The 60,948-nt window shown below is 37.3% G+C and overlaps 3 protein-coding genes and 1 long non-coding RNA gene across 10 annotated transcripts; all 4 read left to right on the top strand.

Moving 5' to 3' along the window:
* Positions 1 to 843: 843 nt before the first annotated feature.
* On the top strand, positions 844 to 4,857 carry LOC309485225. Of its 4 annotated transcripts, none has more exons than XR_014201091.1 (8): positions 844 to 1,131; positions 1,243 to 1,348; positions 1,449 to 1,517; positions 1,600 to 1,672; positions 2,222 to 2,312; positions 2,405 to 2,503; positions 2,723 to 2,846; positions 4,467 to 4,857. It is a non-coding gene; the product is annotated as an uncharacterized lncRNA (long non-coding RNA). The 4 variants fall into 4 exon arrangements; XR_014201092.1 differs by having other exon boundaries at positions 1,445 to 1,517; XR_014201093.1 differs by having other exon boundaries at positions 844 to 1,348.
* A 3,963-nt stretch (positions 4,858 to 8,820) lies between these two features.
* On the top strand, positions 8,821 to 31,496 carry LOC309485220 (uncharacterized protein). 2 transcript variants are annotated; one of them, XM_082151996.1, is made up of 11 exons: positions 8,821 to 8,963; positions 9,390 to 9,488; positions 9,590 to 9,622; positions 17,873 to 17,905; positions 17,990 to 18,022; positions 22,419 to 22,451; positions 22,536 to 22,565; positions 24,475 to 24,507; positions 24,592 to 24,621; positions 30,280 to 30,362; positions 30,537 to 31,496. In XM_082151996.1, exons 2-11 carry the CDS (start codon positions 9,431 to 9,433, stop codon positions 30,615 to 30,617), a joined length of 447 nt encoding a protein of 148 aa, XP_082008122.1. In that variant the 5' UTR covers positions 8,821 to 8,963; positions 9,390 to 9,430; the 3' UTR covers positions 30,618 to 31,496. The 2 variants fall into 2 exon arrangements, with proteins under 2 accessions (XP_082008122.1, XP_082008123.1); XM_082151997.1 differs by lacking the exons at positions 17,990 to 18,022; positions 22,419 to 22,451 and having other exon boundaries at positions 8,828 to 8,963.
* A 2,732-nt stretch (positions 31,497 to 34,228) lies between these two features.
* On the top strand, positions 34,229 to 42,395 carry LOC309485276 (sushi, nidogen and EGF-like domain-containing protein 1). Of its 3 annotated transcripts, none has more exons than XM_082152040.1 (9): positions 34,229 to 34,377; positions 38,691 to 38,809; positions 39,005 to 39,028; positions 39,112 to 39,245; positions 39,330 to 39,608; positions 39,696 to 39,791; positions 39,884 to 40,016; positions 40,377 to 40,459; positions 40,598 to 42,395. In XM_082152040.1, the coding sequence occupies exons 2-9, from the start codon at positions 38,752 to 38,754 to the stop codon at positions 40,676 to 40,678; spliced, it is 888 nt and encodes a 295-aa protein (XP_082008166.1). In that variant the 5' UTR covers positions 34,229 to 34,377; positions 38,691 to 38,751; the 3' UTR covers positions 40,679 to 42,395. The 3 variants fall into 3 exon arrangements, with proteins under 3 accessions (XP_082008166.1, XP_082008164.1, XP_082008165.1); XM_082152038.1 differs by having other exon boundaries at positions 34,230 to 34,377; positions 39,002 to 39,028; XM_082152039.1 differs by lacking the exon at positions 34,229 to 34,377 and having other exon boundaries at positions 38,672 to 38,809; positions 39,002 to 39,028.
* Positions 42,396 to 48,441: 6,046 nt separating this feature from the next.
* Positions 48,442 to 50,235, top strand: foxi1 (forkhead box i1). Its single transcript, XM_082152511.1, has 2 exons — positions 48,442 to 49,247; positions 49,378 to 50,235. Exons 1-2 carry the CDS (start codon positions 48,614 to 48,616, stop codon positions 49,881 to 49,883), a joined length of 1,140 nt encoding a protein of 379 aa, XP_082008637.1. The 5' UTR covers positions 48,442 to 48,613; the 3' UTR covers positions 49,884 to 50,235.
* Positions 50,236 to 60,948: the final 10,713 nt, after the last annotated feature.

The raw sequence follows: 60,948 nt of genomic DNA, 5'->3' as shown, positions 1-60,948 counted from the left end.
CCCATAACTCTCACTACGGGAGAATGCCTGCTTCGTGTGCTGCTTGGGGCTGTACAAATCGCTGCACAATTGAAAACAGGTCTCGGGAAATTACTTTTCACAAGCAAGACTGAACATTTGTTTCTGGTTGTATTTGGTCATTATATAATTAGTAATAGTAACGTTAGTTGGCCACCAAAGTCAGACTTATAGAGCTAGCGATGTCGCTAGTTAACTTAGCTGTGAAAATTGAGAGATGAGTTGATATGATTTATATTATAGTTTTAGCTTAAATGTTATATTTTATATTATAAAGTAAATTTCCTGAAATCTAAATATTCATCTATATTTTCTTAAAACCGACTTTTATGACAAGTACTCGTTTCGGGTAGGTACTAATCACTATTTCATTATAAATGATTATTTTTATTATAATATTATACCACTTTTGATTATCAATCTATTATAGTTAGGCTATGTTGTTAAATTATTGTACTATTCACTAGTCACTATTTAAAGCTGCCGTCGGCAACATTTTTTTTATCATATTCAGTGTAATCGACACTATAATCCGACAGAACAACACAAATAAGGTGGTTTTAGAAAAAAACCCGAGCTTCTAACTCCACCTGGAGCGTGTTATTTGTTTTGCAAAAATCCAGCCCTCCCGCTTCATCAGGTCCAATCAGCGCAGGGGGGTGTGAGATCTGACTGTCAATCACAAGTCGTGCACATATGCCACAGATCCCCCCTCACTCGCGCACGTTAATATCACATGCACACGCCACGCCTGAAGTTCGCCTGGAGATTGCATGAAGCGTGATGGCGGAGAGAAAATCTACTAACAAGCTTCCAATTCCTCGGTTATTGCTACACTGTAACGGATTTCTGTAATTTGAACAGTATTTTACTGTAATATGTACAGTAAGATACTGTAAAATATGTATACAGTATGTTACTGTAAACAGCAAAGGATTATGGGAAAATATAGGGTCACTACTGTAATTCTTCACTACTGTAAATCAATTTACAGTAGTGAACTTGCCCGCGAAAAACTGACCAATGGCAAGAGGGATTTCTTTTCAAGTGTTTTTTTGAGGGGTGAAGTGGCAGTTAATGCACGGACAAAAGATCATGTAACTCACCAAAAAGGTTAGTATATAATTTCTATTTTATGTAAAATAAACATTTTCAAATGTTTTTACTTATGTTAACAGCAAACTAACATGATGTATCGTTTTGTTTTCGTCTGAATGGTTTTAGTGTCTTTTTTTCCTGACTGTCGTCAGAATGTTTTTTTTGGTGCCTTTATTACTGTCTTTTTTCCTGACTGTCGGCCGGGTCGCTGTCACGGTGATAATATTAACTGGTGAGTAAGTTAAGTTCACCTATATTAGCCGAAATATTCTTTAGTTAAAACTATAAAAAATAATGGTTGTGTGTTCCTCTGCCTCTTTAACGCAAGTTAGCTCATCAGGCGGGCGGAGTCGACGGTAACGTTAACCGAGCTAACAGCGAACTCAACGTGAAATACTGAGGTAAAGTGAGATAGACGAAACCCTTGTTAAAGTGCGGGTTTTAAACAATATTTTCACGTAGGCCTATATGATTTATTTTCAGGTTTGTGATCTGGATAATGCCATCTGCAACGATGGAGTGTGTTGGAGCCTTTTCATTGTGATAACATCAACTGGTATGTAACGTTATGGTCACCTTCACCTAAATTAGCCGAAGTAAACTTATTAAACAGAGAAGCATAATAACTTTGGTATGTTCTGTCTCCTCTTTCACAACTTTTTGGCAGATGTACAGCGTAAATACTGAGTAAAACTTAGTTAAAGGGATAACGTAGTACACCTTAAACAGAAAATTATGTATGTCATCATTTACTCGCCCACAACGTGTTCTAAACTTGCATGAAGTTCTTTCGTCTGAACATTTATGTAAAATAAGATATTATTAAGATATAAAATAAGATATTTTGAATAATGTTGGTAAATAGTGGCTGGTCCGCATGGACTTCTATAATAGAAAAAATACTTTGGATGTCAATGGGGACCAGTAACTGTTTGGTTGCTCATGTTCTTTAAAATATCTTCTTTTGTATACAGCACATTAAATAATTTAATGGAAGTTATGAACAAGTTGAGGGTGAGTAAATGGTGACAGAATTTACAATTTTGAGTAAACTAACCCTTTATCCAACACCATTGTTAATTTCATCTTTTGTTTTATTTTCAAGTTTGTGGTCTGAATTATGTCGTCTGAAATGTCGGAGGTGTATTTTGGAGTCTTTTTTGTGATTGCCTTCGTAATGGTGATAACATCTACAGGTGAGTAAGATGACATCAACTAAATTAGCTGAAGTATGCATTAGTTAAGCAGGCAAACATGTTCTTTTCTGTTCTTTATTTTGAATTTGCAGCGGCCATTCCCTCCGGACTGTACATCACTGCTGACGCTCTCCACTAATACACAGAACGGGTTGACGTTGGAGGAGGAAGAGGAGAAGGAGGAGGAAAGGGTTAGCAATATACCATTATCAATATAGCAAAGTTTTGCTAACTAATATTTTTAATGTTGTTTAATTGATTAAAAACTATAAACACCATACAACATTATATCTTACCTCATCTTCACCCCACATGTTATTGTTGTTAGTAATAAGTTCTGTTATTGTATTTTAGTTTTTTTTTCTGTAAACTATAACACTAAAAGGCTGCTGTGACTTTATCTGTTTCAGGAGAGTCTGTTCTCAAAGCAAAAACATGGATGCTGACAATGAAGGGCAGAATCATCATCCAGTTACAACTGCTAACAGACGACTCTTCAGCATTAGCTGTCTATTTTGTCGAATGCAGAATCAGGTAAACCAATATATATATATATATATATATATATATATATATATATTTTTTTTTACATTACATTACATTTACATGCATGCATTTGGAAGTCACTTTTATCCAAAGCAACTTACATTGTATTAAGTTTAATTTAAATTATCCATTCCCTGGAAATCTAAGCTACAGGAATATTGAAAAAGAATGAAGCTTTAATGATTTTAATGTAATGTATTATGGGGTAATACCATCCCTGTAGGTTAGGGGTGGAAATTGGCAAAAATTTGATGATTCGATAGTATTGCGATATTTGGGCCACAATTCAATATTATTGCGCTTCCTAACATTGCGATACAGCAAGTATTGCGATTCGATTCTGCGATATATTGCGACTCATGTCCCCCATATTATTCAAAGACATTACAAAAAATAAGACTGCTCAACTCACTACAAATGTCACATTAAATCTGTGAACATCTTCTACACATTTACTGGAGGCTAGTGCAAAAACTTTGTCCTTGAACATTCAGGACACAGGACCTTATTACAGAACGTAATTATATGAACGCGTCACCACCGCATTAGCACCAAAAACATGGAGATTTTATTTTAGAGAATAATTACACAACCTATTCGATATACTATAATTCTATAATTAAATAAACTAATCGAATATCCAAAAATTGTGACTCATCCCTGCATTTAATACCTTGTTTTTTTCCCAAAATCTTCACTTACGTCTCGATTTTCGAAGGGGATTATAAACGTTTCTTCCTTGGTTCGCTTTTATTTAGGCCTATTACATTCACATTCTTTACTGTGGTAAAGTAGAAAAACGTTGTAGGACAGATAGCCTACATTTTTACTTGCACGTCAGATTCATTTCAACACAGTTTTTGCTTGTTATTAGACATGTACGGCGCGTCAAGTTTATTTGATTTTTAGTTTCGCTCTCTTTGGCAGCGCAATTTCAAACATAGCTTAAATGTCTTGCCCTTGTGGAAGATTAAATTCACTTTTCATACCTTTTACAACAAGTAGAAAACATGAAGATATCAGAAAATAGATCGATGGTCTCTTTCCTCCTCGTGTCATCCCTCTCAAAGCACAGAGCGGTATGGCTTCATGTGGAATCACGTGTCTTTGTGTGGAAGTATTAAACGAAAGTTTTTTTTTTTATATATAGATTTAACTTTTCTATTATGTAAGTTTCTAATATTTACTGATATGTATTTGAATGCTTTACAGGCTTTGTGTTGCTTCTTTGACGGAATTGCTCAAATAAAGACTTTTTTGCTCGAATAAACTACATTTTTTTATTTCAATTTTCATAATAACCCCCCAACCACTGCAGGTAGTTGGTCCATTACCACCGCAGTGGTAAAAAAAACTGCCACCGTCAAAGCCTTATAACCTATATTGGAATACTTTGCGCTACTGTATCAATATAATTGCGTGCGCAAAATATCGCGACACTGAACAGAATCGATTTTTCCCCCACCACTACTGTAGGTGGATTCAGAATCAGATGTAGTGCTTTTATTAACGCCAAAGTACATGCAGCATCAAGTTTGAGGGTTAGGGAAAATTCTGCCAACACCGGTCTGAAAAAATTATATATTTTTTCCCTGCTTGTGTTTGCAGGTTCATTCTGAGAGTCAACCCTGATGGCACCAAACACCAAAGGCACAGATCAGATGGAAATCTGGAAAGGTCCAAAGAAAAGCATCAGCCTGAAACCCTCAGTGTTTCTCATCAGAGAGGTTGTCAACTTTGACTGGCAAAATTACTGAAATGTAACAACACAACACTGACTTTGACTGTATTTTATTGTTTTAAGGCCTGTTTTGCTTTTCAGTGTGTGAACGTTTTTGCCATGCTACAGATATAAATGGTCACCAGGAGATTAATTCTATGGACTTTGGAGATGTTGCCTTTTTTTTTCTTCAGCTAGTGGCTCCTAAAGGTCAAGATTTGTAATTTGTACTTCTAAAACAAAATGTTCAACGATTAAAAAGAATATTATAAGGACAAATGTTTGTGAGTTATTGTGATTTTTTGGGGGGTGGGGTAAACATAAATTAAAAAAAGAAAATTTAAATGAAAAAAACAAACAAAAAACAATACTAATACTGTAAATGAAAATACGGTAATAATACTGTAAATGCAAGTACAGTAAATGATACAGTATACTGTAAGTGAAGATACAGTAATAATACTGTAAATGCAATTACAGTAAATGGTACAGTATACTGTAAGTGAAAATACAGTAATAATACTGTAAAACATTTTACAGTAACTTACTGGCATCCAGCTGCCAGTAAGTTACTGTAAAATTTACAGCAACCTCTTTACAGTGTATCTATGGATAGATTAGCCAGGGCAGCCTACCTCCGAGTCCATGGTGTTGATAGATGCTGAAGAGACGGACGCGTTCACAGAAAATCAGGTACACACGCACAGTGACGCACTGACGAGCACGACCTCGATGGGAGGGTGCTCGCTGGTAGTGGGGAGGGGCATGAGAGTTGTAAACATTCAAAATTTTGGCTAATTGACCCAATCTGCCAGACTTGCCGACGGCAGCTTTAACTTTTTTATTGTTTATATTCTGTCATTGATATTTCATATTCTATTGCTATTATTATAGTATTATACATAAACGATATGCTATTATCAATATATTATTATTATGTTATTGTACTTATGATATTATATAATTATACTATTCATTACTATTTTATTTGCTGTATACTGTTTATTTTATTTTATTGACGATACACTAAACTATTTACTTATCACTTTATCTTATATTTACTATTTGCATTGCACTGTAGTTGTGCCATATCGTATTACCATAGACTGGATCCATCAGTTATCTTTGTTATTGTATATTTAGAGTATCTATCTGTAAATATCTATCATTTTAGTGCTATAAAAATACAGAAAGCACCCTGCCGGTGTAATTTGTATTTGCCGATTTGTTTTATTTTCTCAATGGCGGTCAATTCTAAGAACAAGAAAAGCTAAAATCGGGTTAAAGACAGAAAATGCTTTTTCCACAATAAGAAAACTTTATTTGATTTAATGTAAAAATGTAATTATATCTCAGTATGGGGGTCTTCACAATTTATATCCAAGAATAAAAAGCCAAATACATGACAAGCCTGAGCTTTGACAATTCTTTATTATTTTTTATTTTATTTTATAAGTGTAACTATTGAGATTTTAAATAACTAGAGATGGAACTTTTTGTACACCACGTACAAACCACTGAAATCGGTTGATAAATGTGATCGTTATTTTTGTTTTTATCCAGAAAAACCGCAGCTCACCCGTTTACTTGCATTTGTTTAGCGCAGTTTTGCCCTCAGCAATTTGGCGGACGTGTTGACGTATCGCAGCAACGTTCCAACGCGGCCAATATTATATTATAATATTTATAATGTCTATGGTTGACGCCACAGTTTTCCCATTGAAAGCAACGGAGTTCCAAATTCTTCCATAGACTGACGCCGAGGGGCGCTTGACCATGCTTCAGTTTTTGACGCCTTGGGAGTGAGAATGGGTTGTAATATCATAAAATGTAACTCATACAAGAAAAAAAGTTTAGCTGGTTCATTAATATCTTAAATCAAATATCCTTGCCATTAAAACATCCCTCATTCAGGGAACTTAATCAGCAAATCAAGTCATTGAGGATTGAAAAGGATTTTGTGGGCAGTCATGGCCTAGTGGTTGGGGAGTTGAACTGGTAACCCAAAGGTTGCTGGTTGGATTACAGAACCGGTGGGAAATGACTGAGATGCCCTTGAGCAAGGCACCATACCCCTAATCGCTCCCCGGGCGCCACACAAAGGCTGCCCGCTGCTCTGGGTGTGTGTATCCACGTTTGCAGTGTATGTGTGTTAACTACTCACTACTCTGCTCCTAATGTGTGTGCATTAACTTGGATGGGTTAAATGCAGAGGTCACGTGTCAAAAAAAAAAAAAAAAAAAAAATGCAGTTGCATATCATTTCCCATCAGCTTCGACATTTGCTTAAATTTTGACCTGAGAGCAAATGATTCACAGAGGAATGTCACTCTTCAAGAAGGTGAATGCTTATGTCCTCTCACATTCAATGAGGTATGACGGGTTTAATCTAGATCTGCAGTGTCAATAGTGAAAGTAAACCTGTTATTCCTCTTTTGCTCCATTTGCCATACTGTTTTACTCCAGTGAATTAGTTAATATAATGCTATTATTTATACATTTATTGCTCCGTCAACTAAACAAACATTGAGCTTTTTTTGACAACATGCCTCAATAGTCAAAAACGCAGAAAAAGATTATGTTTGGTAAAAGGATGTTTTTTTTTTTTTTTTTTTTTTTTGGTTTTTTTTTACCCACTTTTGTACGTTTGATGTCAATCTGAACATGCACAAACAGCCCTGCTTAATTTGGTATGGCATAAAATGAATGCATGTTTGATAACACAGCAATAAGCCTATTTGCGCATTTATGGAGATATTATTTATTGAAGTATTTGGCTATTTAGATTTTTTTGATTTATAAAGAAAAAACAGATATTTAGGTTAAACCACAGGTTGTGTACATAGCAATTTACTTCAAATCTACTTCCATTCACATGTGTCCAGACAGCCATATAGGCGGCGGCGTGTAATCATTGTACTAAGGCTTGGCATTGCTTCGTCGCAGGACTTCCTCATTGGTAATGTGTAGCCTATCGAATGCACAATAAATCCACACAATGTACAAATCCAAATAATCATAAAAAATAAAAATAAAAAAAACATTAATTGTGTTCGATCCAACTTTTTTCTGTTCATTTTGTTTGAATAATAATAATTCATTCTCTTTTTTCCCTTTTCTCATCATGCTTTTGTATTATCAGATCTCTTGCAAGGTTGCAAGGGTTTAAAACTAATCAAACTGATCTGAAGCATGTGAACAATGAAATGAAACCTGACCTTCCTCTTCAACTTGGTTTACTAGAAGCATACTTACATAAGAAGACAAATACTTGACCCAATTGTGAGCTATTTTCTTTCCCTTTTAAACACTAAATAACCTCAGTGGTGAGAAAGGTCACTTTCATATTACAAAATGTAAAAAGGTTTTTTTTTTCATCTTTGTAAATATTTGTCCTTAAAAATAAATTAGGCTTGTTTACAAATGGAATGCAGACATTTCCACATATGTGTATCACCATATCATTTTCAAATGATAAAAATCTAGCCTGTGTTATGCATTTTGCCCCATGTGACGTCTGTTTTTATATTGTCAACACATTGAGTTATCAGTTACCGAAACTGATATTTTAATTTAATGTTTTGATAGTGTATGACAAGTTTTGGTAAGAAAATATAAATAGTTTATTTTTGTATTTTTTCATTATGTATCTGCATCCACTAATCTTTCTTACTGACTGGCTACTTGACAATTCATAATAATTCATAATGATGTCAGACCTAGCAACCCCCCTCCCCCAGGTATTTTTAACCGGTAGGATTATATAAAATATATAATCTAAAATTATTAAATATAAAAGTATATAAGTCTAATTTACAAAGTAAACATTAATCGATCAGTACTTTTTACTTTTAATGCTTAAATACATTAAAAAAAATCAAGGACTTTTGTACTTTTACTCAAGTAAAATTGAAAAGAAGTACTTACTGGAATACTATTTTATTAGGGTATCTGTACTTTTACTCAAGTACTTTATTTGTGTAAAAGGATCAATGTGCATTAAATATTACATAGGCTTAGTACTACATTGTCATTGTTATTTTTTCTGAGCTCGCTTTCTGCGCAGACATTCTCAGGGTGTGTGTTGTCAGGTTTCTGCCCTGGCAGCTTTGTCAGTGTTGTCTTTGTTTCATGTCTCTATGTTTGTGTTGTGCTTGAACATATCTTTTGCTGCCATTCTTTGTCTACCCTCCCGCCTACTGTCATCCTGGGCTGGATTCAGCGGTTGCTCTCTCAACCTGCCTGTCAAGAGTTGCTGGCTGTGTAAAAAAAAAAAAAAAAAAAAATCTTCCATGCCAGGATTTTTTTCTCTGTAGGCAGTGCTGGTAAATATCAGTCAAACTTGCTTCTTACCCACCACAGGTACAAGAGCATCTTAGAAGAACGGTAAGTCCAATCTTTCTATTTAATGGGACTCTCCATAAGCTATATTCTCTCACAATTTATCCTTACTTGTATAATGGATTAAACTACAACATTCAATTATAATATTATAATAATGGGTATATTTTGCTATAAACATTAAATAAATGTAAAGAAATTAGCAAATCAAGTAGCTTAATGTGTTTATGATTTTTTTTTAAACAGCAAAATGTGTTCAATAAATATTTACCATTATTTATTAGTAATAAAAAAATAATAAAAAATATATAAAGTGGGATCTTTAGAATATTGGATTTTTTCCAACCGCTTCAAAAGTGGCTCCTACAATCATATTTCAAAGTTGAAAATATTTAATAAAGTTATTATCACTTACCTTATTCAAGGTTAAAATCTATATAATGAGAATAATAAATCTCCCCCTGATTACAGAAGGACTCCTACATGCTGGTTTTATCTCTGACTTCATCATCATGAGATTATTTCTGGTTTCACAGCTTCTGCTGGTGTTCATATCAGTCCTGACACTGAGTAAGGTTTTAGTTTCTGTTAGATTATCAGTCTACAGTGGCAAAGACTATAAATATACAATCTTGTGTTTCCGAATTTAATAATCTCTTTCTCTTTAACAGCCTGGGCACAAACAACAACAATACAGTTTATAGGTAAATATAGACCTTTGAATTCATTAGATCGGATGGATCTCCACTTCAAAAATATCAGATATATTTGTCAGCAGGGCAAGGTGCTTGGGCGGTGCCGGCAGGGAGAGGTGCTGGGGCGGTGCCGGCAGGGCGAGGCGTTGGGGTGGTGCCGGCAGGGCGAAGCGCTTGGGCGGTGGTCAGGGACCACCGAAGTCGGGTCCTTCTGGACCACCGGACTTGGGGCCCCTGAAGTCAGGTCCTGTGCTTGCGAGGGTGAGGTGGTGTGGAAATAACCACCTTTGGAGATGTTGCCGCAATAACTGCCACTTCTGGGATGACTGCAGTTTCCCTAACTGGAGGATTAATTTGGCGATCCAGGGTGTAGCAGCCCTTGGATCCAAAACGAGAGTCTCGACTGATGCATAAGGTGTTTCTTTATTTAGTTCGCCAAACCAGCATGACGTTCGACGTTCAACTTTCATTCCATCATCACCTTAGCACCGTGAAAACTGTATTAAAAACATACATACAACAAACATTTCACACACTTGTTTTCACGGCTACAAACATCATTACATAAACAAACATTCAGGATGACAAACATTAATTACACAGCAAAATAAACCATACATATGTGCAAACAATTTTCTGAATTATATGAACGAAACATATCGTACCTCGCTACGCTCACCAAGGAATGCAAAACAATATACGATAGTCCTTTCTTCCGTCATGAAACGGGCGTCGAGTTCAAGTTCATGAATAAACAAAATCTCAGATAAAATCCACATGTATGCTCAAACACAGCTGCGTACCATTCACACCCACCAGCTACCCTTTAAAAGCTCATCTTCTATTGTGCAAACTACGGTGCCACCAAAGGGACAAATTTCAACATCACAGGTGCACAGGATTTCCGGTCAATCACATACAAAGAACATTAAAGCGCATACAAAATATAGAATTATTTGAATAAAAAATATTTTACCAATAACCCAACCCATATTTCATTTAATCAACAGCATACATTAAAACTCCAAAGTGGTCCTTTACACTCCCACCAATCATGTCATGATAATTGCAACACCAAATAAATCATACATGATTCTTAAGATCTTATAGACCACTTACCATCCCAATATTGGACAATTGTGCAAATAAGCATTGAGTTATGTTAATATGATGGGTTATGCATGTTTGTATGTTTGTCTGTGCATGTATGTATGTGAACGTATACTTTGACTATTCACTTTCAAGAAGCAGCACCAACTTTTGAATGGGCCTCTCTATAACAGAAGGTTTAGATGGAAACTGATGCTTTCCTGATTTCTGTTCTCCAACTCGTATTTTGACTCTTCGCACTAAGCCATCACTATCCATAAAGGTTTCCACTACTCGCCCCAACTGCCACTGGTTATATGGTTTCCACCACTCGCCCCAACAAAATTTAGCTGAACAATCAAAGACAACTCTCAATTTGCCAGGCTTCTTCGGATGGTACACACCGTGGTGAGGTATGTACCAAACAACATCTCCGACAGATACCTCTGGGGCTGGCTCTGCGTCACCTTTGTAGATCACATCCTCCATGAATGCCTTGTAATGACCATAAAACTGTTGATTGGCTTTGAACTTCCTCTTTAAGTGCTGCAAGCGAATTATTGCCAGCTTCTTATTGTTAGGTAATGATGGGGGATTTTGGCCTTTAAATGGGAGAGGCATCTCCAAATGACCGTCCTCTTTCTGCTGAATGTTTTCACTAAGAATCTGTATGAAGCGCACATCGTCTTGAGAGACACATTTACCCTCAGAATTCCTCTCGTTGAAGTCAGACTCCAGAACCTTCAAGATGTCTGCGGCCGATGGAACTGGCATCTCTCTCACTGCAACCCTATGTACGAATCTTTGACTTCCCTGCCTATCCAAGTGGGGATTAGCTGCTCCTATGATACTCCATCCCAGCTCGGTCTTCTGTGCGAATGGTTCATTCTCACCACCAGTGATGACCTCAAGGGGAGCTAAAGCTGAAGGACAATCACAGCCGATCAACAGTCCCACTGCACAGTCCTGAAGAGATGGCAAGTTATTTACAAGATGTTTGAGATGAGGCCACTGCAATGCTGTGGTTCTGGTTGGTATACAAGACTTATCAACAGGAATAAAGTCACGTGTGTATGCTTGCCGTAACTGTATGTGATTTTCAGAATGAAAGCTTTTAACTAGCAAACCACACACACTTTGACTGGATGTAACTGTGTCTACAGCGGTCATTGTGCTAAGCTTCAACTGTAATGGTTGAGAAACTACATCCAACTCTCTGACAAGGTCTTCCAAGACAAAATATGAATCACTCTGTGTGTCAAGAAGCGCATAGGTAAGAATTTCCTTCTGGGGTTCTTTCATAGATGACAAGAAAACCGGAACAATACTTGAGGTAGCAGAAGAATTCTGAGTTACTGCATGGGACAAAACTTTGCGGACTTGCTGATTTGCTTGTCCTTCTGTGGAATCAGAAGTGAAACTTCTCTTTATTTCACCGGATCTCTCCTCTCTCTCTTCATGCAGACAGGTTGGATGGCGCCAGCTACACACTCCACAGACATGCCGCGTTTTACAATCTTTAGTTATATGTCCCTTACGCAAACATCCAAAACATAGATAATTTTGATTTATGAACACCCTTTTATCTCCCATAGACTTGGCAGCAAAGACTGGGCACTTAGCAAAGACTGGGCACTTAGCAATGCCGTGCAGCTCATCCTTACAGACAGGGCATGGCAGCTTTGGCTTGAAGGGAGACAAACTTTCTGACTTAAATGCATGATATTAAGTTTGGGCACTTGTACTGAGGGCCTTTGCTCTTTTGGGGAACTTTTCATCTACTGAGCTGGAGCTCAAAAAGGAAGAAGTGATGGGATTACAGGCTATACGGGCTTCCTTCAGCACACACTTAGTAAAGTGTTCAAAGATTGGATATTCTCCAGATGCATCAAGCTGCTCTACTACGATTCAGCTCCATTTGCGAACAATCCAGTCTGGTAATTTTTCCAAGAGCTTACGATTTTCCTCACAATCATTTAAAATGGCCAATCCTTTGACATGGGGAATAACTTCTTCACAGCTCTTTAAAAAATCAGCAAAATCTCTAAGTGCTAGAGAATCATTAGGACTAATCTTAGGCCATTTCATCAGCTTATCTCGAAACGCTTTCTGCACAATGAATGGATTTCCGTACCTGTCCTTTAAAACTGCCCAAGCACCTTCATATGCATCCTCAGAGCTCCGGTAAAAGAATCCTTCCACAGCCTTCCGTGCCTCTCCTGAGAGGTAGCCTTTCAAATAGAGCATTTTTTCACTAGCAGAGATAGGTTTCCTGTCGATTAGAATTGTGAACGACATCCAAAAGTCAACAAATTTCAAAGGATCACCAGCAAACATGGTTGGTTCAGGAACAGGCAGACGATTTAGACTTAATGAGCTTGCAATTGCTTCAGCTAAGTTGGCTGTTACACTCTGAGATGATGGTTGCGATTGGAACAGGGAGACTCCTGTGTCTAGTTGTCTATTTGAATATGTAGCCGGAGTGATTCTGACAACAGAGGCTGTATTTGGTTCTCCCACCATGTTCTCCACATCACCTTCCAGTTTATTGTATGTTCTAACTCGAGCTGCAGCCACTTTCACATCCATGCTTGCTTGCAACATTTTTAGCCTTGTTTTCTCCTCTTCTAACTTCAGTTCCACTTCTACTTGTTTCTGCTTCATTTCTATCAACATTTGTGACTCATGGAGTTTCCATTCACTTTCCAGCTTAATCAGTTTGGCCTGCTGAGCTTGTATCTCTTCAATAGACTTTGCCTGTTCTAATTTGGCTGCGAGATCTGCTTCCGCATCTACTCGCTTGGTAGAAGCCTTAGGACTTGTGATTGACAGGTTATCTAATTTGATGGATTCTTCTGAAATTACACTTTCGGTGCTTGTCTCACCAAAGACAAATTTATATTCTTCACGACTTAAAATCATTCGCACTCTTTCTTTTTCAGCTTCCTCTTTAAAGGTCTCTTGAACTAGTTCTACATCGAGCCGTCTACTCACAAGATCACATATTTCTGTTGTCAGTGTGTTACAAGCATCCAATTTCTGCACAATCTCTGGTGTGCTAAGAGAATTCCGTTGAAGTGGCTCATAATTCTGATTTACATGGTCGTATCCACTCTGAATGTGTTGGTTTATTTTATCAAGATCCTCCTTCAAACAGAATTTCTTAAGCCTAGTTCTAGATTCTCGTGCTATCTGCTTCCAAGATTCATAAGCTTTCAAAAATGCCTTTACATGCCTCTTAGCTTCCTCTTCACGCATTTGTTTACCTTTCTCTGTAAGCTTTCGTTCACGAGAGACTGTTTCTTCTGGGCCTCTAGATTTCTCTTCTGACATGTTTGTATCACTAATTGATGTATTTCTAGATTAAAGTGATTCGGGGAGCTGTGGTTATAAGATGGTGGTGTAACCTAACACTGCTCACTTCAAATACTAAGATAGCCCAAAATGTCAATTAAATACCAAAAAACACTTTAAGTATTCAAGACAGCTTAAGAATTAGAATGGCTAAAGTTAATTCGAAATGTAAAGCTCTTTACCATACAATTTAATCACATTTCACAAATTTTTAAATTTAAAAGTGAAAGTCAACCATTAAACATTTCATGTGTAACCTAAGATATTTCATAATTCACTCAGAAACACAAGAGCCTATTATTTAGCCTTACGACTTGGATCAATCAGGATATGGCCATGTAAGTAAACAGTTCAGTTTCAGTCTGTTCGTGTTTTTTTTTTTTTTTGCCCGATAACCTGAGTCTCTCACCACATCTGTAGTCTCTGTTAAACGTGCTACTAATTTACGACCTTGTCTGGATGCGTGGAACAAACAATGGCAACCTCCGGAGCGAAGACGACGTGCAGCATAGCAGATGACTCAGATGTTGCGTCGAGTTTTCACTGTAGCAGCCCTTGGATCCAAAACGAGAGTCTCGACTGATGCATAAGGTGTTTCTTTATTTAGTTCGCCAAACCAGCATGACGTTCAACTTTCATTCCATCATCACCTTAGCACCGTGAAAACTGTATTAAAAACATACATACAACAAACATTTCACACACTGGTTTTCACGGCTACAAACATCATTACATAAACAAACATTCAGGATGACAAACATTAATTACACAGCAAAATAAACCATACATATGTGCAAACAATTTTCTGAATTATATGAACGAAACATATCGTACCTCGCTACGCTCACCAAGGAATGCAAAACAATATACGATAGTCCTTTCTTCCGTCATGAAACGGGCGTCGAGTTCAAGTTCATGAATAAACAAAATCTCAGATAAAATCCACATGTATGCTCAAACACAGCTGCGTACCATTCACACCCACCAGCTACCCTTTAAAAGCTCATCTTCTATTGTGCAAACTACGGTGCCACCAAAGGGACAAATTTCGACATCACAGGTGCACAGGATTTCCGGTCAATCACATACAAAGAACATTAAAGCGCATACAAAATATAGAATTATTTGAATAAGTTGAATAAAAAATATTTTACCAATAACCCAACCCATATTTAATTTAATCAACAGCATACATTAAAACTCCAAAGTGGTCCTTTACACAGGGAATTAACGAATTCCCCAAACATCAAGTGCTCCTGCCCTATCATTGTCCAGTAGTTGCTGGGCTCATCAAGGGCGTAATTAAACAAGTCCTTTAGAGCCGCATCCCCAAGCTTCAGTCTCTCTGCAGCTGCGCTGCACCTCAGGGCAAACTCCCTCACATCGGTACCCTGTTGACGGAGGGAAGTTAAGTTCCTGAACTTCACTATGCATTCATACTGCAGGCAGGTGACAGGGGAGACCGGTGGATGGTGTGAATCCCTCCTCTGCTGAATCCTCATAACGGATTGTTCGTTCTGTCACGGAATGGTAAAATAGTGAGAGAGGATTCATGTGCAGGAAAAGGGATGTTTATTAAAGGCACACTATGTATTTTTTCAACCTTCATAATATATATCCAAGACCCTTGTGATGGTACATCGGCTTACAATAGGTTGAATGTCACGTCTGCCATAGCCTGACGGGGTTTGTATCGCTTTTACTAGCACTACGTAACTTCGGGGTTCGGGTAGTAACCCGAGCACTAAAATAACTACAAAATTCGACTGCTTTACGGCATACGTCACTTCCCCCACCACTTCCTCAAATTCGGACGTGAGAGACCAACCAGCGTTTGCTTTCGTGCGTATGTTTTGTCATGGCTGAAGCAGCAGCGAAACCCAAGAAGTCAAAGGTTTTGTCGGAGGAGACTCGGAAGAGGAAAAAGGAGAGTGATAAACTGAAAGGCGTCTCCCTCGTCGTCCTCCGCGTCCTCGTCCTCTCCCTGTTTCGGGAGGGGACTCTGAAGATTCTTCAAGCGTCGAAGAAAATTATGACTGAAAATAAAACATAAACATCGGCATAAAAGTGGATATATAATGATGTAATATTTACTGCGAAGTCGGGAAATCGTGTAACAAAACTGATATAAGTCACAACACACTGCCGTTATTTGTAGGCTTCAGTTTGTTAGTCCTTTTACACATTCATATGTGTGTATTATTAGTGGCTTATATGATTTTAGATACAAATGTGTATCATCTCCCATAATTATCAGAACATAAATAAGCCTAGAGGTTGTAAATAGTGTAAACGAGCACAATTTGCAAACTATCATGATAAATTGCAATAATCAGGTCTAATGACATAACGGCCAATGTTATGAAATAATGCGACGTACATTTAACTTTATTGATGTCATCTGGCATTTTGTAATGTTTACATTACAATCAAAAAACACAAATGAAATTATACAGTGCCTAGCTCTAGACTATAGACTATTTACTTGTGATTTAGATGCAATCATGTAAAAACGTTATAAGCCAGCAAATGCGGTAGGCTACTTTATTATTATAAAGTAGTCTAACACTTGACATAAACTTATTATTATCCAATTACAATCATCATTAGTTCAGTAGACTATGCAGTAGCCTAATATTTGTATGAAATCGTGAAACATTACCTGGTCAATATCTTCGGAGTCTAGCTGTGCCTCTTCCATGCCCGACGCTTCTATCCTACCGAACAGGTACCGGTGTACAGGGTAGGGGTGAGTATTTACGACAGTGCAAGTATTCAACAGCGACTCTAGGGGTCGCTGTTTGACAAAAACACAATTTCTACACAGTGTGCCTTTAAGTAAATAAAAAGCAAAACAAAACTACAAGCAAAAACTCCCCGTGGAGGAAAACAAAACAGGCATCTGGCAAAACTGGAAACACAAGGGAACATCGACAACGATCAAGCACAGGACTGTAAACACAGGGATACTAAATAGGGAGGCAAACAAAAGAGGGTAACGAGGAAAGCAGGTGGGGCAAATAAATCAATAATCAGGTAACAAGATGGGAAGGGCTAGACAACTGACAGGAGAGCACATGGCACAAGGAAATACATGACAAGCCATGTGCTCACAACAAACCAGACTATACACAAACTCATGACAAACTGGGAGTGTCAGAGCTCTGAGACACAAACCAAGAAACAAACCATACAGAAGTGACAGAACCCTGACAATATTAGATCCGACCCCAGACACTGATCTCTGCCAGAAGAAATCAGTCTTCTATTAGCCTGAGAGTTTGACTGAGAAAGCCAGAGAAGAGCAGAAGCAGGAGATGAAGTGATGATAGTAAAAAGAGCAGATTTTATTGAATAATCTTAGTTGTGCATGTTTCAATGCTCAGACTTCATCTAGATGTTACACTATTCAATGCTCAGACTTACATGTTACATGTACTTAATATAGTAATAACAGTAAATTATGCATAATTACATAAAACTAACCCTCAACCAAATCCTAATCTAACCCTATAGTAAGTACATGTAGTTGCTTAGTTTTACTCAGCACTTAAATATATAATTACACGGTAACAATGACACCTTAAAATAAAGTGTAACCTTATTTATTTTTTTATGTAAAGCATAACAACAATACCTGCAAAACAACAACACTGGCCAGTACTTATAGACTGTCGCCAAATGGTGTCAATTGAACAAACCCAAAATGAACCTGAGAAATCAGTTTATCAAAAAAAAAAAAAAGAGAAAAACGGCATTCGTGAATTGAATTCATAAGGTTTTTATGGTGTTTATATTTTTTTTTCCTTCTTTCAGAAACCACCACAGAAACCACAGCAACCATACCAGGTAATTAGTCATGAGCCTATTTCTATGTTAGTGTAAGAGTGCAGACAACATAATCCATTAGCCAATAAAATGTCTTTCTTTCAGAAACCACCACCACCACCACCACAGTTCTACCAGGTAATAATGCTGTGATTGATGACTCATCACATTCCTATGCAATGCTTTTATGTACTTTACAGAATAGATAAGTAAGCAATAAGGTATGAGGGGCCGTGCTGTATTGTGAACACAATCATGGCTGAAGGACATTATTTGGACAGACGCAAAGCCTTCAACCCCTCCAGTCGTGACTGCATTCACAACACTATTTATATAGACAAAAATATATGCTATTGATATGTTACTTTTTTTGCAGTCATTAATCATTAGATGCCATGCTTAAAATAGTCCCTGCCAGTGACAGTTCACTTTACAGTAAAGGGGCCCTATTTTAACGATCTAAGCGCATGGTCTAAAGCTCACAGCGCAAGTGCACTTGGCGTGTCTGAATCCACTTTTGCTAGTTCAGCGACGGGAAAAATGGTCGGCACGCCCCGTACATGGTCTAAAAGGGTTGTGCCTATTCTCTTAATGAGTAATGGGTGTGTTTTGGGCGTAACGTGCAGTAAACCAATCAGAGTCTCCTCTCCCATTCCCTTTAAAAGCCAGTTGTGCTTGCAGCATTGCGGATCAGAGTCCTGCACGGGTCCGATTTTGTAAATCCGCACCCGCCCGTACCTGCAGTGCTTCAAACCGCATCCGACCCGTTATCCATCAACAGCACTAATTAAAATCCGCACCCGACCCGACCCGCTTAAAATAGAACCGACACCCGACCCGCACCCAAAATAAAATCAGTTTAGCCAATCACATTATAGACACAATTACAAAAATGTTTATTGCCAGGTCATACAGAAGTTATAACGACAATTAAAGCTGTAGTCTACAATGTTGAAAATCGGTCGAGAAAGCCTGAGACGGTTGGGAAGTTTTAAAAAACTCATCCCGCCCCTCCACACACACACCCCTCCCCTCTGTGCTACCTGATCCCTCCCACCGGGAAACGACCTGAACAACGTCACTCAGTCAAGCTGTGATCACCGGTAGTAAACACGCAAGATTAGCAACACATGCAATGTTCTAAACCCCCCACCACCACCCCCCGAAACACAAACAATAATAAATAAATAAAAGAAATAATACTGTATTACAGCTGCCGTCTTAGGAGGGTACGTTTCCCCTCCTGAGCCTCGTTTACCCTGGTCAAAAGTGCTACCTAGCGCACATTAATTGCACAATAATTATTAGTTAGTATTGCTAAGGTTTTGAGTAATTGTTATAGCAGCACACAGCGCATCTTGTTCAAATTCCGATCGGCTCGAACAGAAACCGGCTAGGCCTACTGAAATATATTCAAGCACTTAAAAAAATAAAATAAAAATTACTTTGACCCGTGATAGGCGATGCTAAACGGCTAACATTCCAATGCCGACCGGCAGCATGAGCATGTTGTCAGACTGATAAAAAGATATTTATGTAACACCTCACACCATAAAAGTATAAATAAATGCTTACCTGCTCAACAAAAAGTCAGCCGTGTCAGCGTCGGTTTTCAGTCCCAAATCTCCCTGAAGCTTCCTCCAACGGTCAATGGTGGACCCTATATTGATTCTACTTTGAGTCCGGCGTTCTTCACTTTATTTATTTTTTTATCTCTGCTCTTTCCTCTACAGACTTCTCTTTCTTCCAACTTTGACTGTAGGGACAAGCAGGAGCCGCTTGCTGCTGTCGGTTTGTTTTTTCTACATTGCTGAGCTGATGCTACTTTGCTAGCTACCATAGACTGTCAGCTGCTTGCCCGCGAAATTTCATGTCGCAGGAGGGGGGCGGGGTGGGGTGTGGTGGGGTTGAGACGCGAGCGCCAGGTGGTTTCAAGTGGAGCGGGGGATTGGATGAGAGCAGTTGTACACCCAATAGAGTGAATGGATTTTTTTTATTCTTTTTTCTCTTCATATTGTTAGGATTTTACTGTAGAACCATAACCAGCATCTAAACGAGGTTATTAATAATGAACAATCTTTGAAATCGTAGACCATAGCTTTAACACAAGGACAACTTCAGCCGAAGCTGTCAAAAGGCCAGTACATGAAGAACATGGCTAACGTTACCACAAAACTGAGTAACAGACGCGGCTACAACACTATATCTGCCACGCAATTTCGTCTAGCCTACATCTAACAATTTTGGGTTCAAACACGCCCTGCACACCACACATACTGAACAGTGTTAAATTTGAAAAATACTGTTCGATAGAACTGCTTGGTTTGTTACCACAGTTATCTGCGTGCTTCCTCAGCGATGAAGTTCCACATTTGCGGCTATCCAACACGAAAATGCATGCAGCAAAGCCTTTCACAATATTGTTTTCTTCAAATAACTCCAAATTTCTCCCACATGCTGGACTTGATTTTTGATGACGTATTGTCGACAACATAGGGGTGGTGGTGGCGCAATGGATAAGACACATGCCTTTGGTGTGAGAGACCCGGGTTCGAATCCACTGTGAGACACCAATGTGTCCCTGAGCAAGACACTTAACCCCTAGTTGCTCCAGAGGCGTGCGACCTCTGACATATATATAGCAATTGTAAGTCGCTTCGGATAAAAGCGTCAGCTAAATGAATAAATGTAAATGTAAATGTAACTTTACAATCTCCACTAGCTATTCTTTTCTTCAACTCCTCAGCATCCATCTCGACGACTGCAAGCAGATCGCGCGCGCGGTTATGAGGAATTTTTAAAAGTGAAAGTAGCCTAGGTAACATTATAGATCCTGGGAGGGCGTGGCGCGTGGGCACAAATAAACTGATGTGGATTTTAAATTATTTGATCAACTTGAAATACAGGAATATTTTTGTGTTCCTAAAAATATGTATATTTTTATGTTTGCATGTGATTGTTTTAAACCCGTGTTTAGACCCGTGTTTCCCCCGTGTCCGACCCGCACCCGCACCCGTATCCGACACAGTTGGATATTTTTCACCCGTTTGAGCAAAATTTGCGGGTCACCCGCGCGGGTACCCGAACCCGTGCAGGACTCTATTGCGGATTGCTATTTGCATGGTGGAATTTGGAAGAGGAAAGACTGAACAGAACTCTAGAGAGCATCTGGTCTGCTCGTGCACGAGGTTAAAGCATGCAAGCAGACCATCAAAGGGACAAGCCGGATTCCACCATATCTTTCTGTACACAATAATAATCTTTTATATTGTAATCCTTTTATTCTAAATATTTGGCATGTTTGTGTGCTGCTGTGCGTCCCTGTGTGTGTAATAAGCAGAATGTACGCACGTTGTGCATCCCCTATAGGCGCATATTACTAACACGCTTTTTAATTAACAAAACAAATATTACGCCATTGACTTTAGACCAGGTTTCAGTTGATCAATGGCGCAGTCTATTTCAGTTGCCTCAAAATAGCAATGCGCCAACATTGCGCCTTGTTTTCAGACCAGCAGCCCATGAGCGAACAGATGGGTGCAAATGCATTTGCTATTTAAACAACAAATGCAGGATGTGAAAATGCTAACTGCGTCAGGCTGAAACTGGCAAAAAACACTTGCGTCGCGCCTGCCACCGCATTGCGCCGGGTGTATGATAGGGCCCAAGGTCTCATGTGTTAACTTTAGTTAAAGTGCCCCTATTATGGTTTTTCGAATATTCCCTCTCATGCAGTGTGTAAAATAGCAGTTTATGAATGTAAACGTTCTGCAAAGTTGTAAATTCGAAAGTGCAAAGTTCTGGCATGAAACTCTAGTGCAGTAGCCTGACAAGCCAGACCCACATCAAGATGTTGGGTCTGGGAACACACCATTGGCAGGGCTCAATCCGTGGGGCGGGATAAACGGTTGTCTTTCAAATTCCCTCTGCACTCAATAGGATAGCGCTACAACCAACCAGAGCGTTTTCCCACCGGCGGAGCTAGTTGAAAGATTAAACTTATGCCGTATCCGGTCGGCAAAACTCAGAACACATCTTCCTTTTTTTCAAGAATGACTTCAGTGCCGTTCTTTGTTCTTTTCTCAAAGAAAAGCTTAAATCCAAGTCTTCCAGAGTAGCGGCCAAAGCTATTTCGAAAGACCGCTGTTCGCCAGCTACAGCAGCTCTTCTTTGTTTTCAAGTAGCAGGGAATTCACACGGAACCGCACACTCCCTCATATCGGTACCCTGTTGACGGAGGGAAGTTAAGTTCCTGAACTTCACTATGCATTCGTATTGCAGGCAGGTGACAGGGGAGACCGGTGGATGGTGTGAATCCCTCCTCTGCTGAATCCTCGTAACGGCTTGTTCGTTCTGTCACGGTATGGTGAAATAGTGAGAGAGGATTCATGTGCAGGAAAAGGGATGTTTATTAAGTAAATAAAAATCAAAACAAAACTACAAGCAAAAACTCCCCGTGGGGAGAAAAAAACGGCATTCGTGAATTGAGTTCATAAGGTTTTTATGGTGTTTATATTTGTTTTCCTTCTTTCAGAAACCACCATAGAAACCACAGCAACCATACCAGGTAATTAGTCATGAGCCTATTTCTATGTTAGTGTAAGAGTGCACACAACATAATCCATTAGCCAATAAAATGTCTTTCTTTCAGAAACCACCACCACCACCACAGTTCTACCAGGTAATAATGCTGTGATTGATGACTCATCACATTCCTATGCAATGCTTTTATGTAGTTTACAGAATAGATAAGTAAGCAATAAGTTATGAGGGGCCGTGCTGTATTGTGAACACAGTCATGGCTGAAGGGCATTTTCTGGACAGACGCAAAGCCTTCAACCCCTTCAGTCGTGACTGCATTCACAACACTATTTATATAGACAAAAATATATGGGGGGGGGGGGGGGGTGGTAACACTTTACAGTAAAGGGGCCCTATTTTAACGATCTAAGCGCATGGTCTAAAGCTCACAGCGCAAGTCCACTTGGTGTGTCTGAATCCACTTTTGCTAGTTTAGCGACGGGAAAAATGGTTGGCGCGCCCCGTGCATGGTCTAAAAGGGTTGTGCCTATTCTCTTAATGAGTAATGGGTGTGTTTTGGGCGTAACGTGCAGTAAACCAATCAGAGTCTCCTCTCCCATTCCCTTTAAAAGCCAGTTGTGCTTGCAGCATTGCGGTTTGCTATTTACATGGTGGAATTTGGAAGAGGAAAGACTGAACACATCTCTAGAGAGCATCTGATCTGCTCGTGCACGAGGTTAAAGCATGCAAGCAGACCATCAAAGGGACAAGCCGGATTCCACCATATCTTTATGTACACAATAATAATATTTTATATTGTAATTCTTTTATTCGTAATATTTGGCATGTTTGTGTGCTGCTGTGTGTCCCTGTGTGTGTAATAAGCAGAATGTACGCACGTTGTGCACCCCCCATAGGCGCATATTACTAACACGCTTTTTAAATAACAAAACAAATATTACGCCATTGACTTTAGACCAGGTTTCAGTTGGTCAATGGCGCAGTCTATTTCAGTTGCCTCAAAATAGCAATGCGCCAACATTGCGCCTGAACACACCTCGTTTTCAGACCAGCAGCCCATGAGCGAACAGATGGGTGCAAATGCTTTTGCTATTTAAACAACAAATGCAGGATGTGAAAATGCTAACTGCGTCAGGCTGAAACTGGCAAAAAACACTTGCGTCGTGCCGGGTGTATGATAGGGCCCATGGTCTCATGTGTTAACTATAGTTAAAGAGCCCCTATTATGGTTTTTCGAATATTCCCTCTCATGCAGTGTGTAAAATAGCAGTTTATGAATGTAAACATTCTGCAAAGTTGTAAAGTCGAAAGTGCTAAGTTCTGGCATGAAACTCTAGTGCAGTAGCCTGACAAGCCAGACCCACATCAAGATGTTGGGTCTGGGAACACACCATTGGCAGGGCTCAATCCATGGGGCGGGATAAACGGTTGTCTTTCAAATTCCTATTGCACTCAATAGGATAGCGCTACAACCAACCAGAGCGTTTTCCCACCGGCGGAGCTAGTTAAAAGATTAAACTTATGCCATATCCGGTCGGCAAAACTCAGAACACATCTTCCTTTTTTTCAAGAATGACTTCAGTGCCGTTCTTTGTTCTTTTCTCAAAGAAAAGCTTAAGTCCAAGTCTTCCAGAGTAGCGGCCAAAGCTATTTCGAAAGACCGCTGTTCGCCAGCTACAGCAGCTCTTCTTTGTTTTCAAGTAGCAGGGAATTCACACGGAACTGCACACTCCCTCACATCGGTACCCTGTTGACGGAGGGAAGTTAAGTTCCTATGCATTCGTATTGCAGGCAGGTGACAGGGGAGACCGGTGGATGGTGTGAATCCCTCCTCTGCTGAATCCTCATGACGGCTTGTTCGTTCTGTCACGGAATGGTGAAATAGTGAGAGAGGATTCATGTGCAGGAAAAGGGATGTTTATTAAGTAAATAAAAAGCAAAACAAAACAAAACTACAAGCAAAAACTCCCCGTGGGGAGAAAAAACGGCATTCGTGAATTGAGTTCGTAAGGTTTTTATGGTGTTTCTAATTGTTTTCCTTCTTTCAGAAACCACCACAGAAACCACAGCAACCATACCAGGTAATTAGTCATGAGCCTATTTCTATGTTAGTGTAAGAGTGCAGACAACATAATCCATTAGCCAATAAAATGTCTTTCTTTCAGAAACCACCACCACCACCACAGTTCTACCAGGTAATAATGCTGTGATTGATGACTCATCACATTCCTATGCAATGCTTTTATGTACTTTACAGAATAGATAAGTAAGCAATAAGGTATGAGGGGCCGTGCTGTATTGTGAACACAGTCATGGCTGAAGGGCATTATTTGGACAGACGCAAAGCCTTCAACCCCTTCAGTCGTGACTGCATTCACAACACTATTTATATAGACAAAAATATATACAGTATGTAGGCTATTGATATGTTACTTTTTTTGCAGTCATTGATCATTAGATGCCATGCTTAAAATAGTCCCTGCCAGTGACAGTAAATGGAACACACCATTGGCAGGGCTCAATCCGTGGGGCAGGATAAACGGTTGTCTTTCAAATTCCCTCTGCACTCAATAGGATAGCGCTACAACCAACCAGAGCGTTTTCCCACCAGCGGAGCTAGTTGATAGATTAAGCTTGTGCCGTATCCTGTCGGCAAAACTCAGAACACATCTTCCTTTTTTTCAAGAATGACTTCAGTGCCGTTCTTTGTTCTTTTCTCAAAGAAAAGCTTAACTCCAAGTCTTCCAGAGTAGCGGCCAAATCTATTTCGAAAGGCTGCTGTTCGCCAGCTACAGCAGCTCTTCTTTGTTTTCAGGTAGCAGGGAATTCACACGGAACCGTCCCAACTCTGCCGTCATTATGTTAAGCCCACCCACTGACTCTGTACACGATGTGATTGGCCTGACTAGAGTTTGGTTTATCCAGCTCGCAAGCCAACGGAGAGTTGCTAGACGACACGTGCGTCTAGATTTCTAGGCTACTAGTGCAGGCTAATAGGTCCTTTTACTCACCTGTTCATAATCACATCGTTATCTATAGGCAGCTGATTGGTTCCTGCCGTATCAGTAGCCAATGAGCCCGCTGCTCAACCTTCAAATACTTGGGTAGCATTTGCCTTAGCAATGCAGCGCACATTCAGAAACCCTCCACCTTCCCCAGCTCCACCTGTATAGATCTGCTACGGGTAATTCATGTACGCTATATTGTACAGCAGCAGCATGTCTTACTTGCTCACAGCAGCATGTTGTGTATGTATTGGCAGTAGCAAGTCCCACAACACGTCATTTTTACTGACGACTGCTTCTCAAATCTCGGGAGTTTCGTAAATGCTTGCTCTAGAAAGATGGGTCAGTACCCAGTTTATTTCGAACGACTTGCTCCTCAGAATCACAACCCGGAAGTATGAATAATTATTGATGTATATATTTTCTACTGGGTATTCAAAATACTTCGTTTTCTGGGTTTTTTGTGTAAGTTTCCAGCTAACTGAAATACACACTGAAATACTTCTGCTAATCAGCTGTGGGCCACTATTACCTAAAACTGTGTCTATTAATGCAGATTGTCTGTCGTTCTCACTACTTTGAGTAAATAAAGCATGGAGCCATATTTGTTAACTCAAACTTTAATGTTACATAAGTCATTCATGTTAGTGCTGGGCGAACATATGTTCCCCGCCTGTGCACTGCAATAAATTATAAATATACACAGTTTGTTGATGGACATACACTTGTTAAAGCTGAGGGTGAGGAATTACAGATGCGACATCTCATAATGTACCTCAAACTGAGCAGCGTATCACTGAGAAACTTCCTGCTCGAGTCGTCCTTGCAATGTTTCATCATCGGACTTGCGCTCGGATTGATGTGGTAAAATCGACGGCATTGTTACTGTCTCTTACAGTGTGTACAATCGCTGAGCTTTAGGAAGCGTCCTGAGCTGAAGTTCAGTTATGGTAATGGACGTGTAGCTTCCACAGGCGCTGTACGTTGTAGACCAATCACAGACTGAGCCTTCTGGCCAATCAGAGCAGAGTTATAGCTCGTGGAAAGGAGGGAAACCTATTGAACACGAGTAACGTAAATGTTCCGGGTCGTTGGGCCTTTCTTGTGAACAACGGAACAGGTAGGACTTTCATCAAATTATGTGATACTATTATCAGTTTGTTTGTGTGTGTGTGAGCGCACGTGCGTGTGCGTGTGTGTGTGTGTGTATGTTTGCCGCTGGCTCTTATGTAGATAGTGTTTAAACATGAGGTATAATTAATTTTGGGTACATCAAACAGGCCATCTTTGATCTTATTAATCTATTACTTGTTCCAGAGCAAATCGATTTGGCTAAGGGCAAAGTTAAGTTTCATAACTTTATATTTTTATTTAACTGAAAACCTGTTCTATATCGAGCTCTGCTTTTGCACTTTTGACTGAAGTGTTTGCGCGTTTATTTTCCATTCTACAAACTTCTTATACTTTTATAATGGCTAATATTGTTTAAACAAATATTTTTTTAATTAAATATTATTTTACATCAATAACATGCCGTATTTGGTATTGGGAAAGGGTCCGTTAGGGGTTGTGATTTCGACTGCTACATTATTACACCATTAGGCAGCAAAGACTGTCCCCTTACGAAAAAGAAGTTAATTTTATGAAGTATACTTAAGTAATGTTCAAGTATATTTTTAAGTATTGTGGTAGATTTTTCCCTAAACCTAACTATCTGGGGTGTCTCCAAATCGACACCCAATTGATCTTATTACCTGAGGCATCTCCAAATCGACACCAATACCTTTATCTGGGACATCTACAAATCAACACCCAATTCCTTAAACTGGGGCGTCTACTAATCGACAACCAATACCTTTATACTCTAGCTCTTGCGTCTTCAGTTGACGACTGGCCGAGTTTCTAACTAACTTGCTTCCCTAAACTAGCTTCCTGCGCAGGAATAAATCGACAAACAGACATCAGCAAATGTCCTTCAAATGCTTTAATCACGGCCAGGAGATCTTCCCGAGTAGTTCTCAGGGAATCTCTCCCAAGAAGCAAGGCCGGAGGATCTCAGACAAATTCCATTGAGAATCCCACCAAAAAATACGGATACAACAGTTTTTATAGAATCGAGAAAACAAATAAGACTAACATGTCACTTTCAATATGATTGGTTCAATTGGTTCAAAAGCCCCAACCTTATCCCTCTGTCACTGGCACAAGCAAACTCTGTTTTTGTGATTACTTATCACAAGGTTTGAGAACTAGTAATCTGTCTAGTTTCACTTCCCCTTTCTGTTATTTATTATACACACACACATACACACTCAAAGTCACACGTTTTCCCCAAAGAGTTTGGAAACATTTAAAAGCATATGAATGTCGTTCAGAAAAACAAATGTTAGTTGATTAATTCAACTTGATTAATTAAAAAATCCATCACAGTATACATTATGGAGTAAGTATACTAATGTCAATATGTAGGCTACTACTAGTAAACTTGTGTACTAAATTGGCCCACTTTTAGTATATAAAAGTATATGTTTAAGTGTACTATAAGTGTAACACTAGTAATCTTTAAGTGCACAATTAGTTCATAATTACATTTCTCATTTGTACTGCAAGTGAACTTATGGGTATACTAGTAGTTTACTATTTTAATACTTATAACAACTTTGAAGTATACTCTCAGTAAACTTAGTAGTTTTATACTACAAGTTTTCTTTAAGTGAACTTAACATTATACTTATAATTTACTATTTATATATAATTTTTGCTCTTGCAGTAGGCCTATACTACTATGTTCAAATGTTATTTTTTTTATACTTGAAAAATGCCTTTAACTGTAGGCTACTTTAATTTTAAAAACATTTTATTAGCTTCATGCATCCTTTTTTATCAACACTTGAATGTTGGTAAGTTTCATAAATAAAGGCAACATTTTAAACAAAAAAGATGAGAAAATCGAATTTTTTTTCAAAGACTACACCTTGATCAGATTCAGAACGATGATCAAAACACAGATGGAGGAGATCGAGTCCAACTCGATCAGTCAAAGCTTCACAGTCGTTTTCTCTTCATGGGTTACGCTTCATTTCAGTTTTGATTTACAAGCTGTTTAATGTTTGATGATCACATTATTTTACATTTGAGTGAGCAATCTTCTATCACTTGTTTCAGCTTCTTCTCCTGTGTTTTGATCTGGAAATTCTGTACTAGAAGATGTGTCGTACCGGAAGCTACCATATAACAGCGAAAACATGGATAGCTGGAAAATTCAGTCAATGGTGGGGAAAGAGTAAAGTAGAATTAAAGTAAATTCCTATGTGCACTACCAGTGGACTAGCCTACACAAATTCAGATACGCAAAATTATAAACATATCTGTTTTATATCAATATTTTCAAACAATGTAAGTTTCATAAGACTGTATATGAAAAACGATGTAAAAAAAGAAGAAGTATTTAATAGGCTACTCGATCAAAAGAGTTAACACAACTACAAGCCAAGTATACTTTGAATAATTAAACTTTTAAGTATATCTCGATCAAAAGATTGAGTACAAGTATAGGCCAAATATACTTGGACTTTTCTCTCAGTAAGACAAGTACACTTAAGTGTAATTAAGTATATTTCTGAGAAGTACATAAAGTATATTTTTGAGAAGTATATAAAATGTAGACTGAAATTATGCTTTCTTCTTTTTAGTTGAAAAGAAGTATACTAATAGAAAACTTGAATAAATGTATTTTTCGTAAGGGAATTATTATCGCTGTGTACAAGATCCGGTTCAGTTCCATGCTTATTTTATTTACTCTATAAGCTATTCCACCCGAAAACTTGTTACTATATAAACTTGAACATGTTAGTTTATAAGACAGTGTGTAATATTATGTTTAAAAAAAAATAAAAAATTAATAAGCTACTCAATCAAAATAGTAAACACAAGTACAAGCCAAGAATACTTAGAATACTTAATTATACTTTTAAGTATATCTCGATCAACAAGTATAGGCTAAATATACTTAGACTTTTCTCTCAGTATAAGTCAAGTATACTTAAGTGGAATTTGAAGTATATTTCTGATAAGTACATTAAGTATATTTCTGAGAAGTACATAAAAAGTAGACTGAGAGTAGGCTATACTTTCTTATTTTAGTTTAAAATAAGTATACTAATAGCACACTTGAATAAACTTCTTTTTCGTAAGGGTCTTCATGAGTGAGTCAGTAGCAAATGCTTTTATATTGAAAAGGACTGAAAAAAGGTTGTAAACAATAAGACTTAATTTACCAATGCACTGACTAGAGCTGTCATGGGAAATCCCCTTAACTGTTGAAAGGACAAAGTCTCAGCGGACATTCAAACTGATATTGTGATTATGGAAATAAGATTGGCCAGAAGAACATCAGCTTGATGCAAGTAATGCACTCGCTTAGTCAATCTTTCTCTCTCATAAAACTCTACTATACATAATTCAATAAGCTTCAATGAAGCAACTCAGCGTTCCTTCGTTACTTGTTATAAAGTGACGTTTTAGAATTAGTAACGGAGGCTTGGGATCAGCTGTCAACTTGAGATTTAAATCCATGGCGGAAGGAAGTTGTTCCGCACAAAAGAGTGTTTTTAAAGACACACACTGTTGTTGTTTCTTATTTATTTACACACTTGTGTCGTCGAACTGTTGTATAAACGCAATGTCACACAAGTAGCCATGCGATATGGCTCCATATCATAACGGCTGTGATTCGGCCTTATCGTGGATTATCGGTCTCTCTCTCTCTCTCTATATATATATATATACTGTATTTGTGTGTGTGTGTTATTATGCCTTATTATTATGCCTATGTGTGTTTCCTTTTAGAAAATGTCATAGGAGTTAAATTGAAAATTAGGTCACTTTTAGACCTGACACAGCGTGGAAACGTTGAGGATGTTTTGCAGCAAGTAAGTCACAATTTTCACCCAAAAGCACATTTCTGCCTGAGTGAAAAAAATAAAAAAACGGTCTCTTATCTTATATTTCAGACTTTATATCTGACACTGGTGACTTTATTAACAAATAGTACAATAGAGTACAATGGAAATACATTTTGACCTATCTCTCCATCTTTGTTTCAGATAAAACAAGAGCTGGTCAATTATGGAGTGCTAAGTGTCTTTGAGATAAAGTTAAGAAACTTCAAAAAGACACAGCCGTAATACATGGAAGGGACTTAAAAAGTTGCAAATGGTGACCTTGAAGATGTAGAAACTGATAAAGAGAAGAATGTCGCAGGACGGGAACCGTTATATTTTCTCACCCTTCAACTTATTACTCTCTCACATAATAATAAATGAGCATATATACATATGATGAAAAAATGACAATGTGAATATGATCAAATTAGATAATGAAATAATTCATTACATTAATCATATATGTTCCAACTTAATTTATCTTGAATAATAATCATTAATTCTTTATTTTTATTTTTATTATTATATAATGCTTTGTGTTATCAGATATCTTTAATAAGTATCAGGGGTTTAAGCTTTGAACTGTAGCATGTGAACAATGTTAATAAACCTGTTCTTTGTCTACAACTCCAGTTACCAGAAGCATTATTACTCATCCATATCGAAAATATGTGCATGTATCGTTCTCATGGAAATTACTGTGTAATATATTTTTAACCGGACCTGAGGACAGACGCTTTCAGCTGGTTTCTGGACATCAATTGGCAGCATAACAAAGTGCCAACCCCTCATATTAAACATAGTCTGGGTCACAATTTTACAGTTTTGGTTTTTAACAATGAGGGCATATCATGTTTATGTTGGCAATCTGACTTGCTTCTAGTTTTTTTTCCAAAATATCATGTCTGATACACAAGCTTTGACGTCAACCACAAAAAAACAAGGGAATCAGTTTCTCCTCCCTTTTTTGAAGTTTATTCAAAGCTTGATAATTTGATTGTGCATTTGATCTTTTTGTATATAACATTTATCTGTGTGTTTGTGTATATAAACAAGAAGTCGAGAACACGCAGAAACAGTTGGTGGAACAGTTGTTGTTGGCAAATAAAATATTTTACTTGGCCCACTTTTGTTTAAGGCACAGCTAAGGAAACCTGATCTGGTGTGCCATTACAAATGAAGTTTAAAAAAGTAGAAGAAAAAGAAGAATCTCCATCTGAAATGTTAAACTCAGCCAGTAGATGGGGCTAAAGTCTGCCAGAATTAAGGAGACACAACATCTGAATTGCAACACACTCATTAAGCCTGTCTAGAGATCTGAGGCCTTTACCATGAAGGCAGTGTAGGTGGATAGCCAGGAATGTTTTAGTTTAGTTTTTGCCAACCGTGGGTTTCAGGCACCATGAAAGTGACTAGTAGTGACTAAAGTAGCTTCATAGGCATATTAACTTTCACTCCACGGCAGGTTATGTTCTCGGTAAGAGATCTCAAAACGAAATTGGACCAATCAGCTGTGAGCAAAATAACGCCCGTTTCACACATCCGTGTGCAGTATGGAAGCTTATGGGTAGCAATATTCAATTTGAAATCGTTAAATTATGTATTCAATTTACATATTAAAACTAGTGTATGAAATGGCAAATGTAAATTTTATAATTTAATTTCCATTTTAATTTTGCACCAAACGTTGCACAAATGATGGGAAAATTTAAATTTAAATACAGAAATGCATTGCCATTTTACATATTGCCTAGTCATTTTGCATATTACATTTCAAATTGAAATTTGCTACCCATATGCTTCCATAGGTGCGGTGCGTGTTGCAGTGCTTATGCGGTACAGGAGCAGCACGCGCTATACATAGTTCCCACAGGCCAATTAATGTCACGTGACCTCCCCGGAGACGCCATCTTTGAGGGCATAAGCTGCTGTGTTTACAAAGTTTTAACATAGACAGTATAGAGTTTTACAAGCAAATTTGGAATATTTCTTTCTATTTATAATGTTACGAAAATCATGAAGAGACAAAGTGACAGAGATTATAAAGAGACTCTATTAACACAAGACAGAGAGAGGTACAATGCGAACATTTCAGTCATAAATGGTGTGGATCCGTATGCGCTAAACTGAGCACTGATTTTGCAGCTTTGCCTCAGATACAGTATTATCCATGTGTACCATTATTTGGTATTGGCTAGGAGTTTTAACACATGTGAGCAATTCCGAGCCTGGAAATATGTGCATGAATATGAATACACGGCATGAAAATAAACAAAACTCGCGTGCAAATTAATTAATGTAACGGTTAATGCGGAACTACTTTATACGCGGGTTCTTTAGGGACATAATCTGAGATTGCAAGGCTGGAATGTGTGTGTGCGTGTGGCAGAGTGAAAGAGAGAGTCGCGGGCGCGATCCTATGTTTTTAATACCTCGTCATTTTGTATACAGGACATCATTCAAACTGCAAAGTGTTAACTTATATTTGTGTACACTCGCAATTCTTTCCTGTTTATCCTCGCCAGCCATAACCTCCATCGTTGTTCTGACGCTTAACGTCACATTCATGAAGTCTAATGACGGGTATACGGCACGATTTGAACATCCATTGACCCAGCAGGAGATGACCATTTTCCCTTTTTATCACGAAATTAACTCTTTTCAGCTTCTTCTTCTAATGTTCTGCCCACAGAAATGGCGCCGGGTCGGCAAATGCCCGTATGTTGTGACGTCATGTGGGAACTATGTATAGTGCTTTCACATATGCTGCGTTTGCTGTGCGTAACTGAACCGCGGCTGTACCACAATACTCACTATTTGTATTTCAAATCCAGAAGTTATCAGCGATTTTTTTTTTTTTTTTTTTTTCAGCATTGCGATTCTCTTTGTACACATACACTCTTTAATAGACGTATTCACAAAACACAATTTAAACAAAGTAGGCCTATTATTCAATGCATTACTTCTATATAATTATATATTAAGTTGCTCAAGCAAGTGGTAAAATATTTAACCATGCACTTATGTTAAAATCGCATACATTTTAAATTAAAACTTAAAATTGACAAAAACAGCAGACTCATACCCTTTCTGTTGCATAATCTTTATACAACAAATCTTGCATGTCACAAAGAACTTGTTTTTCAACATCCACGAATGAGACGAGTGTTGTTCATTATGTCGCCTTGTTGAAGTAAATTGTAATTTTCCTTGATTTACCCCGGTCTTAAAGTAAAAAGATGACTGTGAAAAATAGTAGGCTAGTATTTAATTAAATGCATTTATGGTGAGATTACTACATTTTATTTAATGAAATGCATTTATGATGAAATTACTACATTTTCATGTCAATCTGGTCAATCTGTGTTCATTTTGACCACGAACCATGAGCTGTCACTTTAATTCAGCGCGTGCACACAGCAAAAATAGACTCGGTGCGGAAACGATCTCTGCACTGCTGTGCACTGCAACTGGAACGGGTCGACGGACCGCATCCGCGTGCAAGCTCTGACCTGTTAACATGGGTACAGAAAAAAATACGCACTGCAAACGGAGTATGTGTGAAACGGGCGTAACACGTGTCTGTCGCAATAAAGTCACTCCTCAATCAGTCTCTCTTGATTTTCATGTAAAGCGTGTTGTGGGACTGTTTCATACATCAACATAATTAAATTATGCAAGAATGCATTATATCCCGTTTTCCTTTGCAAATTACACCATGACCTTTTTGATTTCTTTATCTAATCTGGCACATGGAAATAGCCCAGACACAATTTCAAGGGATGCCCTTTTGAAGAAAACAAGTGTTTGAGTTGTCATCTAAAGTGAAGTCAAGCAGTTCTTTCACTTTTATTGTTAGTTGTTCAGTGAGAATTTCAGTCATTGTGGTTATTCAGAATGCATTGACAGACACTGACTGAACACGTCACTCCTCTCAGCGCTATGATAATTAGAGCCTGATTCGAACCTTTCAGAAGGTGCATATTCCATGAAGCCGTCTGAGGTAAACATCAAACTTTTTTGTCTTGTTGTTTGTTTTAACAACTTATTCTGTGATGCTATGTCTATGTATATCTGTATAGTTAAAATATAACAGAAAATTATTATAAAATCAAAAATGATATAAGTATTAATGTAAAAAATGATCGTGATTTTAACAGTAAAACACTGTAAAAATGCTATAGTGAAAAACTGTTAATTGGTTAACAGAAAGTTTCCTTACTATATTTGGGAAACAAAGGTGATAGACCGAACGGTACATTTAATGTAATTTTACTGTAAAATACCGTTAAATTTACAGTTTTTTGGAAGTGAAAAAGAAAAAGTCATTGCATAATTTACAGTGAAAAAAAACATAAATTGACATTCCCACAATTCCCTGCGTGACACTTGACATTTGATGTGTTTTTGTTGAAATAACTTTCTTCATAGTTTTCTTAGTCTTTTCTAATCAGTTATGACAATAGGGTTTTATGTTACATTTAATGTTAGTGCAGCAGATTAATGGCATATTTCAAGAGAATCGTTCAAATTGGTATAAAAGCATGAAATTTGGCACAGATACTCTCTAAGGGTCACTTTTTGGGAAAAAGGCGTTGGCCACCGAAAAATTCAACATGGCGGCAATTTTTTCAAGATGGCCGCTATTTCTGTAAAATGCTCATTATGTCAATTGTTCAAACAGTGATGTAGGCATAACATTTTGTGAAAATACTCTCTTCAGAATGTTTTTTTGGAAAACGGTGCTTGTCCCTCAAAAATTCAAGATGGCTACCAGTTTTCAAGATGGCCGCCATTTCTCTTGAATCCTTACATCTTTTTTTCAAATGGTGCTGCTATCATGAAATTTGGTACAAATATTCTTCAAGGAACATTATCATGGAAAAAAGGTGTGTGCCTATTTGTATCCCATACCTGAATGTGTACTATGTCAATGATTGAGGTGGTAAAAGGATAACCCCTCGGCCTTAATCAGACAACAAACCCCCAAAATGGCAAATGAAAATCCCATGTCAGCCAAGAGGCCAACTGATTGGAAGAAATGTTGTCTTTGTCAAACAGACACAAAGGAACCCCTCCAATCACTACCTACCCATCATGTTTCTCAACATGATGGCTATAAAATGATTGCCACCAACATTCCACTCTTACACAAGATGAACAAAATGCCAGTGACCCTGGACCTGGAACGACTGGATGAAGGTGGTGTAGAAGCTTTGAGAAGGAACCAAGCGAAGTATCACTACAATTGTCGACTTCGGTTCAACAACACAAAGTTACTTCGTGCCCAGAAGCAACAATCCGATGCTCAATGTAGTGAGATAGATGAAGGCCAAACAAAGCATCGCAGAACCATGATGCAGAAAAGTCTAGATGATCAGGTTTGCTTTCTTTGTGATAACATATCTCCTGAATCTGACCTACGTCAGGTAATGACACTGCAACTGAATGACAGACTACATGAATGTGCACAAACACTGAATGATGCTAAATTATTGTCTCAACTAAGTGGTGCTGATGCCATTGCACAGGAGCTGAAATACCATCATTTGCGTCTCATTCATCTTTACAACAGAGAGAAACCTCAGAAGGCTTGAGAAAGAGTCACAGAGTGAAACGATTCAACCAGCCATCTTTCCTATGGCTCTCTCTGAACTGGTCACCTATATTGTTGAAACCAGTCTCAATTCTGATGGTCCTTCCGCCTTCCGTCTCGCAGATACAGTGGGGAGAACAAGTATTTGATACACTGCTGATTTTGCAGGTTTTGCCACTTACAAAGCATGTAGAAGTCTGTAATTTTTATCATATGTATTCTTCAACTGCGAGTGACGGAATCTAAAACAAAAATCCAGAAAATCACATTGTATGATTTTTAAGTAATTCATTTGCATTTTATTGCAAGACATAAGTATTTAATACATCAGAAAAGCAGAACTTAATATTTGGTACAGAAACCTTGTTTGCAATTACAGAGATCATTCGTTTCCTGTAGTTCTTGACCAGGTTTGCACACGCTGCAGCAGGGATTTTGGCACACTCCTCCATACAGACCTTCTCCAGATCCTTAAGGTTTCGGGGCTGTCGCTGGGCAATACAGACTTCCAGCTCCCTCCAAAGATTTTTTATTGGGTTCAGGTCTGGAGACTGGCTAGGCCACTCCAGGACCTTGAGATGCTTCTTACAGAGGCACTCCTTAGTTGCCCTGGCTGTGTGTTTCAGGTCGTTGTCATGCTGGAAGACCCAGCCACAACCTATCTTCAATGCTCTTACTGAGGGAAGGAGGTTGTTGGCCAAGATCTCGCGATACATGGCCCCATCCATCCTCCCCTCAATACGGTGCAGTCGTCCTGTCCCCTTTGCAGAAAAGCATCCCCAAAGAATGATGTTTCCACCTCCATGCTTCACGGTTGGGATGGTGTTCTTGGGGTTGTACTCATCCTCCTTCTTCCTCCAAACACGGCAAGTGGAGTTTAGACCAAAAAGCTCTATTTTTGTCTCATCAGACCACATGACCTTCTCCCATTCCTCCTCTGGATCATCCAGATGGTCATTGGCAAACTTCAGATGGGCCTGGACATGCACTGGCTTGAGCAGGGGGACCTTGCGTGCGCTGTAGGATTTTAATCCATGATGGCGTAGTGTGTTACTAATGGTTTTCTTTGAGACTGTGGTCCCAGCTCTCTTCAGGTCATTGACCTGCCGTGTAGTTCTGGGATGATCCCTCACCTTCCTCATGATCATTGATGCCCCACGAGGTGAGATCTTGCATGGTGCCCCAGACCGAGGGAGATTGACCGTCATCTTGAACTTCTTCCATTTTCTAATAATTGTGCCAACAGTTGTTGCCTTCTCACCAAGCTGCTTGCCTATTGTCCTGTAGCCCATTACACAGCTCTCTGGTCTTGGCCATTGTGGAGAGGTTGGAGTCTGTTTGATTGAGTGTGTGGACAGGTGTCTTTTATACAGGTAACAAGTTCAAACAGGTGCAGTTAATACAGGTAATGAGTGGAGAACAGGAGGGCTTCTTAAAGAAAAACGAACAGGTATGTGAGAGCCGGAATTCTTACTGGTTGGTAGGTGATCAAATACTTATGTCATGCAATAAAATGCAAATTAATTATTTAAAAATCATACAATGTGATTTTCTGGATTTTTGTTTTAGATTCCGTCTCTCACAGTTTCAGTGTACCTATGATAAAAATTACAGACCTCTACATGCTTTGTAAGTAGGAAAACCTTCAAAATCAGCAGTGTATCAAATACTTGTTCTCCCCACTGTATGTGCAACCTGTACCAGCAGCGTATCCTTTTTCTAACAGTGGCACTTCCTCTCTGTGGACTACACCTTGCCGTGGTGGAGAGGCTTGTGTACTCCAATGAACCTGAGACCTATGCCGGGCGGGGATTTTATATGCCTGGCAAGTTTAACTAAGCTGGACAGGTCAAAGGAGAGGAGGCAGACAAAGCAGACATTATGACTATTTGACAGAAATGGTGGCCATCTTGAAAATGGTGTCCATCCTGAATTTTTGAGTGGCACATACCTTTTTCCAAAAGAGTGTTCCTTGAAGAGTATTTCTGCCTAATTTTATGCTTGCATCACCATTTGAACACTTGAAATAATTAATATTCGACAGGAACGGTGGCCATCTTTAAAAATGGCGGCCATCTTGAATTTTTGAGGGACAAGCATATTTTTCTATTAACATGTCCTTTAGAGAGTATTTGTATAAAATTTTATGCTTGGATCACTGTTTGAATAATTGATATAATAAGCATTGAATAGCAATGGCGGCCATTTTGAAAAATGGCCGCCATATTGAATTTTTGAGTGGCCAACGCCTTTTTCCAAAATAGTGGCCCTTAGAGAGTATCTGTGGCAAATTTCATGCTTCTATACCAAAGTGAACGATTTTTTTACTAATCTGCTGCACTATGTTGTTAAATTAATGTTTATTGCATTTTTTACATTTTGTGTGTTACCATGATGGTGTTTAGTGTTTTTGTGAATGATAATGTGCAGCTTCTTTTTATTAGTAGTATCATTATTGTGAATGAGTTGCTTGTGATGAGCTTTAAATCATCATGTGATTTTTTCATCACCACTGTGATTGATGGTTGTTAGTGCATTTCTATGGTACAAAACAGATAGTAATTCTTCATTAGGTCAGTAACATTATATCAGATAAAGAAATACGGTTTATTACTGTAAATGTAAGTAAAATCTAAATTGGTGCTACTGTATTTTTTACGGTAAATTTCTAGTAAAATTGGATTTGTTTTTTTTTTTACAGTGTGTTGTGATTTTTCTAGTTACTCTGTGAAACTGTAGCAGTGACATTCTGGTATCTTTGACCTCATCCAAATATTTATCATGGGATTGTCTCCAGTTTCACAATATCTGCTGATCTTCATATCAGTCCTTTCGCTGAGTGAGTTTTACCATTAATAATATCCTTCATGGAATGACAAAGAAATAGACAATATCACATTCTATTTAAAATTGTATTAATATATATATATATATATATATATATATATATATATATATATATATATATATATATATATATTTATTTATTTAATTAATAATTTTTTTTTTTTTTTTTTTTTTTTTTTTTTTGCAGGCAGGGTGACAAAAGCACAGACAGGTAATTATTGACCTTAGAAGTAGAACATATAAAACATGAACTGAGATTATCGTCATCGGAGTTTGAACTTGTTTGTCTTGCAGTGCCGGTTACATTCTATCCGTTCGGCTCAGTGGCGGGAGACACTGTTGGTATTGCTGTTGAAGATGCAAACTCCACTCTTGTCGACCTGTGGAGACCTTTTGTGTTCTTTGGCCGCACATACAACAAGACATATGTGAGAATTCACTTCTGTTTTGCTAATGCAAATGGCAAATGAGAATCTATGTGACATGCATGACTAATATATTTTATTACCCAGGTTAATAATAACGGGCACCTTACATTCAACCAGCCTTTGCCAGAGTATTACCCGAAGAACTTTCCCATCAATGGAAGTGAAGACATCATTGCTCCGCTCTGGACAGATGTTGACGTCAGTCTGAATGGCAGCATCTCGTATCAGCAGTACTCAAATGGAAGTGTGCTCACTCAAGCCACTCGGGATATAAACCAGTATTTCCCGTATCTGAACTTCACGGCTACTTGGGTCCTTGTTGCTACTTGGGATAGAATTAAATACCTATTTTACTCTGGCACAGTAAGTTAGTTTGTTAAAACTCCTTCAGGCTCAAGGGCACACTATTATCGGAGCTGCTGTGACATTCACTGTTCCCAAACTTTGCAGGAAGCATCATTTCAAGTGGTGTTAATTTCGGGCGGTGATTTGTCTTTCATTCTCATGAATTATGGTGACTGCGCTGAGACATTAAATGGGGTGCAGGTAAAACATGCCTTATACATCAATACAACAAAATACGCCTATCTCTTCTTGATGTTCTGTCTCAATAATAAGTAATTTCCTTGTTTGTGCAGGCTGGTTATGACACAGTTAACTCCACTTCCCACTCTGTGATTACTGTGAGTGGGAGTTTTATTCCAAACCTTGTGAACTCCAGTAATGTAAATGTTCCAGGTCGATGGGCCTTCAGGGTGGACAGTGCACCAGGTAAAAAATTATCTACAAGGTGCATAATTGCCATCATGTTTAGAATCTTTAGTATTATTAGTTTGTTTTTATGTGGCATCATATGATGTTTAGGCAATGTCAAAGTCATGAGTTTGATTCAATCACATTCAAAACCTTTAATCAACCTAAAATTGGATAAAAGCCTCTGCCAAATGCTGACATTTAAATGTTCCTGCAAACAAACAAGTTGTTTTCAAGGCAGTGTTGTGAAATTCTTCATTATTCAAGTCAAATATTATATTCCAATTTGACCTCTTCAATATGTTCAGTATAAAGTATGCATGAAAATGTAAACACTTTTTAACATTAATTATTAATCATGTGCTTTGTTTCCCTCAGAAAATATCATAGGAGTTGAACTGAGAGTTATTTCATTTTCAGACCTAACAAAGAGTGAAAACATTGTGAATGTTTTAGAAAAAGTAAGTTGCACTTACTAATGGGCAGAATATATATATATATATTTTTTTTTATATATATTATTTGTATTTGTATATATTAATTATGGTGCTAATAGACGATTCAATAAATTTTGATCTATCAGTCAATCTTTATTTCAGCTACAACAGGAGCTGGTCAAGTCCGGTCTGCCGAGCAGCGCGAAGCTGAACTTCAGAAGAATCCAAAAGACACGACCATAATATCATAATATCTTAAATCAAATATTCCTGCCATTAAAATATCCCTCATTCATGGAAGATATTCAGGTGTGCATAATTATTAGGCACGTTTTCTTTTACAGATAAAATAAGCCAAAAAAAGAGATTTAACTCAGACTTAAAAGTCAAAAAGTATTAAATTCCCATGAGAAGGATGCAATACTAATGCAATACTAGAAATTGCAGTTAAGGCATGACCATTGGAAAGTGAAATACTCATTGGGTCAGCCGGGTCAGACAAAAACAGGTGGAGAAGAAAAGACACATGTCTCTCCTACCCTGAAGTCTGTTTTGCAGAAATGGACTTAAAATAAACTCCCAAAACTTACCGTCAGATTCTGGAGGATGAATTCTTCAAATAGTAGAAGAGGATGTGGTGCTGGTCCTTCAATAGTCACTCTCAATCTGCCTGTCTTCATGTATTTTAGGCCTACTACACTTCAGCTTGTTATTCTTATTAAGTGGGGGTCATTTTTTAGGATTCTTTACCTAACCTAAGTCTCTGAGATCCTGACACCTTGCACTTCTGGAGACTCCGGGTAGGTTGCAGTTCTGGAAAATGGTGACGCTGGAGACTTAAGGGTTCCTGAAGGTTTCACACTTAATTTGTCACCTTAATTCTCAGTTATTTTGCATTTAACATGTGTCTTTTCTTCTCCACCTGTTTTTGTCTGACCCTGCTGACCCAATGAGTATTTCACTTTCCAATGGTCATGTCTTAACTGCAATTTCTAGTATTGCATTAGTATTGCATCCTTCTCACGGGAATTTAATAATTTTTTGACTTTTAAGTCTGAGTTAAATAAAAATGTTGGCTTATTTTATCTGTAAAAGAAAACGTGCCTAATAATTATGCACACCTGAATATAAGGCGTTTTTCATTTCCAGTCTTCATGAACAATTATTTATCACTTATAAATGATTAAATACAAAATTATTAGTAAATATTATGATTAATGTGGTTTGGAATTGGTCAAATGTGCCTAAAAAAAAAAAAAATATGATCAGAAAATCAACGTGCCTAATAATTCTGCACGCACTGTATTTGTTTCAGTTTTGACTTGAGAGCAAATGATTTACAGAGGAATGTCACTCTTCAAGAAGGTGAATGTTTGTATGTCCTCTCACATGTAATGAGGTATGACGGGTTTAATCTAGATCTGCAGTGTCAATAGTGAAAGTAAACCTGCTCTATGGCTCCATTTGCTGGAAAAACAACTTTTTACTGATCCATATCGTGATTGTCTAGGGAGACCGAAGCCATAGCTGTCACATATTTTACTCCAGTGAATTTTAATATAATGCTATTATTTCTACCTTGCTTACTCAGAAAAAAAAAAAAAATGTATTCGACTTAATAAACATTGAGCTTTTTTGACAACATGCTTAGATAGTCAAAATTCTGAAAAAGACTGTGTTGGGTAAAAAAAAAAGAAAAAAGTTTATCTTCACCCACTTTTGTACATTTGATGTCAAACTAAACATGCATAAATGGTCCTGCTTAATTGGTATGGCATAAAAATGAATGCATGTTTGTAGATAACACATAAGCCTATTTGCTAATTTATAGAGATATTATGTATTGAAGTATTTGGCTATTTAGCTTCAGCTTTGCATTTTTTCTTCAAAAAAGGTTGATATTGTAAGGTGTTTGAAAACTGTAACAGAAAAATAAAAAATCTCTGTAATGTGAATTAAATCACACGTTCCTTGACTCACCACGAGGGGGAGACAGACGCTTAGAGAGAGTTAGTGAGATTCCGGCATGTTTCATGAAATGCTAAAACTTTGCATTGCTAACAAACTGTTTGTGATTTTATTCATTAAGAAAGAAGAGTCTTGAGTCTTCATATACAGACTGAATCAGGAAATGTTGTGTAATTTATTAAAACAAATACAGCCATATTTATAAGTTGCATTGTACATGACCATGAAGAATAATTTTATATCTATGCATATGTCAAGGTTTTATGTTGGTGTTGATATTTGAGTTCTTGTATATCTCTACAGTAACAGAGAAAGCATGTCATTGGGCCTGTCTAAATACACACACTTGACCACTTGTCTACTTACATGACGCACAGTATGTCCGAAGTATTCAAGTGTGCGTAAATACCGCAAGATTTCAAAGATTTTTGTTAACTTACTTAATCACTGTGTTCGTTTTTAAACATTTTACAAACTGCGTTTAATCTCTGCACCAATCAAATGAGCAACACTTTGTTTTACAAACAAGTACGTAAAGTCTTGCACTGTAAAGTTTAACTAGACATGACGAGAAAACGGGGCATGTTCGTTCCTGAAAGTGATGAATGATGGGAGACGCTTAGACTCAAAGTATTAGAGAAAGGCTGCATCTGACATTGCATACATCCCCACTACTGTATATTAGTAGGCAAAAAACAGTGTGTGACAAAAGAAGTATGCCTGAATACTTTTTGGCTACACTTTTATAAGTAGGCTACTGTGAATTCTGACATACTTCTATAGTCACATAATGTTTCCATCTGCTGGTCAGACTTTACAAAGAATATAGGCCTAATTAAAATACAATTCATAGGGGTAGCTACTGTCTGTTATGATAGGCCTATATGTATTCTTACCCTATGTTTCATGCATTCTTTTTGTGCTTTTTTTAAAGCATATTTTTACTATTTATTTAGCCTACCATTTTGGATCAAAATACATAGTCTCCACAATGTTTCTTTTTTTTTTTTATACATATTATACCTGCATGTACATGTACATATTACCTGCATGTACATTAATACACTTCTTTTTCCATTACATTTTTCCCCAAGAACACATTAATATGCTAATTAGATACAGTGTATAGATACATTGTATTGAATGGCACTACCTATTTATGGCTATTTTACCCACATATTGTATTAAGTATATAAATTAATTATATCTTTCATAACGTAGTTGAGAATCATCTTTATTCAAAGTTTGGTATATATATATATATATATATATATATATATATATATATATATATATATATCCTGAAACCTAAAAACTGGTGAATGAAAATAAATAAAAACATTTTTCCCAATGTTATTTCATGTCTTTTTTTTTTTTTTTTTTTAAACAACTGAGTCCTGGTGTCCACTACAGAGGATATAGACTAACATGAATAAAATATATTTTTTCAAACATGTAAAAAAACATTTGTTTCTTAGTCTAAACAATGTAATGGCATGAAAAGATGTCTGGGTTTCGGGAGGATAGGCTATAGTATATGTTTTTCACTGGATGTATTTATTCAGCTAATGAGTCTTTATGGACTGTTATTTGTAATATCATCTATATCATCAGATATTTCTCCAGAAAGGGAATCATTAATAAACGGGCCTTAAAGTGCCCCTGTAGTCAATAATTGTATCCCTTAAAACTCATTATATAACAATTTCATATTTAAACCTAGCCTGGTTAAAACCAGACCAAGCTCAGTAACTGAGTTATGGTCTGGCAAAGCTTCATTAATAACTCATTTCCAAAGGGGCGTCACCAACGGACATCGCTCAAATGCCTCTGGGCGCAATTGGATAGACCTGAAACCAATCAGAGCGATCGTCATCGTGTAAAGCCATATGCTGCGTCCCTAAGTTACACTACGCCATAAAAGTATGTACTCTTTTTGTGAAGAAAAGGTATTTACTTCTGAATGTGTAGCAAAAAAGTAGGCAAGCTTTGGGACATACTACTTCATCATCTTTACATACTATACGCGGTTCTATGAATATGCAAATGAGCCCCGCCTCCACTCACTCACAGCGGCTCAGAGATCCACTGGTTGACGATCACACGGTGATCTGATTGGTCACAATGTAGTTTGTGACAGAAACACCAGTGATTTCAAACCGTGTTTTTGAGACTGTCTTTGGTTCACTGCAGTTTTAAGGAGAAAATACTCAGCAATGGTGTCGACTTATGAATTTACACATGGTTTGTCTTAAAGCAGGGTTCCTCAAACTCGGTCCTGGAGGGCCACTGTCCTGCACAGTTTAGCTCCAACCCTGATCAAACACACCTAGCTGTGAGTTTCTAGTGATCCTGAAGACATTGATTAGCTTGCTCAGGTGTGTTTGATCAGGGTTGGAGCTTAACTGTGCAGGACAGTGGCCCTCCAGGACCGAGTTTGAGGAACCCTGTCTTAAAAGTTTTCTGTCATATATAGGATGCTTTCAAATAAAAAAACATATGGTTTTAAGATATGATAAGAGCATTAAACTTATTTTAATTAACTCTCTAATGTTATTTCCTGATATTGTAAGATGTTGATTTTCTATTTTGGGCTTTCCGTATATAAATAATTGTGTAAAATGTGTAAACTGCAATTATTTCTCTTTTAACAGATGACATTATGTGCCGCTGCGAGCTTGGCGGTCATCTGGGGGTAGATGCTGGTGTCGTTCATGAAGAAAGTCATGTGGAGGATGTCCTTAAAGGGTTAGTTCACCCAAGAATGAAAATTAACCCATGGTTTACTCACCCTCAAGCCGTCCTAGGTGTATATGACATTCTTCTTTCAGACGAACACAATCTGAGTTATATTAAAAAATGTCCTGGCTCTTCCAAGCTTTATAATGGCAGTGAATGGCAGTTTATGTTTGGAAGTCCATCAAAGTGCATCCATCCATCCATCATAAAAGTCATTCACACGGCTCTGCAGGGGTTAATAAAGACCTTCTGAAGTGAATCGATGTGTTTGTGTGAGAAATATATCTATATTTAAAACTTTATCAACTAAAATAACTAGCTTCCGGCAGACGGCCGTTAAAGTTTTAAATATAGATATTTTTCCTAAGCGAACAAATCGATTCTCAAAAGTGGCTTCACAATATAACTAATTCAAATTCTCCTGAAAAGCAGCTCAAGTCAGTTCAGTGTGTGGATTCAGTTCAGTTCAATAACTGTAAAGTTGATCAATTATGCATACATTCTGTATATACAGTGTATTTGTGCACATACATCTACTGCACACTGAAGAAGCAAAAGACAAAATATAGCAGTGTTTTACATTTTACACATCTGTGTGTAGTTTGGCATATATGGCTAATCATTTGATGGTTTGTGTGTAAAGTTAAAAACAACACTTTAAGAAGAGTTAGTTATGAATGAAGTGTTTTCTTTTGCAAGGGATGTGTGACATTGTGTGGTTTTGTGTGTAGAATTTTGAGAAATATAATATTCAATTATAATATATAATTACTTAAATATAATATTTAAGTATTAAATATAATACTTGTGTGTAAGCAATACATTTTTTTTATTCAAAAATTTCTCAGTTTGTTCTTTAAAACAAATTATTTTTTTCATTATTTGTGTTTATTTTGGACAGAATTTACTATATATTTTTTCAGGTCACTGCATAAGACATGGTGCCAGTGCTCCCTTTCTTGGCTGCCCCGGGACCGTCATGGAAGTGTTGCAAATGAAAAATAATAATTAATTAAATAGATAAAGATTTTTAATAGAATGTATATTTGGTAAGTCGGTATGTGCCTTTGTGTCTGTGATTTGTAGAGTGGTTTTCAGCAGGTTTATGAAGGTCTCAGCGATTAGATGCAGATAGAGTGTTAATTCTAGGTAACTTTGTACCTCAGCGCTGCTTCTTTACTATAGTAATAGTTATAACCCTGGAGGATGCCATGGAACATAACATCAGGTAGCAAAGTTGAATTCCTTTAAATGTATCCATTGCATACAACTTTCAATATATATGATACGATGACAATGAAAAATAGTTTAGTAGTTTTTTATTTGCCCAAATTATATGCCAGAAACAATGCAAATTTGAGCAAATTTTAAATTGAAATTGTATCAAACTTTATGTAAATTAAGTGAATGTATGGACATTTTAGCAAACATTTGGGTTATAGTTTTTAGTTTGTTTATTTACTTATGATACACTGCAATATCTTATGTTCAATTAAGACCTCAATTAACATCTGTTAAACACTTTTTCTGGTGTCAAAAAGGAAGACAAAAGCTTACATTTTTAAACTGGAGAAAGATTAAACATTTTAAAAGCGGACAAAGGGCGTTTTAGGGTTTGCTGGTCATTGTGTTTCATTTTGTCATCGAGTCATTTGCTACATCTTATGAGCATTTCGTATTGTGACTGCAATGTTATTCTATGAATACAGCTGAAATGTTCATGTTCTGCAAATGGACACAAGGTGGCGATAGAGAAACATATTCGCCTTCACTGCATGGTCTAAAGACCTCTAGTTTAATTACTATGTGAATGACATGCACATGATGTAAAGCGTAAAATACTATCGTCATCATTTCTTTCAGTTTATTTTCACGCTTCCTCAAGGTTAGGCTATATGTTAGTTGAATCTTGAATTATAATTTACAAATATTTAATTATATTCAACAGATTATAATCATAAACATGTATTTGTTTCACTATAAATGTTATAATTTAATAATAGTCATAAATATATATATATGTATGACTATTATTAAATTATAACATTTAGTGAAGCAAATATTTCCCGTGTAGATCATATAGATAGTTTATAATTTGCATTAACTTATTTTCTCTTTTTCGGGTGTTCTCGTAAGATGAATGTCTGTGCATTTTCAAAAATTTAAAACAGCCAGAAAAGTAACAGTAAGTTTAGCAATAAGTTTAATCTATAGTTGCCTAATGCAAAAGCTGAATAACGGAACACTTTCCCAAAAACAACACAATTATCTTCATTTTGATTCTTCTGTCGTATCCATTTGTAAATTCAAGCGAAACTTCATTGAGTTCGGGTGATAGAAGATGTACTGTACATTTGCATAGTGTGTGGGGGGCGTTTCATCATTTGGACTAATTTCATGTTTGTGTTCATTAACTTCTATCTAAACTAAACATCAAATGTTATTGATTTGCACCTTATTGTCCTCCGAAAATATTTAGATGTTCATTTATAGGGTAAGTTGTTATCAATGAGGTTTTGAATCAAAAGTCCAGTTGCACAAATTATTTTTTTTCCTCTATATAGGAGCTGTTTGCTGTTTCAGTTCAGTCGTTTTAAATTAGAATAATGTTGGGATCCAAATGAAAATTCCAGCATCACCATATATATATATATATATATATATATATATATATATATATATATATATATATATATATATATATATATATATATATATATATATATATAATGGATAAACCAGAGAACACAATAAAAACAACACTAACAGGATAAGTTGTCACACGTGTTTTAAAATGCTTGCAATTTATTATTTACAATATTTTTGGACCAAAATTTGGCGTTTTGTTATTTTATTTTTTACTGTTTACAAACGGTTATGCTATTTCATTTACAGGTTCCTGTGTAAAAAAAATAAATAAAAAAAATAGCACAATGACAACATGCCCCATTATTATTATAATTTATTTATTTTTTAACTGCGCATCACAAGGAAAATGTTATACAGCTTTGTTTATTTGGTTACTAGTCAAAGCGTTAAGGCTTGTATAAACTGATAAACTACACTGAGAATATTCTATATGGAGTTAAAAGTGTGACAACCAGCATCTCCTCTATATTCTGATTGAATTTTATTTAGCCTACTTTGTTATATATATAGGGCTGTATATGTTCTTTAGATAAATAATGTAGCTTTTTTTTTTTTTTTTTTTTTGTTGTTGTTTTTTTTTGCATTTAAACATACTTTGTTCAGCCGCCTTGGATCCCAAATGCTTATCACATGAATGATCTCTACGCATATTGGATGAAGTTAATTCAGGAGAAGTGTGACAGTGGGAGGGGTTGCCAACCAGCAGTTCATTCACTGCACAGGTTAAATAACCCTCCCCTGATGCCTACTCGGGCACTCTAGGGTAAACCCTCAGATACGAGCACATTCAGCAGGTTTGATCGGCGAAACTCAGCTCGCTTCATGTTTCTAGAGGGAGAACGGATTATGAACGCGTTTGGGCAGCAGCCGTCGAGCCAGCAGACCAGTCCCCTCCAGCACCACAACGCTCAGGACATCCTGGACATGACCGTGTACTGCGACACCAACTTCAGCATGTACCAGCAGAACCTCCACCATCACCACCACCACCACGCGCAAAGGCCACCTGCGCATCCTTCCAGCTACGCACTCGGCGAGTACACCTCGCCCACAACCAACCCTTACCTGTGGATGAACAGCCCAGGTATCAGCTCGTCCCCGTATCTCTCAGGCCCGAACGGAGGGTCTTACATTCAGTCAGGATTTGGGTCGAACCAGCGGCAGTTTCTGCCTCCGCCCACCGGCTTCGGAAGCGCAGATCTCGGGTGGCTTTCCATTTCAAGTCAGCAAGAACTTTTCAAGATGGTTAGACCGCCGTACTCTTATTCAGCGCTGATTGCGATGGCTATTCAGAACACTCAGGATAAGAAACTGACCCTCAGTCAGATTTATCAGTATGTGGCCGACAACTTTCCTTTTTATAAGAAAAGCAAAGCCGGATGGCAGAACTCCATAAGACACAATCTGTCCTTGAATGATTGCTTCAAGAAAGTTGCGCGGGATGAGGACGACCCTGGTAAGTTTGAACGTTCTTTTCTCATATATCATATAAGTTAGTGTTAAATTGTAGCCTATGTGGAATTGGTTTCGCGTGCATAATTACGCTTTGCTCACTAACATTTTTTTTAATCTTTTTTTTTTTTAAGGTAAAGGAAATTACTGGACTTTGGATCCCAATTGCGAGAAAATGTTCGATAACGGCAACTTCAGAAGGAAGAGAAAAAGAAGAGCAGATGTTAACGCCAGTGGCCTGTCTGTAAAATCCGAGGACGCGCTCAAATTGGCGGACACGGCGAGTCTGATGAGCGCGTCCCCGCAGAGTCTCCAAAACTCCCCTACCCCCAGCGAGCCCAAATCATCCCCCTCACCGTCCGCCGAGCACAGCCCGTGTTTTAACAACTTTATCGGTAACATGAACTCGGTAATGGCGGGAAACAGCAGAAGCAGAGACGTTAGCTCTGGACACTTGGGGGATTTTACGCACGGCATGTCTGGACATGAACTCGCCCCTCCATCAGAACCCGGTCATCTCAACACCAACAGACTCAACTACTACTCAACATCCCATAATAACAGTGGCTTGATCAACTCGCTCTCCAACCATTTCAGTGTCAATAATCTCATATATAACAGGGATGGAACCGAAGTTTAGGGACGCTCAAGTTCATCGAACCTCTAATGTGCTCTGTGAGTACATGGTCAAACTGTTCTTACAATAGACTTGATTTCTATACACTTTCACCTCAGTTGCACAGCTTGAAGATCATTTCAGTGGGGCCTGTCTGGTGTTTTGGATGCATCAGCAAGTGCTTGGCGTGTGTTTGCATCATACATGTATTCTGCCTTGGCTAAATGATAATTCTGCACCAAACTGTGATACTTTACATGTCCACACATGTCTGTTTCCTAGGCCACTATAACAAGTGCCTTCTGAGATGCAGTTTTTTGTAGAAGAAATGTTGATATATTTTATTTAATTGGAATGTTTCTGATTTGTAAATAAAATGTGCATATATCTGACATGTCTGTAGCTTCTGTTTCTGTTTATTTGCTCTATGATGAGCAAAACATCACTTGCATGAAGTTCTGTCTCAACGGCACAACAAACACAAACACCTAGTGCATCTCAGTGTGTTCCCACGCGATCAGCGGGTGGCTGTAGAGATGCACAAAACCATAACAGCAATTAACATGTTTGCATGTTTATGTAGTTTGTTTACAGTTGCGTGCAATTATATATAGTTTGTTTGCAGATGGCTGCAATCAAACTGGCAGTTTAAAGACAACTTTTAATTAGCTTTTGCACTAAAGTACTGTTCAGTTTTAAACAGAAGCACTGAAATTTCTAATTGCACTTTTGAGGCAAATAGTACAGTGAAAAAGTTGTTCTGAAACCCTAAATTTTAAAGTCATTTAACCAGCCCCCATATTTTTTCCCATAACAGATCAACCCCAGCAAACATATTGAGTTGACAATTATTTATCAAAAGAATTTCAGGTTTAATCGAGCGTTTGAATTAATCCGTGCCCCTGCTGGGTGTTCTCCTAATTGCTTTCTGCAAAAAGCCAGACACATTTAACTCTTCGTTGTCCTCATTATCTCAGGGGAGTTTTTCAGCAGCATGCAGGGCCTGTTTATTTACTGTACAACCACTGGTGCTGAGTGGCACAGACTCAACTGGGTGATGGAGTAAATAGGCTTATGCCATCTCCCGCTTTATCCAGAGATTCAACTTCCCCTTCTACCATTAACTGAAGTCCAGTCTGAGCTGCACGGAAGCAGAAGGTGAGACTGAGACAGTTTCCGCCTGCCACTTTGAATGCAGGCAATCGACCATAATCAAAGTCATTCATAACAGCTTCATATCTGGAGAGTTCAACAGTTCAACTGTTTGTCGGGAAGCTTTTATTTACACTCTCCTTATTTGAGTGAGTTTCACATCATCCTCACTCTTTAAAAAAGAACAGGTTATCCAGTGGTTCTTTGGAGATGAACAAAGTGCAGCATTTTAAGTTCTTCAAAAATCATATATTTCTAGGTTCTTTAAAGCACTTTTAATAACTTTTCTTACAAAAAGGTTCTCCTAGCATCAGGCTGTAAAACTCCTTATTATTAATCTTCAATTTTAGGAGAGAAGTTCTCTTAGATGGTTACAAGCCTATTTTTTGCTGTGCATTCGGGTATTTTATATTCTTTTTGGGGGCCTGTTCACTCTGCTCTTATTTCAAAGTCAATCCACTGCATGCCCCGCAAAGAAAGAAAATGAAAATAAACTGAAATACAACTCAATTGGCTCTGTTGTCTGGGATAAAGCAGAACTGACAGGAGATTCGTGTCAACAGTGCTGGAACACGAATGGTTTTGGCATCACCAGAGACACCCTGCTGCTCTCTAGTGAAAACACAGAGATCTGGGAACAAATGAAAGCACTCGGAGCAAATTTCCCTCGGTGTGTCTTTATTCTAACAAAGGACATTGTTGTTCCACTATATTGCAGGATGGATTCTCATAGTCAGAATGAGAAGTACATAATTGAAATGGACACAAATGATATGTACAGACACCTACATGCAGTCAGATTTATTCATTTAGCTATAAAACACTATACGGGTTAATGATAAATAAGACTAAGGTGATAAAAAGGAAATGTAGCCTATTTAAAAATAAAAATAAATACTTTAGTTCAGTTTACATGTGCCTTAAGTTCTTCTTTGCATTTACATTTCTTACAACTGTCATTCATTTTTGTAGACAAAAAAAATGTCTACACAAATTTATTTAATGACTGGTGTAATGTGAGGCACAGCATCATTATTTTCATGCTGACTGACACAGTTGTGACCAAAAACCACAAAAATAAATAGGCCTAATTAAAACGTCCCGGTATGTAGCCTATGGAACGACTGGACGCTTCTTTTTTTATTAAACGGATAAGCACAACTGTACAATTGCAATTACAGTAAAATAAATTAGATGTGCATTTGGTTTAATTCATCCTGGGATTCGATTGTTTCTGGCCATTTGCATGAATTATTGTGCAAACTGACGCGTCCAATGAGACGCGCGCCGGCGCGCGCATTCTGTTTCAGATTGATACCGAGCATCGATACTTCACTAATTGCTGACTCTAAAAAAAAGGAATAATATGAATTAGCCCATACTAATGTGACGTGAAGAAACTTAGTGCTGCTTGTTCGTAAACTACGGGTAATTAGGCTTAACTTGGTTCACTCAGACTACCTCAGATTCTGCCTGATTTCATTTAGCTTATAATAGCTATTAGCTAAATGACCTAATCAATACACACTCGTGTAAAATTTTGTGAGCTAGTTTTAATCACATTTGAAACTAAACAATTATATGTTGTAAACGGTCTTAAATTGTGATTTGTTTTACTGGCAAGTAACCATAGTTGCAATTCAGGGCTTTGCCATTTTATTGGAGAAAGATGGATGTCAAAAATGTTTTTACATTTTTCTTATCCTTTAAAACATTTTCTTATTTCTCACTGATTTATTAATTACAGTTATGTACGTGTTATGGGTAAATAACATCTGAGTAGTTTCAAATTGACTTGGAAATAAACCCTGAAAAAGAGTCACTTCGGGCAAGAAGTGTGTGAAATGTAATTTTTCTAATGAAATTCATGGGAACATTTAACAATGTATAATTTAATCATTATTGTGTGGTGTCTTTCTATTCTTGCATTTATAAAATTATTTATTCTTAAAAAAGTTTGTGTTGTGTATTAAATCATGAATATTTGCCCCACAGATGGACAGTACCTTGTCACCTTGCTGACCGTGGGGCCCCTGGGGGCCCTCACACTTCACCTTTCCCATCTCTCAGGTGCCAGGCCCCTGTATGTAAGGTGAGGATGCCCTGGGGCAGGGATTGGCCTGCATGCTTGTCTCTGGGAGTCTCAAAGGGTGCTGATGTTCTTCTAGTCCCCCTCCTATGAGGACAGACCATAATCAGAGGTTTAAACTGTTTGGTCACCCATCACCCTAAAGCTTCATCATAGAGACTTCAACTTTGAGACTTCAGTGCAGGAGGTTTGACCAAGATTATTCTAATCTTATCCAATCTGATAATCTGATCTAATCTAATCTAATCCTGTTTTCCCATAGCAGGAAGAGGAAATATCACTTTCTACTGACATCTGACCCTTGCACGGAAATGCCGGGAAAAAAAGGACAATATATAAGGTGAGGAGTTTGTGGCACCAGAAATCATGTATTAGTTTATTCAAATCAAGGCATTCGACTATACAAATGCTGTGCGGATGTGGACAAAAGTTTGTGCTTTTCAATTCCCAAATAGTTCCCAAATCAGGTACTAAGCGCTCGATCAGTGGGTTTGTAAAGATAAACAGAGTTTGGTGTGGAGGAATCGTGTTACCGTCAGTGCTGATAAGACCCGGCCTGGGGAAGTGCAGTCACTCAGCGACTCAGAGATTGAGACCGAACTGATGAGTTACTGGAGGATAGTGTTGCACTCTGGGATGTGTGAAACACCACTGCCATTAGCCGAACAGATGCTTTTACCTGTTAGGGACACAGGAACACAGAAAAGTGTATCCTAGGTCAAGACTTTGAGGTTCATCAGTTATTCTAGACTAAACCTGTTAACTTAGGAAGTCAATTGATTAAATGCACACTACAGGTCAGATGTTTAAATGCACCTACTCATTCTTACACGATTTCCTATATTTCAGAATAACATTTGTTTGTTCAAACAATCAATCAGTGGAGGAAAAAAGGGTGCAGACATGTGAACTTCTTTCAGTATTATTTAAAAAGTATATTAAAAAGTTTGAGAATGATTTATAGTTATTAAACTTTTGAAGGACTTCATTATAAAACATCCTAAATATGTTTTCATTATTTTACACACACACACACACACACACACACACACACACACACACACACACACACACACACACACACACACACACACACACACACACACACACACACACACACACACACACACACACACACACTTATATATATATGTATATATATGTATGTATGTATGTATATATATATATATATATATAATTATGTTATATATTAAATATTAATGCAGTAAATTTTAATAATAAAGAAATGTTTACTTTTTTATATAAATATAATAAATTAATTAATAAAAAAAATAAAAATAAAAAATCTTAGTGAAATTCATAGTTTATATTTGTCCACAAAGCTAATCTGAAACATTTAAGCATACGGCTTTAGATCTAAGAACATACATTCAGTCAAGTGTGTCTAAACCTTTGTCTTGTACTGTATATCAGAGACAAATCACCAGTAATATTAGACTAAACCTGTTCAGTTGCATTAATAGTCTCTCTGAAGTCAAACAGTTTGATGTAATGATGAATTATTGATAAAACTTTAAAAGAACTAGACTTTATAAAGAATCAAGTCTGTGCGATGACCACAATGGAAAGACCTGACCTGACCGTTTTATCTCCTGTATAAAGGATCCATTTGATGCATGAACATGATACTATTACTGCCCAGTCAGGTCTATCAAAACAGACCCATAACTTACAGTAGTGATGGTTCAGTCATCCTACGGTCTGTTCATCATTGTCAAACCCATAATACAGTAAATGTTGTGTCTAGATCCTGTGCAATGTGTCCAGCCTCGTAACTGAGCTTTTATCGCCAAACCGTCTGACCTGAAGAACATGATAGTTTCAACCTGACGTTCAACATCTGTTTGTACCAGTCAGCAGGAATTAGGGAGCTAATATCTCATATCGCCACGAGATCTCTTGAGGAAGTTAAATATTTAAGGGCGCAACATGCTGACGTTCCCGCTGGGCTCCTCACAGCTCTGTAAAAAACATGTAGCATACATTTGATATCTGAGGATAATGCTGGCATGACTGGCAGGACTCTGGTATGGTTTCATCAGACTCCTTACTGGGCCCATAAAAGAGGTAATGTATGGGCTGATTATGGCATGAGATCCAGAGATCCATATGGATGCGTTTATATAGAGCCAAACCCATATAAGCTCTCTGAACATGTCACCACTTGACATGCAAAATGATTTAGGGTGGTTTCAGCCACTGTGTTGGGAATATTGGTGTGTGATAGGACTGATATATGGCTACTGGGAAATCCTGTGTGCATCAGTGACATCAAAAAATGGCTATGGAACACGGCATCAGTTTTAAGGTATTTTCACACCCTCATGCTGAGCTCTTCGGGTTTATTTTGTTTGATGGATTGCAATGAGTTTTAAGTTTGAATTGACTTTTCTAGAGTTGTGACAACCATCTTAACCACATAGAGAACTTCTTAGCATCATGGTGGTGAGTTTGCTACACATTTTCTTCAGAAAATGTACAAAAGTTGACTGACTGTGTTTATAGCTATTTTTGATTGGCTATTGGGCTATTTTTATTATTATTTTTTTTGCACACCTGCCAACCCTGCTTGAGACATCCATCATTTTTAGATTAATAGTGATGTAAATGTTGCTGTATTGAGGGCAAACCTCATGAAACCTGTCAACATTAATTGGTCATATAAAAACAAACTACAAATTAAGCATTACCTTAAGAATTTAAAATTTTACTTTAATTCTAAATTTGCTTAAATTCAATTTATGCAAATGTTAAATTTTTTATTGTATGATTTAAATGTCAAAATAGTATAAATTTAAATGATTAAATTAGTATTTATTTGTTATTTGTTATTTGTTTTAAATGTTATTTAAAACATTTTGTTTTTTAATCATCATATTTATCTAATGAGAATTGAAGGAAATAAACTGAACTTAGGGATTTAATATGTAAATGTTAATGCAAATGAAAAATAAATATCTCATTAGCCCTAAAATAGGATTTATTTTATTTATTTGATATATATTTGTCACATTTAACCCTATATTACCTATATATGTTATACATGTTTTTGTGAGATTCACTTTTGATTTATATTGTTGCTGTTTTTTTGCATAAGTTATTCTCTAAAAAAAGTATGCGTAGGTTAAATAAATATGATTATATATTTTGTAGACTATGTTCTAGGCAGTGGATCTTTTAGGCTGATGTGTCAGTGAGCATGTAGTCATGACTGAAAATATGCGACATTTTTCTTTTCAAATATTAAACATGGACAACCATATGTTTACTTGGATATCTAAATGGAGACATTGCATAGCCTTATTATTTTACAGCTAGGTATAATTACTGTAATCTAACCCTAACTCACACCCTAACCCTGACAGAAATCTTTCTGCATTTTTACAATTTAACTATTTACCGTATTTTTATACTATTTTTACAAATGAGGATGTCCCCAAAAGGAGGTTTTGGGGGATTTTGTCAGGTTTAGCTCACTTCTGGGTACAAATTTGTCCCCAGAATATGGTTAGGTAGACACACAGACACACACATAAATGCTATGTTTTCTTTGTTGCATTCCAGTGGTCTTCCATTAGGTTAAATCAGAATCCCAATGCCAATCCTTTCCCTTAACTCCATGAAACAGTGCCAGAGTGTTGTGTCCTCTGCCGGCCTGTGTAAGCCCTCAGATGATCCATTGCTGAAGGGACTAAGTGATACCCTTTCAAGAGAGGCCAGACATGCCTCGACCACACCACACCCTTTGTGTTCTGGACTAATCCAGCATGCACTTCAAGGCTGGGCTGGACTTCAGAGGAATCTGCTATCAATCTAAAGAAGAGAAGAAAGAGCCTTAAATGAGTGAGTGAACTCCTCCCCCCTCCCCACTATCTCAGTGAATTACTGTGATAAGGTGCTCATCCTCATAACAGTCATTATTATATATTGGTGAAGACCCTTCTGTGGTAAGACATCAAAAGGTTCCCTGAATTTGAGGATGAACAAAAACCTGCTGATACTGATTTTGGAACCGAAAATGGACTACAAAGTGGAAAAGAGTGCAGTGCTGTTCGCATTTACAATGTGTTTGGCTGAAAAAGTGACTTCAAAAATATACTTGAAGTCACACTACCTTTCAAAAGTTTGGGATGAGTAAGATTTTCAGTATCATTACTCCAGTCTTCAGTGTCACATGATCCTCCAGAAATCATTCTAATATACTGATTTACTGCTCAAGATTTTTTTTTTTCTTATTGTTATGTTGAAAACAGTCCTGCTTGATATTTTTGTTGAACATTTTTTTTGCAGGATTTTTTTTATTAATAGAAAGTTCAAAAGAACAGCATTTATTTGACATATAAATCTTTAGTAACATTATAAATGTTTTTACTTTCACTTTTGATCAAATTAATGCATCCTTACTGGATAAAAGTATTAATAAATTTTTTTTTAAAGAATCTTAATGACCTTACAAAGGTTATAGTATAATAATATAATATTACAATATAAATACAATAATGTTTCTATTATTATTATATCATTATTATTATTATTTTGAAAATCTTATTATTGCACATTTTTATAATTATTATTTTTTTATTTTTTGTAATTTTTGATATACTTATGATATACTGTAATTCCCATAAAAAAAAGAAAAAAAAAGGAATATGCATTTCTTCTCTTCTGCATCAATGTGTGTCATGGCAACTGGCAATGGCCAAAAATATGACTTTAAGTATGGCATCTTATACTGTAAAGTGTACGGCATTGTTTTTGGTCCTCATGAGCAAAACAGCTTATAAACCATACTAAACAATGTTTTTTGAAAATGTAAAAATGCAGAAAGTTTTATGTGAGGGTTGTGTTTAGGGGTAGGGTTAGGGTTGGGGACATAATATACAGTTTGTACAGTATAAAAAAATCAGTATGTCTATAGACAGTCCCCATAAAACATGTGTCTGCATTTAACTGATTTCTGTGACACTGTTGCGTGTGTTGTAAAAGTTGTCAGGTACACAAAACAACATCATTTCCTGTCATTCTGGCCAAGATGTTGTCATGTGACCACATTCCATTCCCATGACATCATATGGGCTGAGTGAGTGAGCCATGAGCGAGAGACGGATGATGTTTCGCATGCCCTCACCTCAAATGGGCCACGGTCAGCTTTGATGAGCCTGTTTTTAGCAGCCCAGAAAGAATGGTTACGCACTGGGTGACACTCAGATCACAGGCTGGAGTAAAAGCAATGTGTGTGAAGGTTTACCATCCACGAGGAAGAGACAAACATAGAGAGGGACGTATAATGAGCAAGAGAGATAGAGAGGAGCATTCTCAGCTGTCGTCTTAGAAAACTAACTGGTGTTAGATTGCCATAATACGACTCCTCATAAACCGTCGTCAGACGTCTCAATCAAAACTAAAGAGACATCTGGATCTGCAGCTACTCATAAAGGGACCTATAATCATTTACTGGTGTTTTTCAAAGAAGCACTTGTTTCTAATAAACTAAGATAAAGTTACACTTTCCTTCCAATCCTGTACATCCCTGCTAATAACAGTATGAATATCTAAATAATCATTATTCGCTTTGTTGGATCGCTGTCAGATTGTACTGTGTCAGAATGTTCTACGCAGTGTTATTTTAGTATTGTTTATATTATAGTATCATTAATATTTTTCAGTTTTCGTTTTTAGTTTAAGTTTTAGTCAATTTGTAATGTGCTTTTGTCATTTTTATTACTTTTTATTTCTATTTAGCTTTAATTTCTAATTATTTCAGTTCAGTTCAGTTCAGTAGTGCAGTACTTGAAGTTGCCATTCTTGCCAAGGCAACATTTCTAATTCTTTTCATGTAATATTATTTTATTTTATTACTATTATAATAAATAATAGTAATTTCAGCTTTAAATTACTTGAAGTAAATGGCCAACATTTCAAATTTTCGGTATAATATTCTATGTAATATTTTTATTTTATTTTATTACTATTTTATGTTTAATTGTATTTAAAGAAAACTATCTAGAACAGTTTTAGTTTACAGTAACATCATATATACTTTGAAAAATATTATTAAATGGAGTACTATCTCTGGTAAAGTAGTATTTTAGGTAATTATTAAAATATCTATAAATATTATCTCTATATGTTTGCTATTGAACGAAATATATTTATAAGAAACATTTATCTTGGGTTGTCCACCATCTTGAATGGAGTTTTTCACACCACTCTCTGAAGTGCATTTTAAAATGCTGCAATAATTGGGCCAAACAAGTCTCTTACAAGGCATCAAAATTATGCAGCTTTTGACAGCAAGTGCACCTTACATAGACAGCTCACTGGGTTTTGGAGCAGAACACATCAATAGCAAGTAACATTTCTCTGTACATTAGTGAGTGTGTTTGTGTCATTCAGGCCCCACACTGCTGTCGTCCTCTTTAAGGCTGACATGGGAGAGATCTTTTAAGGCCTTGTAGTTGTTTTAACCCCTGCTGCCTCTCAGCAGGTTAAGCCTACCCAAACATCCATCCTGTGGGTCAGCGACAGCAATGACAACACGCTTTAGCCTTTCACACAGCTCATCCCCACTGTGATACCTGACAGGAACGGCCACCATCAGCCCTGCTGTCAGCTGGAAGCTTTAGGACCAACCACAGACCAATTAGACAACAGAGCACACATGTATGGATTGACACTGATCCACAAGTCAAAAAAAAAAAAAAAAAAAAAATTATAATAATAATAATAATTTATATAGATAATGATTTTATTTTGACTGAAACTTTGTATTGCTGCACTTCTGAATTAACCGTCTCCGATTTATGAATTGCCTTTGTTATATTTCTCATTCAATAATTGAAATAATTGTAAAATATAAATACAAGTGAACAATATAAATCAGAATTAATATATATTGACTGGTTGACAGAATGGTCAGTGGATTTGGATAGAAATCAATCCAAAATAATTTTAGTGAACGCATAACTGTAATGTTTGGTGAAAGGTGCATGTAAATGTAAAATCATACTAAAATGAATAAATCGTAAATAAATAAATGCCGCCTCAATGGTCATACTAGTTTTTATTAATAGTTTTAACTTTTTATTTTTATTATTTAAATTTTTGTTACATTTTGTCGTATGGTGTGAATAGTCTATACAATTTGTTTTATAAATGTTCATTTCAGATTTAATTTCAATTATTTTAGAACATCAAGTTAAACTAAATTAAAATGAGACATGTTTCCTTGGCAACTAGCCAAAAGCTTAAGTTTAAAAAAAAAATTTTATTTCAAGTCACAATTTTTCATGGCTTTAGTTTTAGTTAACTATAATATTCCCTGGATGGTAATATGTCTCAGAAATGGTACAGTACGGCGTTAGTAACACTGAGGTCATGGGTTCAATCCCAGGAAACGTATCTTCGGATAAAACGTACATCGAATGCATTTCTGGCTTGTAAAATCGACCTAAACAGTGCAATAACCAACATTTATAAATGTTTTTGTAAATGCATTATTTTACAGCGTATATATGAAGCCTGATTTAAAGTTGCATGCTGACGGAATCTAACAGCGCTGTATTCTTAAGCGGTGTCTCTGCCCCTCCTTCACTAAATGGAGTAATTATTAGCTGTCATTACCCTGCCCTCTGCCCTGATACAACTCAAAGAGAGGCGTCACTATCTGATCACTATGTAAATGCGGTTAGCTGCCTGCAGTAATGGATCAATGGAGCGCTGTGGGGGAGGACAGAGACTGTCGGCACTGCCTGTCTGCCTGTTCCCAGCAGGTCCACTGTCCCGTGCGTCTCCGAGGGAGGTGGGACAGGGCACGTCTACCAGCCC

Source organism: Leuciscus leuciscus (assembly GCF_965113295.1).
Source record: "Leuciscus leuciscus genome assembly, chromosome: 21".
Lineage (NCBI taxonomy): Eukaryota > Metazoa > Chordata > Actinopteri > Cypriniformes > Leuciscidae > Leuciscus > Leuciscus leuciscus.
This window is presented reverse-complemented; position numbering and strand designations above follow the sequence as displayed.

What these genes read in the sequence shown, in the direction of transcription:
- LOC309485276 (XM_082152038.1), top strand. Translation starts at nt 38,752, where the DNA reads ATGGGATTGTCTCCAGTTTCACAATATCTGCTGATCTTCATATCAGTC. An exon ending in GGTGACAAAAGCACAGACAG is followed by an intron (nt 39,029 to 39,111) that starts GTAATTATTGAC and finishes TTTGTCTTGCAG; the next exon opens with TGCCGGTTACATTCTATCCG. An exon ending in ACCTATTTTACTCTGGCACA is followed by an intron (nt 39,609 to 39,695) that starts GTAAGTTAGTTT and finishes CAAACTTTGCAG; the next exon opens with GAAGCATCATTTCAAGTGGT.
- foxi1 (XM_082152511.1), top strand. Translation starts at nt 48,614, where the DNA reads ATGTTTCTAGAGGGAGAACGGATTATGAACGCGTTTGGGCAGCAGCCG. An exon ending in GCGGGATGAGGACGACCCTG is followed by an intron (nt 49,248 to 49,377) that starts GTAAGTTTGAAC and finishes TTTTTTTTTAAG; the next exon opens with GTAAAGGAAATTACTGGACT.
- LOC309485220 (XM_082151996.1), top strand. Translation starts at nt 9,431, where the DNA reads ATGAGATTATTTCTGGTTTCACAGCTTCTGCTGGTGTTCATATCAGTC. An exon ending in CACCACCACAGTTCTACCAG is followed by an intron (nt 18,023 to 22,418) that starts GTAATAATGCTG and finishes TCCTTCTTTCAG; the next exon opens with AAACCACCATAGAAACCACA. An exon ending in AACCACAGCAACCATACCAG is followed by an intron (nt 22,452 to 22,535) that starts GTAATTAGTCAT and finishes TCTTTCTTTCAG; the next exon opens with AAACCACCACCACCACCACA.